Below are 72089 nucleotides of genomic sequence, written 5' to 3'. Positions count from 1 at the left end.
CGGTCCGCCGTCGCTCAAAAGGGCCTGCGATCCCGTTCTGGCGTGAAAGTTCCGTTTGCAAATTCCCTCGTGGTATGTTTTCATAGCTATAACAATAACATTAACGATTTTATGCTTGCTGACGCATCCGCGAAGATACCGGTTGCTTGCTGCCCACGAGTGATTTGTTGATTCGTTACTCCAACATAATACGTGGTGGTCTACTGAGGATACTTTCCACGAAATCCGAATGTCGAAAGGCAAGAGAACTTAATAGAATCGAATAGTTATCGTTAATTGAACGTAACGACGTAACGTTCAGGAGTGGTCGCCTTGTAATATAGGTGTGATTAATAGTGTAATAAAATTAAGCGGTGCTTTTCGCGCGAGTCTAATAAAAGTGATTTTTTTGCGCTTTAATTTTACTATTAGGATTCATAATTTCCTACGGCCGTACTGTTGACGGCCATTGATGTGGGAATCAATTTTAATAGTGTTATAATTGCGGTGAAATCAATTCTATAAGTAATTAAAGAAGCGACACAACCAGCGGTTCTTATTTTTTTAATAATAATGCAATCAAAGGATGTACATCTTTTTTTTTTTGACAATCTTGATATTGGATAAGTACTCTATAATTTTAAGAAAGATAAAATATTCAAATATAAATATTTTTAATCGATAGCGAAATTTTAGAAAACAGTTACGCAGTTGCGTCATTGTATAATTAAACTATCGTATAATATTAATTCTTGAATTTTAAGTAGATTTCTGAAAAGGTAATATCTTATCTCTGATCAATGCACTTAAGCTTTATACTGTTGAAAGGATATTTCATTATGCGCACGGCCAAAATCCGACTATGGCTGATCAGATTTGCGGATAGTCCGTTTATAGATAATCCAAATGCGAGGATTCTCGACGAGGTCTTCGTCCATCCCGATCACAAAGTATACATCGCTAAAGGGCGTACATAATGGTTGCGTTGAATTCGGTAACCGCAAAATCCTTCTGCGGTATTCATGGTACCTCCCAAGGACGGCTTCCATGAGTTCCATGATACTGCTTGGACGGCGAGGAGCTAGGAAAAAATGGAGAATCGTAGGAGCGTGAAATCGATTCACGGACCGATCGGGTTTTGCGATTTGCTCGCTTGACCGGCGACACGGTGACATCTGTGCCGATAGAGAGCCGATTTTCACGTATTACCGTAGCCGCTGGTCATCCGACGGATCTTTATGGACATTAATGGGATTTCGGGGCGAAAGAGGAGCCGTCCAGCTGTTCCTTCGTGGTACCCCGCGAAAGTCATATGTTTTACGATATATGAAGCGTGTATTTCCACCGGAGAAGGGACATATACGTGTGAAAATAAAGTAAATTGAACGTAGTTGTATAGAAGAAACCAACTGCCAATATTTGGATTTCTGGACCATTATTTCATAATAATGCTGTGTGATGTTATGTGTTTCGATGAATAAATCCATAGAAGTTATCGCTGAAGTTGGATTAAGTAAAGGATTAGCTAAAAGAACAAGATTGTATCTTGTTGTAGAGTTTAAGATTGTAAAACAAGATTGTATTTTTCTCTGACGTTGCAGCTTTGAAGCGCAATGTATCTTACAACTTTTTTAAAATCACGACATCGAAATTATTCGTATTTCAATATTTTTTGCAAAAGAGAAATTATTCTAATTTGTTTCAAGACACGTCGCCGTGTATGCCAAATCCCTATTTCGCCGATACTCAAGTTTCTTTTTACGTAACATTAGTTTTCGTTGCTTTTTCAGGTAGGTACGTGCGGGTATATATCGCTGGATCGCTACGCATTCCACATGGATGTTCTTGAATCGCGGATTATGCGTTCGTGCGGGAGACAGCGGGGCACCCGGAGGAACCAAGGGTGCCAGGCTTGTCGCATTGTCCCGTGCGAGATGGCAATTTGTATGCTTTTGTGCGGGAACTAAGAGGACACGCCAGCCACGCTATCTGATGAGTGAGAAACTTTTCCTCACCGACTACCACCGAGTTGCATTTGCGCAATAGCAGGTATTGGTTATGAACCACTTATAAAAAATATCTTGTCTGGATTACAAAGGATAATTTCCGATAATTTAAGCTTTGATAATCCAGGTTTCGCTAAATACATTCCTGCTTGAACTTAAAGGCTTAACTCGAGTTCTTAATTCTAAAGTGACTTTGTCAATGTTTATGATATATATATATTGTAACACTAAAAAGCGATATGCTGACATATTACATTAATGAACAGCGAGTAAGTCATCAACGTCTTTTATTTTGGTTACTTTTTGCTCATGAAAAATTGATCTTGAGGCTCGTTAGAATAATCTGACGTATCTGACTATCCCGTGTATATAATTTAGGATACACTATATCGAATTATTAATATAAAAATAACTTATACGCGTACATACAATACGTTTCAATTGTTAAAAGAATATTCGCAAACGACTTAGCATATTGACAATTGAAGTTGGCAGTTGGCGTGGCGGAGTACTCAATAAACGTATCTATTCGCGGCTTAGCGGAAGTCGCAGGAAGAAAGGGTCGAAAAAGAGTCTCTTTTAGAGAGGCCCTTTTCTCGGGGAGCAACTCGATCCACCCACCCTTCAACCCTTTTTTTCCTTCATTGAATAAAGTAAATACTTTCACCTATGCAGTTCGAGCATCGCTTGGCGGAGACGTTTGAACGGCAAACAGCGATCCGTCGATTGTGGCCTTCACATAGGCATTGAAACTTTCTTTCTGCAGGACTCAGGTATCCGATATCTTTCGATTTTTATCCTTCGTCCTCGCGCATCTACATGAAAATTCACGCCTCCGCAAATCGCACGTCACGCGATTCCCTTCACAGCTCTCACGCTACATTGTCCTGTCAAGTATTCATCGTCGGTTATAATTTAAAAAAATTATAACGAACAGGAAAGTTGGAATTTATGCAACTTGTATTTTAATTGTTCTATTAAATTTAGGGAAGTGTTTCTAATGTAATGTGATCTTGATAAGTTATCTGATAATATCTGATGTACTTGCGTTGAAGGGAAATCAATTTCCCTCAAGATTAATTATTTATACCCTCACTATAACGAGCGCATTTAACTAGACGAGTTATTTGCACGCACAACGTATCAGAGTTTTTGGAGTGCGAGTAAATTGGCAATTCATTTCGGGACAACATCGATATGATATCCGCAGCATGTACATCGCTAATGTATATGGAATAATTAATGCCTGCCGCGTGTCATTTTCGTGATGCGCACATTTATGGCTGCAGCTATAAATACAGAATGTAATGCTCTTGTTGACATATAAAGCCGCATATTCGTGTTGATCGATCGATTCGACGTGTGTTCGGCCGAAAGTAAGAGTATCCGCGCGAGTCGAGAGAGAAAATATAGCTTCTCGAGAAGAGAGGAGAAAGATTCCTTTTCTCGTTGGTCCACTTTTTCGCGTCATCGAGAGTGAGGAGACGTACTCGAAACGGGTTAGCGAACAACTGGAGAAAACTATAAATCTAACGTGTCGTGTTGGATTAATACATCATCAAGAAAATCGCAAAACAAGAAGTTATACGGTCCTGCGGAAACAGGATGCTATATGCGAATTAATTAACGTTTTAATAAATACAACATATTCAAAATTATATATTGTATTTATTGTAATATATCCAAGTTTTTGTTCATAATACATAGACCTCGATGGCGAGATATTAATACGTTATATCTTAAAAGCGTTTCTTTATCTTATCTCATAACAGCGAGCAACCCTCTAAAATCGACCGCGCTAAGATCGTATCGTTTAATCGCCCCTTTTAGATCTCGAGGGAAGCAGTCCGCGGAGAACGAAGGCGGATAGCGAGCAATTAAAAAATTATCGCGTCTGTAATGTACAGCAAATAGCCGTGAAGATGCTTGAAGATATAAAAAATTATTAGGCGGCTGCATTGCGTGCCTATACCATTATGCTGTGACAGTAATTTTCGCAACCGGAATGCAGGCGAATATAGTAGAAGGATAGAAAAAATCTCTTTTTCAGTACTTTTAAGAAAATATTTTAACGTAATGCAATACATTTTCCACACACATATTGTACAGTAATATTAGACGTTTGAATTTTCTTCGAGATAATATGATTCATTCGACCTTTCCTGGTGATTCATAGCGCGCTATAAATAAAAAAGTATAAAAGAAAGAAAACAATTAACAAGAACTCTCGTTCGCCAGTATTTACATGGTACACGTTTTTAGGCTTTATAAAAAAAAAAGGTGAACGATGGTTGATGATGATAGATTGAAGAAACTATTATGTAGAGCGCGGAAAGGCTTCCTAACTACCCCCGTGATGAGGTTTTTCTTTTAGGGTGGATACTATCTCATTAAGGCGAATGTTTTCCATTTGCCTTCTTTCGTGAGAAAATTTGAAAAATAACGTTGCCAAGTTGAAAAAAGTGGAAAGTTTTTTTACACTGTACGATGGAATGCCGAATTATTTGGTTTTACGAATAACAATGCAAAAAGATTTGTTTTAAAGTAAAAGCACAAAGCAAAAGCATGAAACATTATAAATACATTTTAAAAAATCTACTAAAATTTAAATATAATTAAAATTTCTAATATTTTTATTTACATTCATTTTTTGAAGTTTTGCTTTGAAAAATAAAAGCACATTTGTTACATTTTATTTATATATAATTAACTTAAGTGCATGATTGTTCGTATAAGATATGCAAGAAGAACATCGTTTAAGTATTAGTAGTTGTCAATATAGAAATTTGTTTTAAAGAGGGAAAATGTTCTCGACGACGAAATCCGAAATCGAGACGCAATGCGACTCATCTCACATAAAACTCCCAAGGATCCGCGATGCTCTCGGATCAACGCCACTCTGAAAAAAGGATCTACAGGAACGAGAGAGCCGATCGATAACGCCCGTGCCTCTTTTCCTCCTTCTGCTCCCTTTCTCTCTTCCTCTTTCTCTCTACACTGTCCGCCGAAAATTACGAGGGTCCGACTCGCTCCGGTTGCGTCAATGACCAAAGTTGGCCGGCCCGGGCCCGAGCTCCGGGCCCCGACGCGGTTCGAGCAACCCGCGCCGGAGGCTGCCACGTTCGTATTTATATAAGTGATTTTTTATTCATGCAGCTTTTTGTTCGAGAGTCCCGGGAGAGGGTATCCCGTGCTAGCCGATCGGCGTTACCCACCCTCTCGCCCTCTCTGCCCCTCCGACGCTGCCGTCCGCGGTCCGCCGTCCATCGTCTCCGTCGGTGAACTCGCACGTGGAGGTGCATGTGTGTGAGGGGGCACCTGTAGTTTTTCATATACACCTGCTCCATCGGCTTGAGTGTCTTTCTGGTATAGTTTCGGCGTTTCTTCTCGCCGTGGGGATACATTCGGCGAGAAAGAAGTCGGTTATGGGACGCGTGCCCGGTGCAAGCTGATTGGCCGACCCGTTAAGAGAATACCAGCCGCGTACGCCCTGATGAAATATTTTCGCCAGTTCCTCTTTTTTTCTCTTCTTTTATTTCTCTGTTCTCCCGCTTTTTCCTTCCCCTTGCACTGATGGATTGTAATGTCCGTCGATACTTCCGTTCCGTGCGCCGCCCCTACCGCCGGATAATCATATATATGTTACAGAGGGAGAACTTGCGCGCGAGGCTCTTCGCGGTCGGAATCTAACAAAATAAGATGGTCTAGAGAAATTTCTCGGAAATACACAGAAATCGCGGGATTGATTACACACTTTATCGATTACGGTACAATTTTATTCTATTTATTTTAGTGGATTCTATTATTGCGAATGTAGCAGTTATATATTTCAGTTATACGATTTCTGACATTTGTTTCACTCCAAAGCTTTCTCAACTTCCTTTTCTTCCATGTTTCATCGAAGATTATATAATACAGCTTTAAATAGAACAAAATTGTCCTCAAAATATTTTTTTACGAGAAATTATCGAGACCCGTTAAGTATTTTATTATTTGATATCTTTATTATATAAAATATAAACATTCATTTTTATAGTGATTCACACATACACAAAACTAGTTTTATCATCCATTCTGCAATCTGCAGATCTACACTCTTGTTAATAATCCGTTTATTGATGGCGTGGATACATATCCTTCGCGGCGAAAGGGTTAACAGATCGTGGACGGTACGTGATGCTTCTCGTAAAATGTGGCCTCTCTTTTTTAAATTTAAGCCACGTACGGTTAGCGCCGCGCGTTGCGAAACAACCGGCTGTTGCATAAAACGTATCGTAATCGTACGTTATTTTATCATGTGACGGTATCATTTCTGCCGTTCTGCTTCGATTGGCTTTACTTTAATTTAATTGACGCGAAAATATGGACATTCTCTACAAGGCAGCGGAATGAATCGAATAAATGAAAGCGGGAGCGAGTATATGTATTATCGAAAATGTCATAGCGATTCACACATACTGGCGATAAGAGCTGACGAGACGCAGTAAGAAATCATTAATGATCGATTACATGTTTATCAAGCTTAAAATTAACGAGGGCCCGCGGGAAATTTAATGGTAGAAATTTCAGGAAGCTTTTAAGAGAGACCGTGTAAGTGTTAAATATACAAAAATTAAGAGAGCGAGATAATCCGTTAAATTTAAATCGATTCCTGGAAACGCGTTATGTAAATTCCAACAAGTACAACATGCAACAAGTTGTAATATATTTTATCGCATTCGTCTCTTTGATGTCAGGTTTACCTTTTTTATCGTGTAGGTAGTACTTTAGATATTTGGCCACGGACCTGATTTTTTCCAGCATACATCACATTACATGTAATTTAAGAACATGTGTTTGCTTGCTATTTATATTACGTAATTGCGTCAGAATCAATAATGGAGATATGAGTTGAACGGAAAATATCCATTCTTAAATGCATCACATTGTGATTAATGGATATATTGTTTTACACATTGATTTTGATGGAAGTTAAATTTCATTACATTCTTACATCATCACTTTTGTCTTATCGCGTATTACCACGTGCGTGATACCAAACAACGTTTAAGGTTTAAGAAAAATTAATTATTCAGCATAATGTTACTTGAGTCACATTACAGTAATTTTAACTCATTTTGTGATTTATTTTGATCTGATCTTGGCTTTAATGAAGTTTTCTCCTTTTTCCTTTTACTTTTTCTTTCTCTCGCTCGCATCCTTTTATGTTATCTTCCAAGCCTTGTTAAACTCGAGCCGCGGGGAAAGTCGAAATAAGTTAGAGAGTCTCCTTTTCGGAGTAAGAGCCATTCCTTGTAGACGTTTCTTGGATTAATGTCCGACAACAGACGCGTATCTGTAGACAAGATCGATGAGGTACCTTGCAAAAGCAGTCTCTCGCTGATCTAACACTCCGCGACACTTTCGAACTCGTTGCTCTCGTGGCTTTAACAAGGTAGATCCTCGTCGATAACGCAGCCGGTGCAAAGAAGACAAAGTTCTGCACCGCAAATTCCACGGGATATGTTCCAAGATGTTTCGCGTGCCTCACAATGGAGCGAAGTAGCTCCATGCTGCGCAATTCCACAAACTTTAGGTCCAAACTTTACGTCGAACATGGTTTCTGGTAGTTGCTCGCAATTATTGTTTTTTCGGGAGACATCTTCTGCCGTTTTGCTAGGATTCTGTAAAAAAATAATTACCGCCCTTACAAGCCGGATTTTACGAAACTATGTTTGTTATTAATTCAGGTGGACTCTGGAAAAAGAGCTTTATACATACGCAAACCGGTTCTGTTCGTAAAAAGAGATAATTATGATGCATTCAAAATTTAAATTTATATTTTCTTTTGCGGAATATCTGGAAGCAAAAACAAGCCCATTAATTTGTAATTTATTACTATATAATCATATCAAGTACTTTGTAAGATAACGTAAAAGTTCTTTCTGATTTATAATTATCTTAATTATTTTCCTTTTACTACGAATACTCGTAATCCATTTCGTAAATTGTCAGTGGAAATAATAGTTTTATATATACCTATAAGTTTTTTTCTCTCGTCAGCTTTTATTTCTATAATAAAAATTTTTGCAATATAAATCCACCTTATACAATTACTTTTTCAAAAGCATATTTAAAGTAAATGTAAATAATATGTAGTTCAATACAACACTTTCTTTTCCACGTATGTCCGCGATATATTTTGCTGCACCTCGTCTAATCGTGGACAGTGCTCGTGAATGAAGATCAGTAGCGTAGACGGCTTGGCCATCGTTTCCCACGAAGGTGTCTTCCTCTTTCTCCCTCTGTCCCCGGCGGGGAGGAATTGTCGGTGAATACACCGTCGCGGGGGAGAGCCAGGACCATTCGTCCTTCCGTCCTGAATGGGTAGGATAAGCGAAGTGAGTCTCCGCGAAGAGCCGCTCAACTCCGCGGGTGAATTTATCAATGTCCGGATACGAATCAGTGAGGCTTCATTTACAAGACAAAGCTACGCCATGCGCGGCCGCTGCCGGGAAGACTCCAAGAAAGACAACCTCCTTGAGGGAGGAGTAGACGGATGCGTTCGTGAGTTCATAGGCGTCGATTTCCTTTAGACCAGTCAGCGCTACTGTGAATCGTATGCAAACAAACACCCTTCTTTTATTGCGTATAACAACTTTAGAAAATTAATAGTCGGAAATTAGGAAGTAGAAGTCAGGATTAAAAACTCAGTTATTTGAGTTAGTCAAAAGTCCAAAATTTAGAAATTAGAGATTCAGATATCGAGCGTTAAACATGTCTATATAAAACGAAAGAAAGTTAAAAATTTCTTTTTTTAAGTAATTGTAAACGTATTTACAATATTTGCGAGTTGTGAAAAAAAAATGGTGTAATGGCTTAGTGGCCGGCGCTTATGCTACGCGCAGGAGTCGGATGATAATCAGGAGACTCCTTCGATCTTTCTCTCAGGTCGGGTCCACCCACGCCGAGAACTTAATTCGCTCGATTGGATGCACTGATTTAATCGCGGACACTCAAGCAGAACGGGATAAAAAAAGAGAGAGAGAGAGAGAGAGAGAGTGGGAGGGAGAAGATTTGGTATCCAAGACAATCACGAATTTATCGGCGTCTTAATTAGTAACTTGAGATACGGGAGTCCTCGTGATCAAAGCGATTTCTCCTTATTTGTTTGTCTTCGAGAGATAAGTCTTTCTTTCGCAACGCATCAAAGAGATACGCGTAATTTTGAATACATTTCTTTAGCAACAGTTTAGAATTCTGTCATTTGTAACGATACGCTCATTTGTAATTGCAACGTCTAATAATCCAAGATCCAATTTTGCCGAATCAAACATTTAGAGTTTGTGCGATTACGTTAAAATCTTTATTATGTGAAGAGAGTGAGAAGTGTCGCTATTTATAGGTAATTAGCCAGGGGAGGTAGCTACCAATGATACCAGTATAATTTAACTTTGACGCACGGGCGTGAGATAAAGCGACACGACGACGTTAATTGCCTCATTAAGGCACGCGAAGTACCATGAGAGATCTTTGTGCCATGGTAATGCCTGATTTACAATTCACATAGCTGATAAAATCCAATATCATGAATTTATTCCAATATGTAGCCACGCTCAAGTCGTAACATCTATGCAACGCCGTCAGTCCGGTTGCTGAGAACTAGGGGCAGCAGGACGTTGATGTGTATCATAACTACTTATACGATATTTCCTACATGTGTCATAATCTATATATTTGAAGACCATAATGACATATAATTATAATTAACAGAGTATTGAAAAATATTAGGAAAGTGCTATAAATATTACAAATTAAATATTAAATATTAAAAAAGAGCTATAAAATAGCATCAGCAATGCCGTTGGATAGTATTTTAAATGAGATTAGAAGCATGAGTATACAGTCAAGTACTCACAATGAGAAGTTTTTTTTACGGTAGAGAAAGAAAGGGAACAATATAGAAACAAATATTTGTTCAGATAATAGCCCGTAATTTTCAGGACACAATAAATATAGCTTAGCAACCTACGAACTTTCAAAAATTCATTTCAACTTTGAAAAGACAGGTAAGAGTTTGATTGGTTTGGCTCTATTCTATCCCGAAAACATGAGATTGGTGCTGATGAACCGAGAAATCTCGCGAAATGGGAAAGGAGCTCTAATTTCTCGTGGGGGTGTGGCGAGGAATCGTTAAGGGAGCTTATTGGGACTGTCGGGTGGACGATGAAGAAAACAGAACGAAGAAAAGAAGCGGTTGGGAGTTTCGAATACCCCTGAAAATCGAGAGCACCCTGATGCATTCAGGTGCCGGAAGAAGGGTGTGGTACTAATATACCGAGGATGCACTAAAAATCTCTGATTTGAAAAATGGTCAGCCCCTCTTCCTTTAACACTGCAACCGGTCTTAATGACTGTTCTCTCTCTCTCTCTCTCTTTCTATATTTTCTATACTCTCATTTTTCCCAAAGCAACTTTTTATATACAATTAAAATTAACTTAGAAATAAAAATCAGGACATTTAAAATTAACAACAAAAAACTAGGATGTTCACATATTTACATTTTTTAAAATCAAAATTATATTATTATATAATTTAAAGAATTATAATATTTGACAGTCACATGCGATAATTAATATAAAGTTTAAAAAATAAAGATAATATCTCTTTCACACAATTCTTCGAAGCAAGATAATATTTTTACTGGTTGTAAATCATTACGCACGCCATTCCGCAAATTCGGCATATATATTATCTTGTCCAGCCTCGATATTTCCAGTAGCACCTGGCGACTCGTTTGACCGAAAGTCCCAACTTCACAGAGAAGTCGTTCAACAGTCAAGGCACGCGTCGTCGGGTCGAGACCGCCGCAAAAGTACAACTCAATCACTGTATTCTGTGCCAAGCAGAATGACCGGCATGACGTCCGAACCGAGAAATTAATATTTCCCGATTTCTTTCGCACGGCAATACTTCCGGACAATGCGCCGCAAGCACGTACACAGTGACGGGCAAAATTTCGAGGCAGGTTGTATACAGCTCGGCGAACCGCTTCCTGGAAAATCCCCCGGGATTATTAGCTATTAAACCGAGATTACCGCTCGCGCCCGGACGGCTCTAATCTTGATTTAATCCGGCTTTATGGAACGAACGGCATTACAATGTTTGTCGGACGCTAACGAAGTCTAAGCTCGAATTAAGATGCGCCCGGGGCCTTCCCTCGCCACTTCGTAGCTTGTCATTGCTGCGACTCCTTTTTCGCGGTTCCGAATATCACTTTGTGGAGATCTCGAGTTAATTTGGCATCGTCTGTGTGAGGGATTTGTAACGTGCCGACTGTCGCTTTTGCGCGTAGCATGGATTGCCATTGGACATTAAATGATAGATCTAGCACAGTGACTTCGAGCTTTTATGCACAAATGTGCATAGGCGACATTTTCTTCTAATACTTTTTAAACCATTTTTCTCACAAAATATTTATTTATCCAATTTTTATTAAGAAAAAATCAATAATAATGCGACTGAAATTTTAATATAAATAGAAATATGATATATTTTTGTATGTGTTTTAGTCCAGTGAGTGTTACATCTAATTGTAAGTCTTGAATCCATCTTTTTAGAATCTTGCTCATATTTATCCTTATTATTTGACTTTTCTTAATAAAAGATCAAGCTGGGAAAATATGGTGCAGCATTTTACGTAAATAAGGATATGAAATAAATGTTATTATAGATATAATGCAAACTTCAGCGTTGGAGAGAAGTAATAATTTTCGAAAACGTTGTTGTATGTACCTAGAATCAGCGAATTGTGCAGCTGATAAATAATTCATTCTCTTAACGATGAATTAATTACTTGTAATAATTACCCACGGTAATTACTACGGACTGCTGTCGTTAAGGCTGTATTTACACAGCGTAATACCTTTCATTATTTTACGCAACTAGAGGCGGGCGAGCGAGCGAACGGGAACGGAGCGACGCGGCGAGAGAAAAAAAAGGAGTAAGGGACAAAATTCCTCGAGGGTGGAACGAGCACGAATTCCCGAGAGCCATCGTCCGATGCACCTGTACCCTGCACGGTTAGGTTCTGCATTGCCCGCCTCTGTTGCACGTCAGTCCTCTCCCTCCCCCTCTTGTCCCTCTTTCTCTCTTTCCCGTCCTCTTCTGCGCTCCCCGTCTTATATCAGGTTCTTCTTCGTACGTCTCGCCTCTTCCGCTCTCTCCCGCGCCACGAAATCGCTTCACGAACTTTCGGACGCTGAGGAGGAAGGACGAGGAGGAGGAGGAGGAGGTGGAGGAAGAAGCACGTTCTTACCAAAGGAGACGCGTGCCTGTCGTGCGCTTCTTTTCCCCACTCTTCTTTGCTCTCTCGACAGAGCTCCACGCAACCGAAAAAGATCAGGTACACCCGGCAGAAATGCATTCTCGGTTTTCGATACGCATAGGTGATAAGGACGTTACTTTGTTAGAGTGTTGCGGTCGGACGCGAGACCGGTTTGTGACTTTGACTCTCTGCATCGGAGTATCGATTAAGTTTTAACTGGTTATTAGAGTAAAGAACGGCTTGGTGTTTGTGCGTTTCGCGAGAGATAACGGCGGCACGTAAATCAGGGATCCTTATATATTACTTTGTGCGGCCCGTTTGCTCGAAAACAACCTTGCCGCAAATAAAAAAGAGACTATTAAATAATAACGCTACAATGTCAACGCATATGATAACGCCGCACAAACACAGAGAAAGAGATAGAGAGTTGGATATATTTGCCCAGTAGCGAAACAGATTCCATTGGGATTTTACGACGCGGACGTATGGAAACTTACATCTACATTTGTTTTAGAAATGTAATCAACCACGGCTCACGCAACTACCTGTAACTTCAGAGTTAGAGTTCCATCTCGGGGAACTCTATTAGTATTAGACATCGACTGATACACCGCAATTGTACTGTATAGCCCTAGGTTATTCTGTAGATGATGAAATATTACTTATAGTGAGCTCCACGATAAATCAGGCCTACCGTTGTGAACGTTTCATAGTTAATCTACTATTTATATATCTATACGATGATGAACAGTTACGTCTCAAATAATCGTAACGGATACGTCCAGTGCAATTTGCATTTGTCACATTCGAATCGCAATAACATGACAAAGTTACGGTATACCGGTAATGGCCACCTTTCGAGAAATCTCAACTTCGAGTTGCGGAGAGCAGAATGCAGGCCCGCCGAATCGAACTCGAATGAAGAGTGTTTGCAAGCAAAAGGGTAAGAGACGGCAAATAAACGAGGAGCAGGCGGAGGCCGGAGGTGGAAGAAGGAAGAGGAAGAGGAAAGAGGAATTGCGGAGTGCGCGCCGTCAGTTCGGTTCTCCCTGCAGCAGGTTGGCAGCGACTAAATGATTTACCAAACAATAAATCCTCGCGAAGATACGATCGGACGCGGCGCGGACCGAGCCTGGGAACGAGGGAACTGCTCACTTCGCCATTGCGGACGAAAACAACGACTCTTCGGCTCGTTTCTTGATTTCTTTGCCTCGCGATGATTACCTTCGACGCTCTGCCAGCCGCGACCTGCGCCACCAGCTTCGGAGGTGAGATTCGTTGTTTTGAGGAAGAGGAAGTATATTTGGACCAATTTGACTTTAATTCTAAATACTTTATCGAGAGCGACGTTCTCGCAAAACGTATGTCGAAAATCTTTTATTGTAATACAGGATGTTTTAATTGTTTATATTTTTCCTTCCTCTTACTTATTTTTACAAGAAATCGAAACGGAAGAAATACGTGCGACATAAGCGGAGTGAAATAGCGAAATGAATGTGTCTTCAACTGATCGTGAAAGTGCAGCGAATAAGATGTAACGCGGAGAATGATCGATTCTCGTATGGCAAAATCGTATTTGGCGATCATGATTTGTTATAACGAATACATAGCATTTCCGTGACTGCGGCAGGAAATGGAGAGGCAATAGGAGATAGAAGATAGACGAATATAGTGGATATGCTATTCGAAATGGGCGAGAATAGCTATACAGAGAATATATATCGGCGCTGCGCTTACCAAAGATCCCCGGGCTCGAGCTTTTTCTGGTTCGACTAGAACTCCGAGGCACTAAATCAAGTTCTCGTCGTTTCTCGTACATCCTCGGAAGTCCCTTGTACAGGCTATTTAAATGCGCGGCGTTGAAGGTGATTAAAGCGCGGACAGCCAGGAACATTGAATGAAAAATGAAGCACAATGTCGTCGTTTTGTAATTGCATTGAGAGTTACCGATAAATATTTAATTCAAATATAAAACATTGATTATCAGAAATTATCTTTTTTGTTGCTCATAAATTACTATATATCATTACAAACACTTAGCACGTAACGTAAAACGTAGCGAGCAAATTGTTGCATTAAATCGTACAACATTCAATATATACGTATAGGATAGGACATAATAACATTCTTACAAGATCGAATGCTGATTTTTTTTTAAAGGGGATGGAATACTTTATTTTTGGAGCGTGATACACAGGACATGTTTTACTTCCCTCGCGCATAATGCACGCGAGGAGCCTTACTCGACACAGCAACGCAGGTTTATTCGCCGATAGGAATGCACCGGCGTGCTGTAACATCGCATCGCATCGTATCGTATCGCGCGCCAGCTAAAACCCGCGCGGCTACTTTGCACATTGTAGGGCGCAGGTACAATTCTCGCAGGGTTCATTTCTCCTGTCGACCGGAGGCGTCGGCCCTTCCTCGTAGCTTCTCGTGCGTTTCTGCCTTAGCTCCCACCTCCTTTTTGGTCCTTCCTCCACCGTTCCGCGTGCCCATTGTTCCTCTTCTCCATGGCCTCCTGCCAGTCCACCCCCACCTTCCCCATTCATCCGGACACCGTCGGGCATCTCGCTCCCATTTCGTTTTACGTCTTTGTACATAATGCTCTTTGTACCGTCTGCCTGCACCAGCGGCAGCGGCAGCTACGGCGGCGGCAGCGGCGGTGCACCGGGCGCACTCCACCCCGCACCTTCGCCCCCTCGCCGCGCTCTTTCACCTTCTTCTCGGGGAAGGTGGACCCTGCGTTCGTCGACCTCGGACGATCATATGAGTGCACGTGGGTGGCACAGATCCGCGTGGTAATTCGTACAATCGACTGGACGACGCGCTGGACGATGATGCTCGTACGAAAATACCGGTAACAGTAGTAGTAATACTTATTTTGTTCTTACGGAAATATGTTCTTCAGGGAATGCGAGGAAAAGATATCACAAACTAACAGAAAAGATATTCGCAAACGAGAAAAAGAAGAAATAAGAGAAAAGAAAAAACACAAAACAAGCAAATTAATTATTTAATTCAGTAAGTTTATATTGCTCAATATTTAACAAATATAATGCTAAACATTTCTTAAATTTATTTAAAATTCACTGATCTCTCTTGTGAATCCCGCATAAACAAGACAACTCAATTACGGTTAGAAAAATAATTTTTTTTAATTTTTCACTATGATCTCGCATAAATAGACAAATAATTATCGAAATTGAGTTAATAAAAAGAGTTAATAAAAAAACCCATGACGTTGGAAAAGATGTTCATTGAGACTACTTTAAACTCTAAAAAGTTGTAAAAAGATATTTCAATGTTGTTGAGTCATCCTAATATGTGGATAATCGGTGTAGCGATTAAGGGAGACGTTATCAAGCTGATGATAGAATAACTGGTTAGGTTTCTAACGTGCCGCAAATTGCACGTAATAGGACGCATATAAATTGAATGCCTGTGATACCTGTAATAACGGACGCCGTGATTAAGATATAATTATTCGCGTAGCGGACTCTTTGCGAATATATTCTACTCTTTTTAATACGGAGCTTTATCCCGAGCGTAATATAAGATATGTATATGTAATCCGACAGCTGACTATTGACCATTATCAAATTTATTATGCTTTCGTTACATGGTATACAATCGTAGCGATATTCAAGACATTCTTTTCACCTTATGCAAATAATCCATCTCTGATCGAGATTATCTCATTAGGATCTGGTCCGCGACACTCACCCACGGTTCTTTTTATTAAGATCGACTCTTTACACTTGGTATTATGATCGGCTCTCATTAGCTTCATCGCATGCAGCTCGCCAGAGGTAATTCGGTCGGAAGGATATCGGACAGGTATCCTACGCGTCGCGTCGCACGGAATGCGACACGCGAATTGTGTGGTGCGAACGTACGCGAACGAGAACGGGCGGCGGGAAGAAAAACAGATAGGATCATCGAACATGAGCGCAGCGAGAACGAAAGCGGGAACGAGGCGAAGAAATAATTGTCTCGGGTCGTGTTATTCGGCGCACGACCCAGTGGATAAGCGTATCCGGCCGACCGAAATAACGGCATGCGGTCGATCGGATAAGGGCTTATGCAAATTATGCTTCTAGGTGCTGTGGATTAACTCAGCGTGTAAATTTGACTCGCGTGCTGGGTTATCGATACCTCGACGAGCGTGGTATTCTTAATAAAACAAAGCGCCCGGGCCTGTTGTTACTGGGAAGCAATCTAATCATTTCGTAACGCAACGCCATGCACGAAATACCTTCTCTCGATTAGAAAGTCGTTATATTTATTTGGTGTACAGAACGTTAAATAAAATATTTTGTTTTGTTTAAGGACTAAGTTTTATAAAACAAGGAACAAAGTTTATTTTTTAAATGCTTGAAAATATCTAATTTTCAAACGACGATTGATAAAGGAGAGATACTTGGTTGATTTATGGATTTTTCACTTTGTTTTAAAATAAAAAAATTTTTAACTTGCTAAAGTATTTTAATAGGATTCTAAATATGCTTGAAAACAAAAGTATATATTAAATTATATTTTGCAGTATAATGGCAATATGAGTTTTTGTCGAATTGTATAAAGTATCTGCTTACAGATTTCTTCGATTAGAAGTTCGCCAAAGTTTCGTTTTTAGATGATATTCTTCTATCCGGAAATACAGGCTAGCTCTTACCTCATGTTACGAAACACCGAAAATGGGTTTAAGTTATAACTATGTGTTGGTCAAACCTTAGCGCGAGTTCTTGCCGAAATGACATAGTATTTCGCCGTGTTCTTCTCAATCATGGGTTTGGTGGCACTATAATTAGAGAATTAATTTGGCTCCACGGGATTTTGAGCTCTTTTCAAGGGACGTATCGCGGCGCCGAAGAGATTCGGCGTTTCTACGTAAACGTTGTTCTTCTTTCATCACCCGCCGGGTTATTCATTTTCGGAAACGCGTTCTCTACACGTATCATTCGCATAATTATACGCGCGGATTGTCTACCATTTCATTTCTTGCGTCTCATTCATGGACACGTAAACCGTCCTCGATAGATCTCGAGCGTAGCTTTTGTAGATTCACTGGATTCTTCTCGGCTTATACAAGAAAGAACTATAAAGGTGTCGTAAAACAGAAACCGAAGGTACGTATTGGAACCAAGGAAATTGAGGAAAAAGTATCTGCACTTTAAAAAAGTTATGTAATGAGAAAAAAGGTGTGCGTTTATAAAAAAGGATTGCGTGATTGATGCGCAAAATGCACGTTTTATGATCGCTACAAATAAATTATCAAATGCTTTTTATAAAATGCAAAAAGTATAGACGTGAAGAAACAATAACTCTCTCTGTATCACGGTTGTATATCATATAAATAAATAGGCCTGTTCTTTTCAGCTAAACTTCTTGCACGGTTCATCTTTTCTCTTCTTCTTTCCAACATGAAAAGAAAAAGAGGAAAGATGAACTGTGCAGTAGTTCAGCCGAAAAGAACAGGTCTATTGTCGGTACTATAAGTCAGAGTTATTGCGCGTTGTACACAACGTTGCGTGATGTAATTGAATTTTATGTTAGCTCATCCTCGCGCTCGCGGATAACGATTGGTTTCTGCATTTGTCACGTTGATTTATCATTCTTATGCATGTTAATTGTAACATTCAGGATACAGTGGTGGTAGTCAGATAATCAACAGGTATGATTTGCCTATATATCATTTCCAATGCTTCAATTACAGAGTACGTCGTTTTTGATTCTTGGAATCTGGCGTGCTTGCTGCGCTTCGAGCGTAGTTGAGCAAAATATTGGGGAGTTTAGGCTGCCAGGCCGCTTGACGATCGGTCGGATTTGCGAAACAGAGGATAAAGGGGGAGGTAGAAGGGGGATAAATACGAAAATCGAGCGTGGAGTCAGTACGCGCGCCGACCGCAAAGAAGTGAACGAAATTGAAGCTGCCGGAGGAAGAGAAAGGAAGGAGATGGGCGAGATCTCGAGAGAGCTGGATATTCTCATGCTCTCTACGCGGGGATCGGTAATTGCCGGGTCGTTGAAATCGCGTGCGAGCGACGATCAAGTCCGGACAAGGAGACGCGAGAGGGGGTGTAAGAATGTGCGGTGCACGTGCCTTTATTTATTTTGCATAATTAGCGCTGCATTGCCCAGGGTACCGCCGGCAGGTTTTACAGCCGGACTTATTTCTTTCCCCTTTTTCGGGACCTGCTGCGGCGCGATTCCTTATTATTTGGCGAAATCTCTTCCCGTTTTGCGTGAATTAATTACACCGCGCTGTTAACCACGCGTTATCCTCGCGTTAAGCTGCCAGGAAACTTTTTAACGAGGAAGTTTTGAGATTATGCTCTAGCGTTTAAAATGATAATTATTAATTATATATATTATATATATATATAATTCTTAATTGGGTGGTGAGTTCAATGGAATTTTTATACAATTTAAAGAAAGACAATTTTCTGATTGTGAGATGAAATATGATGACTTTGTATAAATCTTAATATCTTTATTTATTTAAAAAGGAAATATTATTGTAATATTTACAAGGATTTTCTAAAAGTAGTAACATTGTCTGTAAGACTGACGAAAAATATTTGTAATTTCTAACTTGTAAATTCTGGTTTCTTTGTGTTTCGAGTATTTATTGTCTCGCGACGTTTCGCAATTTAGCATCATTTTTACATACATTCTTATAATACGACGCCACATTTTTCGTCATTACGATGTTCGTGCGACTGTGCGGGCACATTTAAGATGTAATATATTTACTGAAGGAAGTCAATTCTCTTTCTTCGTTACCTTTGCAATTTCCGTAATTGCCCACACCCATTTCAGGCAGCGCGTTGATGTCCCACCGCGAAGTAGAGCGTTGCCATTTACCAAGGAGTCGAAGGTATGATTTGCAAGTAGTTGGCAAGACACATGTTAATGTAAACCAATCTCACGCCACGCGACTGAGTCTCACACTTTTGAATGCTTTGCTGAATGTTTCGCTTATGTCTCTTTCAATTTTTGTGATGTTAAAAGCATGATGCTCTGAGCCAAGAGTTTAAGTGCCACCTGAAACGTTGAATGATGCTTATACAATACGATAAATTTTATATAATATAAACATATATATTGCATTCGATTTTGCATCATAAAGAATTTTATCTTACCTCGGATATTTATATAACACTTTAAAATTCGAATAAGAACGAGCACAACACAAACGAAATTTGACAAAACGAAAATTGGGCGAGTGCATAACAGACCCTTCGTAAAATGCGAAGGGTGTAAGTGAGATGGCATTTCTTCCTCAAGGCTCTCTTCGCGCAGAGATCCGGAGAATCCACGCAACGCCTTCCAACTCGAGTTTTATCGCCGAGCCTGGTAAAAGGCCTGAAATTTGGCTGGACGAATCCGGTTCGAAATTAGTATTCATTAGAGTTTCACGTGAGATTTTCAACGAGTCACGTGGGAATAATGAAGGTAAATGTGGGGTTCATCGTACCACTTGCTGCTCGGTCGCCTAATAGTCGGTCGGCCCTTTCATTTTTTCTAACACACTAACTATATCGTGCGTATATCGTCATATTTCTTCAGCAATTTCTTATTTTTGTTCGGAAACATGGTTTGATGAGCACGGTAACGTAATATAAATAAGAAAGTTTGGCACAAATATGTAACAATATACTATAATTTTTTAATATGGAAATAATTGACAATTTTTCTTGTAACGAATATATATAGTTCAACGATTCGATAACATAAGTGATATTTGTAACAATATAGTTTCTAACTCCTGTACAGATTATTTGAATAGAGATCGTGATTGTGATAAGAATTTAATCACATCCCTCGAACGTAAATTCGCTTGATTATGTTATAAATCGAGATCTGATTGATCGTGAAAATTATAATGAAATTCGTGAGAGGGGAGAAAACGTTAAAAATTTGAAGTTACGAGGTAACATGTTATCTTCCTGGGCATAATTACATACGGGTGTATTAATTATCAGCATGCTCGTTAAAAACCGTTGGTTCAAGAGACTTCCTTTTTGCGCACGCGGCTTTCCGATATGCACGGAGATCCATCCCCCTTCTTTTCGATATTACCTCCGCGCGCGGCTATACTTTTATTATTCATTGATACACTTCTTTTTACGATCTGTCGCGGCCGTGTCTTCCGGATGCATAAAACAACGGCCTTTTTGGGAACTTGTTGGGTAGAGGCAGTGTACGCAGCGCGCGTCGAATTTCGCCGAGACGGCAACGAATTTCGCTGCCGATGGCCGGCCGTTTGATCTCATTTCAGCGAAATAAAGCAACAGAAGCCGAGAACTCGTCGGTGCCGTCGAGAGACCGGTTGGATATAAACAGCATTGCGGAAGCTTCGCGCGCGAGCGAGCGAGCGCGTGTCCAGTCGCCTGTATCATTACTCCTTTACTGAAACGTCTCTATCCATCCACATCCCCGCAGACGTGTTCTCGTTTCCTATAATAATGTAGGGAAAGAAAAGACAAATTTCTGCGTGCCCGCACGCAACTGCATAATCGCATAGAAATAGCCGCGCTTTAGAATACAAACTTTTACTTCTCTTTTTTTTCTCTTTACTTTCGTCCAAACTATAACTTTATACTCGAAAAATACAAACAATGTATGTGTTTGTAAGTTTTTTTTACATTTTATGTATATCTAAATATTTTAACTTTATATTTTAATCTTACAAAGTCGCTTCATTAAACTACTCTTCACTGAAGAGCGTTTTAGTCTCTTCACTACGGAGGAGAAATTTTTTCAACATTATAGCATCGTTTCACGAACTACATTACCAAATACAGTGATTCTGAATTTGCATTATTGATATTGCATTATTGACAGATGTGCTCGATATTGCTATAAATTTCCTCTTTCACGTCGCGTTTTCTTATTTCGGAAGAAGACAATATCAACTGAGAAATTGGAACTTTGGCCGCGTGCGCGGCACACGCGCAAGAATTCCGCTTTCCTTCATCAAGATTCCTCGGGGTCGAGATGTCGCCGCTAATAAGCTCTAATCATTTCTTTTTGTGTGGAAATGGAGACGCGTTCCCCCCGGGACGTAAAGCCTGGTATATAGCTCCCGAAGTGATGTATAACACGCGGCGGCACCTGTCCCCTTAACCTGCCCCGCACTGGGCATCGGCGCGGCGCCCCTCGGTACCGTTTCACGGCTTACCGATGAATTTTATGGGTAGTCTAATGAAGTCGTTTCAAAACTCGCCACCCAGGACCGCGGCGATCTTATCGTGACTTAATTGGACAAACCGTATTTCATCGGAGCCGAATCTGCGGCCCGGCAGCCCGTTTCATCTACCTCTCGTACCATCAGAACGACTTGGATATATTAAGTATAAACGGCCTTATGACTGCAACAATCATCGACACTAACCCCCTTAGGGATAAATGGCAGTGTTTAGAACGGTTAACGGTTTTAAACGAGCGTTTTCTCGTTAAGCTTGGCTATTAGAGACTTTTCGAGGTATCCAAAATGAGAGATGGTTGACGCGTGTAGACTTTTTATGTCTATATCGAGATTTTCCCTATAAGAAAACCATAATCGTTCCTTATGCCATTATGGGACATTATCGACGTCTTTTCGAGAGACTTACAGTCATTTAATGGGAGAACTCGCGTGAACGCCTTCGATACTCGTGAACGTTTTCGGCACTTGCAGCTTCTCGCAGCTTCTTCTTCTCGACTTAATATACACTCATTTTCGCCGTGCATTATCCACCATTTTTTGCTCGTATCAGCGATATTCGATGTTTGATAATATTCTCCCTTCGGGCTCTTTCACGCGCGTAATTGTTTCCTCTTTTCTGTCTCCGTCTTATCTTTGCCCTCGCTTTTCTGGCTGCTCACGCCTTTGATCTTTGTTTCCCCGCTTTCGTCCTCTTCTTCTTTTCTACATCTCGTTCTTCTCTTCTTTCTTATCCTACCTGGAAGAACAAGCTGTGCTCGTTAGCTCGTGCACCTGTACACTTCGCGACCAGCACCGATTTCTCATATCGAATTCTTTCTTGGTCTTCTTCGGCGATTTGTTCGGAAAGGACATGAAATTTTATTGTTCACCGATATGATCGATTTTTCATAAGAGGATGATTATTACGATTTTATACTGCATTGTTTTTTATTATTATTTATTAATATAAGTATATTGAAATATTAAATATTATAATACAATATTTTTTCATTGTTTTTTTTTTTAAGTAGATACGTTTAAGGATTACTTTGCGTGCAATAAATTCTATCGATTTCTGTGATCAAAGCCCAAATCTTATCTTATTCATACAAAATTGTTTCTGTCATTTTATGAAGATTTTCGTGCAAGGTGCGAGAAATGATCCAGGATTTAACGGCAACTTGAAGCTCGGTGTGGCTTTTGGACGAAACCGAGGCTGTTCGCCGGGACACGAAATGAAACTTGTGCACCTGCCTCGTTCTGCCAAGCTCTTTGCCCTTTTTCTCGCCCGTAGTAACGTAATATTTATAGAAGCCAGAAAACAGTGTTAAATACAATACACGCTATAAACAACTCAGGAACCTTATACACAACAATAGTAAGAGATCAAGCGTAACCGTGCTATTTTGTATGAAGAAGTTGCAATCTATTTTAACTTTGTTAAATTATATTGTCAATTGTTTTATTGGTTGATTATGTTATCGTGGATGAATTAATATCTTAAAATCATGTTATTCAATGCTGACGCTATTGCTAGTAGGTACTACTACTATATATACCACCGCTACCGCTATTAATCACCGGAATGAATACACGTGTCACGTGCAACGGGCACCAGAGTCCAGCCTCTCTCAACTTCCTTGCTTCTTCTCGTCTTATTTCTAAGCGGTCAGTGATAAAATACAATCGAGAGGAACTCGCTGTGTGTATATTAGTATGTACACTCTCGTGCCTTCCGAACGGCAGTGGGTGAGTCCCACTGGCCTTGCAACCCTGTGGGCTCCTTGCGATCAATCTCGTGGGCGTTTCCCCTCCACTGATGCAAAGCCGATGCGCGTGCCAGAAAGTGCGAGCCGCATAAAAACACACGTGCCATGCACGAGTTGTGGATCTTCTTCTTCTTCTTATTTGAATGTCTGTTCCTTTCGAGACACAGAACCACTTTTCCACTTCTCTTCCTATCTCTTTCTTCCATTATATAATTTCTACAGAAGAGATAGGAAAAAAATGTTTTCCTTTAAATTAGTTCAATCGATGATATCTCACATCGTCACGTCTCATAGAAAGTTATTGACAACGACTTAGGTAAAAAGCTGATTAATACTCTCTGAGAATGATTGTATACGCATATTTTCGAATCTATTTTTAGAAGAGGAATGTGTAAATTATTGATCGACATAATTTTAATTTTTTAAAACTAAGATGTACTTTTTCAAAAATTTGATTATATTTTTATTATTTACAAGAAGTTGCATAATTGTGCGAGATATATGTATACATTGACATACACATATATGTATAATATGTATATTGCTTTTGGTACCATGTGACGATATATAAGTTTACGCTGCATCGCGTAACGAAGTCCGCTGCCTATTCCAACTTCACTTTCCAATACTTCATCCAGTTTGCTCCCGTTATAACATGATTTCTGTAAAAGGAGAAACCAATCTACTCAGCCATTAAACCAGCTTGATACGGACTTGTTGGCAACCCGTTTTGTCTGATGTCAAGGTGGTTGCTGAAAGTTCAGGCGTTGCCATTAATTCATCTTCCTGAGAAATACGGCTCATATGTAGTCAAATAACATCTTCAAATTTTAGTAGCGCAGGAATAAAGTTGCATTGTGTTTCCTGGATTCAACATACATTAAAAAATAATTTGTATTTATATATATCATCCATAATATACATTTAAAAAATAATTTATGTATATCATCCATGCCGGCGTTTCACCAACATTTCTTTATAAAGACATTTATTACGAGTCGAAATAACTACTTTGTCTTACTTGCATATCCACAATTGTCCACTTAATGAAAACGAGGTCGATCGTCTGGAGCCGAACCGCTAATTTCTCGTTGCACAATTGGATCCGCAAATGACGAACTTTCCTCGCATCGTTCGTGTTATTATAATTTTATTTGCGGCCCTCACCGTTATTCTCCTTCAATTTGCAGCTGCGACCCATACAAACCTCATAGGAAGACCGTGTGCACCAATTATTTCATTATAATCAGATCTCGGAGACTAATGATCGCAATTTGTCTGGGACCTTCAGAGGTACCGCTCGCCAAATACGTCGATGACTCGTATGTAAAATTCCGAGCTCGGGGGCAGAGATTTATTTTCGAGCGCGTGGCGCAAATAAAATTAACGAGTACTGCATATAAAGTGTCTCGTTCGTGTTTTGTGTGTCGCAATAGGTCAACAAACATTTTTAAACGGGAATGTGAAATAATATTTACGAAGATTATGTTAAACTTTTATTTACTTTATAAAAATAAAATTATTTATTTAATTAATGCTATAAATTTAATATATGAGGCATATATTATCCATATTATCATGTATACTATATATTACCAATATATAGTATCATATATTATATAGTAATCATATATTACCAATTTTATCATGATTTGCCATTGACGTTATCCAAAGAAAAGGAAGAAAAATTTAATTACGCGCCGCGGTAGGTAAAATAATTAAACATAAAATCCTGCTAAGCGTCAGCGACGATCACAATTACATTTTAAAAGAAGGCTACACTACATTGATACGGTGTACGTAATAATTACACGTACAATACGTCAGTGTTGCCGTGCTATGTACTCGTGCATTCCCCAATAATTATGACGTAAACCGTGCAATTAGCCGCGCGGTGAAATTAGCGGATACATTACTGCGATATTGTGCATATAACACCGAGGAATATTCACAACGTTTTTCCGCAATATTACCAGGCACACCACTTTTCAATTTTAGCGTATCATAATGTGCCCTCTTCAAAAGAGCTTTTGTAATAACATTTTTCCGATGTAGCTCGTTTACATTTAAACCCCTCGGTGCAGCGCGAATATTACGTCGACCTTTCACCATCGTTTTTTATGCGCAACTGTTACGCAAAGCGACCGAACGAGAATCCCAAAAGTCTCGAAATTTTAATAACATGCAAAATGCAAAATACGTCTGATGAGAGAATAATGGGCGATGAAACGCGGAGATCCGAGCGCGTGTGGCCGCTTTTAAATTATCATGTCAACTAGAAAGTCCGCGGGCGATCCGGGAAGCAATCTAGGCAGCCTTGATGGGACGATCTACGATCGCAAGAAAGTGACTTGGCGAAGTCGGTCCGTATTAACTTTGCGGCTGTGACGAAAGTTACAAGTAGATTATCTACGAAAGACCAATGGAGTTAACGATGATTGATAAGAACGTGCCATGCACCGACCCACATCGTGAACTTTTATTTATGTACCGTTGCATGACCGCTAATCAATTAAATTATGCAAAATTCATGGATCGAAGTTTATAGAAAGATATTAAATCCAGGCAAATTATTGTCCATATACTCACTCTCTCTTTCTCTCTGTCAATTTCGAATAACCATTCTATTTGAGGGACAGTTTTGATGACAAGGTGAATGCAGATAAGATTAAAATTGACACAAATTGAGCGTGACTATTATCATATATACGTCGTGTCACTCTGTCACGCAATTTTAATATTTTTGACGTTAATGAATGTAAAGCCGCGTATTGGTATTTTTGAGCGCAAAACCGATATGATATAATTTTTATTCACTGCGCAGATTATTTACGTTTCTGATGACGGTAAACCGGAAAAGTCATTTGGGTTTTCAATTACTACGAAAATTGGAAATTAAAGTGCTATTGGCTGTACTAGATTAACTAGATTATATGTCGGCGTATCTCATTCTCGAATTATCGGCAACTTATAATCGCTGTAATAAGTTCGGTATTGCGTAGAAGAAAGCAAATGAATACTTCCTGGCTCAAGTGATTTACGGTATAAATCGAACTGCGGGAGCTGTGGGAGTAAAAACTCAACGTTGAGTTCATGCTAAATTACTCGCAGCGACTCGCATATTCCGCCATAACACAGTGCATTAATTCGGCCGTACATTGCAATTCGGTGTACCGTTAATGTCGCGCGTCATCGATAATTAAGCCGGAATAATATTTTTCACCCGCCGGCAATTATTCATTTTCGCGAATTCTGATTGCGCCCTTCAGGAAGGGCGTGCTGATTAATGAAACGCGGCGAGGTGGGCGAAAGGGATAGGTAAGAGGAGAGGCGAGAGGGGGCGGACAGGGAGGAGAGGGCTGAACGCAATTTCAGCCGTCAGTTCGCGCGGGAAGATAACGGAGTGCCCTCGGGAATTTATTCTCGGGAGCCGATCATCCGTGAGACAGACGGCGGCTTTTTGTCGTCATCTCGTTACGGCTAACGAATGACTTTCCTGCCTCCCGAACGCAACGTTCGCAACGCCCGCCCGCGTTTCCACGTTCGTCGCGCGCCCGCGACGTTCTCGGCGATGGGCGCGCCGGAGATTTATGAATTTAATTAAATCGCTATCAGATTCAATTTAATCGTATCGTTTGTGTGGCTAATGCCGAAATAACGCAATACATATCGCATCGATCATAAACGCGCATCGATAGTCATTATGACTGTCTCTTATATTATTTGTAGAAATCTCGTTTGCACCTCGTTGTCATTACGAAGAACTAATCCGTCCAGACTACATTTAATTATAGTAAATTTAATCATTCGTAGCACTATTCCGTAGCTTGCAATGCGAGTTAGCTTGTTATTGCTACTTATGTATGCTGTGATGTTATGTGCTAATTACAGTTTTACGAAAGCATCTTGAATAGATCTTTTTAAGGAATAAATATATTATTCCTTACTAATAGCATAGGAAATTATTGCTTTCTCTCTACAATGGCGACTATTAGACGCAAAAACTAACAAAGTGATAATTATAGAAATACAAAAAGGAACGAAATTTTATAACTTATATTAAATAATGTAAGACAATCATTTTATTTATGAGTAATATAATCCAATAATCAAATTTGCCGGCAAAGTGACTCAGATATAATTTGATAAAAATGTGACATTTCACATACGACTTTTCTAAAATTCAATAACAAATTTTGTAATTGTTTGAGTACGCTGATGGATCCGATATCGAGGCATTAAGGCATGCGTGAAATCCTTACCCCGCAGTCAACTAAATCGACGCGTCGAAACGCATAAGTGCAGGTGTATACGATATATCTGTACTAGTTGGACGGCTTGGAAAGTAGGTGCATGTGCATGCACGCACCGATGCCAAGATGCATTTCTTTCCGTGCGCGGGGCATAGTTTTCCACGTGGTATGGGGCATGGTTTTACATATATAAGGCTGGGTGCTCGACCATATATATGGCGGACGTTTTATACAGGAACGCGCAGTTTAGGACTGAAAGAGCGACAGCGGCTTTCTATATTGGCTGGAGTACTCTGGACTGGAAACTCTGTCCTCCGTTTCTTTTAGTCCAAAATTTGATTGGCCGACATTGATCTACGCTATTCTTGCGATCAGGAGCGATAGAAGGGTCCGGGCTGATGACGCATGTGATCGTTGGATAAACGTGGTGAATATCAGGTAGCATGATATTGTATTAGAAAGTTAATTTCCATTATATGATAATATAATGGAAATCATTATATGATAATAAGTTAATTTCCATATTATGATAATATATCTTATAAACAAATTAATAAACGGCGATACGAGTCAGGCGCGGTACGTGGTGCGCAAGTAAAGAAGTTAATAGTTATAGAATATACAGAACAACAGTTGGAATATATGTATATGTATATTATTATATACATTGTAATTCGTTACCTCTGCAGTAACTATTAATTGTTTTGCTTGTGCACCACGTACCGCGCCTGACTCGTATCGCTGTTTATTAATTTGTTGACATTTTTATGAGTCTAATGACATATTTAAATATGTTATATTTTAAATTATGAGAGATAAATATGCCACATCTATTTCTACGATACATATCAAAACCGGTTAGAGAAATGATAAGGATGCTAGTAAAAAATATATATGTCGCAATACTCTATCCCCTTCACTGAATGTTTTTTTGATGACACAACCGATAATCCTTCGGATTTTTATTTCAACGGGATGAAGTAATTACCTAATTACTGTATCACATTTCGTTTGCAAAGGCTATTGCACAAGAAGTGTATGCATGTGAGCATACAAACACATACGCGCGTAACTAATTAATATAGTAATATAAAAAGTAAGTGCTAATACAGGTTCATGTCTTTGTAAAAAATGCGATAAGTGCATATGCGCATATGAAAATATTGCATATATTATATGTGCACAGGCAATTAATATTCTTTTTGCTGAAAGAGTTTTCATAAGTTATTTATTATTACTATATACATATAATAGAAAGCTAGGCATAATCTAAAATCTAAATCAATAGATTTATATATATATATATATATATATATATATATATTATATATATTGTATATATTATTTGCCAACAAGAATTACTGCATAATGATATTTTTAAGATAGCAAACAAACAAATATATATTTTTGCATACAGAAAAGGAGAGATTGAATAGCAGAAATGAGAAATTATTGCATCTGGAATTGCATCCTCGTTTCGATCTTTCTGTTACTATGGATCGGAAGTGTCGATGGGATTCAAATATGGGGCATGCAGTATGGACGTGCCCCGCTTTTGGAGAGATTCACTTGGAAGAAAATGGACTTCGCTTATCCCGACGAGCGCAGCCGACAATTAGCGATAGCGAGTGGCGAATACGTGCCGGAGAACTCTCTGCCGGTCGGCATCGAAATCTGGAGGAATAAGCTGTTTGTCACGATACCTCGATGGCGCGATGGTGAATGTCCGAATTATTATAGTCATCAATTGTGGCTTCGCTATTGTCTCGATTAACGATCTTACGACGCGACAGACAAATGGGCTCTCCTTGCCAAAAAAACGAGGCGCGACGCTTCAAAGTCATGAACCGGAAGCAGACGCCGGCATAATACGCGAAAGATCGCCATAGGAGGTACACGCCTCGATTCTCGTCTGAGCGACTTCCGGCCCGCGACAAAAAGCGCCGAAAACCGCGAGTGTGCGCGCTCAATGGAAGCGTTTCTGTCTTTGTCGACCTCCGCCTCCACCTTCACGGTCCCTCTGACACTCTCTCCCCCCTTCTCCCTGGCTCCCCGGGGGGAAGGGAAACACGGCGACGAACGGGTTTATTCAAGTCCTCGCTGCCCTTTATTCACTCCATCTTTTTGCATGCTCTATGTTTATTATATACGTTGGCGCGCGCCACCGTTTTTTGTGTCGCACAAAGGCCGGACAATGACGGCGGCACACTGTGTAAGATCTTTAATGTTCTACCCTTCCGTCCGTCTCCCCTTTACTTCCTTCGGAGACCCTCGCGGACTCTCCGCAATTCCTTCCTTTCGCGCATTCCTTATGTTTCTCTTGCATTTTTTTTACACCATTTAGTTGCGAATCGATGTTCTGTGTCGTAACGTTTGTTTTGCCTTTTTTTAAATACTTTGAATACTAATTATGATTGATTCCAAAAATAATTATAAAAAGTATAGATAAGATTGAGTAACGTTTTGTATTAGGAATACCGGCTACGTTGAATTATATACCGTTGGACGCTAATCAAGGTACTTCACCGAAGCTTATACCTTATCCGAATTGGGCCCAGAATAAAGCTGGTCTTTGTGGTAGCGGCTTGACCACTGTTTACAGGTGACAAATAGAAAGTTTAATCAATCTTAATGAGTTATTGTAGTAAAAATATTTCCTTCTGTTTTCTATTTAATGTTAATAACATTTATAAAGTAAAATATTTTTTTCCAGGATTCACGTGGATGCGTGCGATAGATTGTGGGTGTTGGATACTGGAACAATAGGAATCGACGAAACGACTGTACAAGTCTGCCCTTACACCTTGAATGTGTTCGACTTGACTACGGATAAGCTACTGAGGCAATACAGGCTCAGACCGGAGGACATCAATCAAGTATATAATTCTTTTTGCATTTGACTCGCACATTGCATGATTTTTTTAAATTCTTAGTTGATTTGAACTCTCTACGAACTTCGCAATTTTTGTTTTATTACGTAGAACACTTTTATCGCCAACATCGCGGTTGATCTGGGAAAAGGCGGTTGCGGTGATGCTTTCGCTTATATGTCCGACGAACTCGGTTACGGTTTGATCGTGTACTCGTGGCAGCAAAATACATCCTGGCGAGTAACGCACAGCTACTTCATGCCGGATCCTCTGGCGGGTGATTACAATATAGGAGGCTTGAATTTCCAATGGGGAACTGAAGGTATTTTTGGAATGAGTCTGTCGCCAATATTAGCAGACGGCTATCGGACGCTTTTCTTCCATCCCCTCAGCAGCTATCGAGAATTCGCGGTGTCCACAAGGATTCTAAGAGACCAACAGTTGTCTCAAAATAGTTATCACGAGTTTCAGGTATTTCTTTTTAATATTTTTATTTAACGGGCTATTTGGAAAAGATCATATCTTTTTTTTTAGGTAGAATTCTGTCTAAACTTTGCAGAGTTGTTACAATAAATCTTTTACATCTTGTCTTATTCATATATCGAAAAAAAAAACGAAGAAAATTATTTCAGATGCTTTGGGATTCATAATTGTGAAACATTGTTCGATAGATTCCTTACGTTTACGATTTTTTAAAATTCTTCTATTTTCTTTTTTCCGTTATGTTTTTTAGCACCTTTAGAATAATCTCGTACATTTATTTGTGTCTTCCTTTCCTGAATCTAACTTGTCATTACAAATAAAATACGGTTATTTTAATTTTATGATTTATTTTTATGTGACGTAGGTGTTGTCGTCGAGAGGGCCGCTTTCTCATTGCACGGCATCCGTAATGGACGAGGACGGACTTCAATTCTTTAACTTAATTGATCGGAACGCAATTGGCTGTTGGAATTCCGTGTTACCTTACGCGCCAATCAATCAAGCGATCGTCGCTAGACACGACGAGGCTCTGATATTCCCAGCAGATATTAAGGTGCACAGCGCTCCATAATGGGGGATAATTACCTACTATGAATCTCCTTTATCCTCATTTACTCTCACTTACTTTTTACCGCCCATAGGTGAAGCGTGGCTTACTCTGGATCATGTCGGATCGGATGCCGATCTTCTTGCTGTCGTCCTTGAATTACACGGATGTGAACTTCAGAATACTCACCATGCCGGTTCAGGCAGCGATCGCCGGGACGGTCTGCGATAACACACCCTGGAGATATACCAAGAATCAAATCTGGTAATACTGACGATTCATTCGCTACGCGTAGATTTCCGCGCTCGATTCGCAATATGCAATCATGAGTTACGTTCAATCTTTACGCGCCTGAGAATGTAGTTTTCAGTAAACTGAAAAAAGATGATGACCACAGAAATGTTGAAACGTATTCCCCTCCATGTCTCTTCTACACTTCCCTCAAGGCAAAGAGCTTCTCGGATATCGGATGTGTTTGATAATATGAGAAGCGACTAGCTTCGGCCTGCGGCGCGAAAATAGCGAGCGGATTGGCGTGAATCAGCATTGGCGTGCCCCGCAGGAGCCAAATGGTCTAACGAGGGCCCATTAGTTTTGGCCCTCGTTTCCGATAATTTGAAGCCAAACGGCCGTTCCTGCGGCCTGATATACGATCCGATATTGCTTCCTTCGAAAATTATCCGTTTCACGCCCCCGCCCGTAAAATATGGCCACGCGCCTCGTCTGTTTTCGTGGGGGCCGCAGGATTAGAACTTTCTTTCTCTCCGGGCGACGCTATATGCACGCGGGTTTCTGTTGCGTTTTACGCTCGGCGGGGTTTACGCTGCACCGAAGTAATCGGGGACGATTGAAGCGCGAACTTTGACGTAAAAGCCGTCATTATATCGCGATATTAATATTTCTTGATTTATTATATTTTGGCCATATATACCGGGTGAACGTATTGTGCGTGATCTACTTGTCGGGGGGCAGGGGAGGGCGAGTCGATGATTTACGCATAGATCACGGGTGAGATCTATCCCCGAGTTGCGAGCGCAGCCCTAAAATTTACGTAGCTGTGGCCCCGAGAGATCCGCGGCCGAGATGCACGCCTCGAATGCTAATTCCGAGGATCGATAAATCGGCAGATCGCGGCGGCGTTTGGAGCTCGGGACTAACTGGCGATTAGAGGGCAAGCAGATACTCCTCGCCGATTGTCCGTCGCGATATCGGCGCGTTTTCAATTTGGAAAACGGGTCTTTTCGCGTGCTGCATCCCGATCGTGATAAGCCGGGATCTTAATGGCTCTGGAGCTGTCTCGTTAGCGCCTGGGCCGCGTGCATTGCGGATCGAAGAAGATCGATCGAATCTGTAATGAATTAGATACGCGCTCGGGGCTTGCCTGGAAAGTCGGCTTTCTTATCTCTTTTATTATCGGATATAGCGTTACATGAAAAATTGCCCGTACGCTCCGTTAAGTTCTCTTGCAATGTGATAATAAATAGAGTTGCATCACGGATATTAATGACATGAACGACTGAAATATATCGTGCGTAATACAACTTTATGGCAATGAGAACAATAGTTCACTGCTGTTATACTCCGCATATAGTTTATGTATCTGGATCAGCTCGTTTTAGATTTTCTTAAGGGCGTCGCCCATCGCTTCGTGGACGCGAGTCGTAAAATCATCTTTGAGTGATGAGAAAAAAATGGGAAGGTGTGAAGGGCCACACTGCCTGGAGGTAAACATAAAAAAAAATTGGTTCGAAACTGCTGTGCTGATTACATGTTATATACGAAAATCTGCCGTCGCAGTGGCGCGTTCTGAAATTACCGAGATCGAAATTTTGCAAAGAATTCATATTTAATAAATGCATTGTTATATATAAAATATATCTATATTTAAATTATAATAATTTTTTGTTATTTTTTATAAAATAATTAATAAATCACAATATTTTCATTATAATTTAAATTTCCTTAGGTATAAAATTCACAAAACTACACGAAAATAAATTAATCTCTAAACATAACTCACTATTACACATAATATATCCGCGATAGAAATAAGCCGCATTGCATAACTTAACTAAATGTTTAATATTTATTATGCGAGATTGCGAAAAAGTTGCCAAATCGAGGCAAGAGCGAAAACTTTTTCGATACGCCACTGTAGGGAAGATCGGCCGGTCGAATTTCAGGGCGAATAAAACACACGGCGGCCGGATTTCGAATCGGCGCTATCCTTAGGTTTGTTTTAAATTAACACCTACCCCGCGTGAGCGCACGAGCACAAAGCACACTTTAACACCTTTTTAAAAGGTGGCTGCACGGCGGCCGTCCGTTTTTTTCATCGGCGCCAGTAATTATGGGGTACCAGCGACGACGTGAGTCTCGTTATAAGTTACTCTCGGCCACTTTCATATCTTCCCCAATCTTTTTGATTTATTTCAGTCTGACTGAAGTAGAGAGGCTCTTCTATTTCTTACGGCCGAAATCTCGTTTACTTCCGCGAGAATACAAAATGTAAAAATCATACCGTTGACGGTAAGGATCACTGCCATGGCAGTGATGCTTAAATTTCTTGAATAGGAATTTTACTGTTATTAACTCCAGCAGCGCGTCTTCGTAATTTTAAATATATTATCTGTCTCAAATCTGTTATTAATTACCTACGACTACACACATAAACTTTATATATAATTGCATTTTTTTCCAAAATGAAAGAACTTATAATTATTTAAAATAATTTTAAAATATCTGTATAAATTATAAACTATCTTCAGTAATTCTACCGTACACGTGTCTAAATTTCATTTATTCGTAAAAGATTGCGTTCAATTTTATCATAAATTTGTATAATAAAGGCTAAATATTTAATATTAAACGTCAAAGCTATGCATAAGTACAAAGAATTTTGCAAACATAAACGTGAGAGGAATTCCTGAAGGAATAGGTGCTTCCATCTGTATAGAGGACTTTCAAGATAAATACGCGGCAGCCTCGACCGGGAACTGCATGTAACATTCAGCTAATACTATCTTCTTTCACGTGCTGCCTCTACAGAAATCACGAAGAGATATAATAAATGCAATTAGAATGATTATGACTAAATAATTACATATAACGCGTATACGAAGCGTACTATTATACAATTACTAGAAAGAAGAGTATACAATTTTCGTTAATATCATGAGAAGCACTTGCTTACATGTTTTAAATGAAACAATAATTAAATTTGGTTAATATCTACATTTTATGTTGTTTTTGTACAAGGATCGAATAATTTTATTCAGATAATATTTGAACACACATATATATATTTAGTAGACAGTTATATTAACTTCTTCAGTTATTGCTTATAAAGCATCCAAAAATTTGAATTGCTTGAGAAAATATAAATAAAAATATAAATATGTAAGTAAAGAAAGATAATTATTTATTAATTTTTAGCCACACCTATGAACCAGATACCGAGAAATTTTAGTATTCTTATATCATTTGCTTAACTTTCAACATTAACTCTTGAAATTTAAAATATGCAAGGAAATTAACAAACAGAATCTCATATAATTATAATGTAACTTTAATGTAAATTTAATTATACTCCATTATTTTAAGTAAAGTTTAAAATAGATTTATAATTTCAAGAACTAATATGTCACAATTTTAATGTGAAATGTTATAAAAACTTTCGACGATGAGCCTTGCGCTTTGATATTTTGTCAAAGCGCTTTGACTAATCAAAGATTGGTTTTATATTAATCAGAGAAGCACACATGAAATGTGGCTCGCTAAATCTAAGATTTAATACCTCATTGAGCATACATTTGTCTTGCTAAACTAATTATCTATAATTCTACAAAATTCTCTATACCAAGCTCGAACTGCGAGCAAGTTTAGCTCCCATATACGCATTAAACTTACTGTCATTATGCACACCGCTTCATACATATGCAGCCTCCATAATTTTAACTTTATGCAAGCTCCCAAGGCAATGTCTCTCTTGTACGAAATTGCAAAAATTTAAAAGGTCTAGGAAATTAGCTTCTCAGTCTACACATTTATTTCAAGTCAATAGTACTAAATAGTTAGGGAGGAGCAATTGTAATTAAACACGGTTAAATACATGTGAGTGAGTGTAATTTTAGAATTCGGCAGGAATCCCTTTGAGGCATAAACGCAGGTTTGTAGTTACGGCCACACAGTAGTCACATACGTTGAAATTCATTACACCAGTCTGCCGCGTACAGAAGAAATGGTCTTGCGTGTAGTGGAAAAAAAATACTAAAACGGAAACTTGTAACTGATGTATTCGGTTTTATTTCTAGGCAAACTCATGGCAATAATAAATAGAAATTAAATAATTTATATTTATGTTGCAATAAAATTTATAAAATTTAATTTATATGCACAATAAAATAAAATTATTTCCACGGAAATGTTTCACATCAGAATTAAGGAAGTAATATAGCTCCAATAAATGAAAGATTTAATTTCCAAAATAACAGCGTATTTAAAATACGACGAACGATGAAATATCAAAAAGAAATCTTTCGTATTCGGACAATCGTTCTAAAAGATACAATAAGTTTTAATAGAAACAATTTGTTTATTCATCTTAAATAAAATATGAAAATACCCGGTTATTGAGATAGCGATAGCTGAAATATTTCTTTCTCTTTGTTTAATACTCATAATAGTAGGATTAAGATATCTTCTAGACGGCTGTGAAGGAAGCTAAATCAATAAGTTTTAACTACTGCAGTTTTCAAGTAATCTTTTCTCAGGTTATGCTTTTTTCTGACTGAATGACGCTTTGGAGATGACGTAAAGTGTTAAATAGAGCGTCCTCTTTGTCACATAACATTTAGCTGACGCGTTGAGATTTAGGATCGCACTCGACATTTGGCCCGGAATTGATGCTCGGAAATTCCGTGCGTTTACATGTCGGTATGAATTAACTTAATTGGAGTGCAATATATATTGCGCATATTTTCCGACACAATGCGCATTAGAGGAAGTTCTGTACCATTAGACAATGCATTATTGCATTATGTATCATTCTCGACTTGATTTAAACTATATATTTTCAGGAATTGCTTTTCGCATAATAGAACTATATGCTCGAATAAGCTGTGGTGAATTCCATGAAAAGTCGACTTTAACATTTGTACAACAATATGATACACGGTATACAATACCCGTATAATGCAAATGGTTATAGATAATATTAAATTTCTGTTCTTTGAGGTTGCAATAGTAAATCTAAAGCAGTGTATTCATTTGTGAGAGCGAAACAAATTATAACTTCTATGCCCATCGGAAAAGCTTTCTCGTATCTTTTTGGCTCCTCCTTTACAGTTTTCTCCGTCGCGCTCTCACTCTTCCGGTCACGTCTTCTTCTCTTTCTTTCTCCATTATTTGTACCTGTCTGTGAACGACGATCTGGAACACGAGCAGTAAAAGAACTTCCAAGTACATCCCATAAACGGTAGCAGAAAAAAGAAAGAAAACGATAAATCGTATGTATCCACGTATAACGTGCGCATTTTTATGAAAAATTGAAATGACCTCCAGACTCGTTTCTGAAATCGACTATCCGAATACAAATTAGAATTTATAAACCCCGAATTCTCACGAAAATACGATAAGTGCGCTTAGAAGAGCTCTCTTATAGCTCGTGATGTATTAGCCTTCGGTAAAATTACAGACGTATAATATCTCTTGTAAACGAGTTTTTCAATAGCTTTATAATTCAATCACATTAAACAAATCAAATTTTATTAAAATATTTATGAAACCATTTATTATAACAATCATATTTGTATATTTTCTAATCTCTTAATGCTAGATCTTTTTTGTACTCACAATCGTTTATTATTAAGTAACAAATACGAATCAGCTGAAGCGCTTCATCAAGATATCATCAAAATATTATTTAGATTATTAAGACAATTTATTTAGATATTATTATATTATTGAAATTGAAAGAGTTGTTATGTCAATATAACTTTGTTTGTAAGTGGAGTATTTTATATTATTCTGCTTTTTTTTTTTTTTTTTAATAAAAGTTTTTGTGTAATGTTTTTTTTAGGATTATATATATAAACAAGATAGGTGATTTGTATTTTTAGCAAATATTTTCGATTTTTTTTCGCCCACGGTGTCCAGTTGCCTGATCAATTCATTCTGATAACGAATTTCACGGAAGGATAACAAGAATGTATGACGAAGCAGTTTTCGGCATTTGTTTTTGCATTATTATCAGAGTAATCCGAAACATGCATTTACCGTGATTCTAGCGAAACTGAAAGCTGATGTATATCCACGACGCGTCAGCATGAACGTGACAAACGAGGCACGGTTGAAGTTCAAAATGCTTACAATTCGTCTCCCAATCCTCCCGATTGCCTCTATTTGCTTGCGTAAGATTATATCAAAGGATCGATCGATTTTCATGTCCGGATTGTCGCTGCAAGTGAATAACAATGGTATACAATGCCGCGCAGTCAGCGGAAGGTCGACAAAGAAACCAGTACGAAAGTGGAAAATGAATCCGGCTCAGCCCTTTACTAGGTATCCTCGGCAGAACAAGAGAGACCGTTGCGTAGAAACAAAATCAACTCTTGGCCCGACGGAAATTCGCGATTCCTCTTTGCAACGGAATATTCCGTACGCGAAATTCGTGTTACCCTGAGGCGAAGCTTTAAAAGCAGTATAGCTTCGAGTTTCAAGACGACTATGCCACTGATGGAGTATTGGCTTAGAGATGATATAACAATAAATATTTCAGTGGTACGACTCGTCTCAGATTTCTTCTTCCGAGATATTTTTTATTCAGTATCATCTGTGATCATTTTTTTTTAGGAAAAATTTTTCTTGCTCATTCTAGAATTTATTTATGCGATTCAGTTCGTGATTGTGTCATTATTAAGCTGAAAGTATATGAGACTATTCATCAATGAATCACGGTCCGTCGTAAACAATTGCAATTGATAAATTTAGAACCATTGACTCAATTGCAGAGGTGCTCAAGCATACTTCACTGTAACAATAAATTAATTACATCAAGGATTATCGTGAAGGAGTTGAACCTCGACGGAATCTGAAAAGCGTTACACAATTAACCTACGGAAAGAGAACAAATGGCCCGGTACTCTGCGATAAATTCGCTCCTACTCTCCAGAGTGAATTTTTGCGATATCGCAAATCCCAGACTATTGGAGGATGGAAACGCTTACGACAGAAATATTTTAAATTATTAATGTTACAAGGAAGAGGAAATTTTTTCGATTTTCTTTCTTCCTCGTACCATATCACCTCTCTGCTTTCAGATGTTTAAATTTTAACTGAAATACTGAAAATTTAAAATATTTCTTTTGCTTTTAAATAAATTTTACTAATTAAATTTATTTTAATATCTGTCATAAATGCAAAAGAGATAGATGGGAAAAATTTGTATAAGAAAGAAAAAACTTAGAATAACTTTGAAAATGTCAAGATCTTTTTTCTTGACATATAATAAATTTATAATAAATTTATAATACATTTTTTATATTATAAATTAGAGTATTGTATTAATTTATTCAATACAACAAAACTGCATTATATAATATATCGTTCTATCGCAAGAAAACAGAACCATTATCGAGTTGTACTGTTTATTCGGTCTACTCATTCGTTGCATTTTGTTAAAAGGTTTTATTTGCATAAAAGATAGTTTCTAAATATGGTTTATATTTAGGTTAATCATTAATATTCAATCGTTAGGGCTAAATGTGTCTTTAGGTTATAAGTAGAACTCAAAGATTTTAGATAAGTTTATCGCATGTACCATTATGCATATTTAGTTCAAATAGTTTGTGGGATTATTATATGTTTTTCATGAGGGAGAGTTAGCACTTTTTATTGGTGTACTGGATTGGATTGTTATATACTGATTAAAATTGCCACGCGATAAGTTTATTATCCATTTGCCCCTCATCACGCAGTAGGCGATGTACTATATATGTATACATATATACATATATGTTAACGCGCAGTGACCCTGTTAAGGCAAATCACTCGCTTATTCTTCTAAGAATCGCATAAAGCAGTGCATTTGCACTCACGCGATTATATCCGGACTCTGTGTAATAATCGCGCAATCTTTCTCAAATTTTCTTCACTCCCTTTCATTCGTTTTACACGACTAGTTATTTAAAAAGAGTATTCAAATAAGAAAGATTTATCATAAATGACTATAATAATTACAGCGTACTATTACTACTGTTATTTTAAATGAAGATACTTGTTTCTTTAATTATATCATCTATTTCAAAAGCGTCACCTCCAATAGAGCAAATATTTGCAGACACGAATTAATATTTGCAACACGTTCCGCGGAAATTACATAATATACCGATGTATACTCTACATTAGCGTCGGAAAATATTTCCTTTAGTATTCCGAGCTCTATACGAGGAAAAAAACACGCTCATACGTGATATTGTATCGAACGTTCTGTTACTTTAGTGCTTTATACCATATTTTACAGCGCAGATATCTCATACCGTGCAAGCGATATACACACCTACCTACGCGGACGGGATATCGCACGTAGCGAGAGTATCGCTTTTTTATAACTTCTTGATGCAACCGCTGCCATAATCTATGCTCTATAAACTTTCACGGATGAGACACGTATTTCGCACGCGAATGCAAAGCGTATACAGATTAAATCAGATTATTCTGGGACCAGGGATGCTCACGGCTCTTTTGCCAAGCATATTCCATAGCGACGACGCTGATAAGATCGACTATAGCTGTTACCGGGATTCCGTTGGGACGGAGCGACGGCGACGTTTGGAATTTTTTCGTTTTAACATAGCGAAACTTATTAACATTCCAGCAGCTTCTCTCGTTATTAGTGTTTAGAGCGACTTTTGTGGAATTCAATTGTACTTGAATTCAACGAAACGTTGTGAAATTCGTGAGTATAATGTGTACTAGATTTTTTATTAAATCGCAAAAGATAATTCGGTCATCTTCTAGCTTGTGCTCGAGGAACAATTTGTTCGTGTTACCAAGTGCCCTGTGTGACTGGTAAAAGCATCAATTTGTTCCAAGGACCAAGTTTAATCTCTGCGTATTAAGCTTACGATGGCACACTACGCGGAATTAAATGTAGAATTTCGTTTTCTTAAATTACGCTACATACCTAACTTGACTATCTATGAAGCATCTTTTCTCTCTCGTTGCCGTTTAAGAATACATATAATGTTTTAAAAAAGAAGTTGTGTAATTCAATACAACAATATTATGTTAAAAAATAAATCTTTTTTAATGATACCTTTTTCAAGTAAGACTATTGTATTTTTATTACGTTTGTAACTGATGGAAAGATAAGTTCGTATAAATATAATATATTGATGTTCAGATAAACAAGAAGGAGTCATAAATAGATTAAAGAGCAAAAAAATATAAAAAAAATTCTTAAAATTTATATTTTTTAACGTGTATGTAACTTAAAGTTTCAAATATTTAATTTAGATAGTAAAATGTGCCATAAAAAATGCGCAGGAGAATAAAATAAGGTATAATATCGGAAGAGAAAGAGCAATTAACTCTAATGACATGTCGTAAGTTATTTTTATGCACGCGCCGTTATCATTTATATTATTCCAAGTAGAGCCGAGAGCTCTACTTGGAATTTAATTTTTTTTTTGTCATAAATATCGCATGTTGTAATTAGATTAGATTGCGAAGAATGAGAATTCTGATTAACTATATTCAAAGGACTTGTTATTATTTTACTTTAATTAAATTTCTGTATTATATGTGAAATTAGCTACGTATATTTTTAATTACGCAAATGAACGTATAAGATGTAAGATAATTTAAGGAACAAAGGAAATTTTTAAACGGCAACGTAACGTAAAAGCGAACGGCTATAGCGATAACGATTTTCGATCGCATCGATTTACTATAATCAAGCGATAATAAGTATTAACGTAACCGCAGTATTCCGCTTTTTATTAGTCCACAATTTGCATATCGTAATGAAGGATGGATTGATTATAGCTAGGCATAGAATCAATTTTCTTTAATTCCGATGGAATCGTGGTCGATTTATGAATATCCTGAATATATTTCTCTCTATTTGCGTCCCGTTAATTTGACTTCTTCTGAAGGAAAAAGATAAAGGACTACAGCAAGCGATATTAAACGTACGATTAATATATAATAATATAACGTAACTTTTTTTTTATCATATAGGTATTGTCAGAGTATAAAACTTTCGCTATTGTTTCCGCGCTCCAGCTTTTTGGCAGAACTAATATTCTTCTACAGGATAGTTTTTTATACAAAAAAGAAGGATTTTTTGCAGAAAACTTATGTAAAAATGTCTTGTCAACTTAAAATTGCGATTCTACTTTGTATAAGATTATAATTATAACGGCATCTGTTGCACACACGTTTTACAACAGGATGCTACCATGCAGTGATGGATCTAACAACGCTCTGACACGTACTCCTCGCGGCATAAAATTTTATCACGTCGTTCACGTTAATGGTCCTTCACGGTTTTTATGGGCGCGTAAAAATTGTCTTGAAATCGTGAAAAGTTCCAAAGCATCTGTCCAACTTTAATTCACTGCGCCTGACCGCGAAGAAAAATTAAATTATTTAAACAACAAAAATAAAGACTTAATTATATTACGTTAAATTAATTTTAAATGCAATTGAAACGGATCAGAACATTGTTAAAATAAAATCCAGAGAAATCTGCGGTACTTTATATTCCGATTTGATTTTCTGACCTGCGTTACTCGGTGCCATTACGCTGGCGGTGATCGACGAACCTCTTTGGCAATCCTTGGCACTAATTTATTACGGGGTTAAAATGCCCCATTGTTACTGATTGTAAGAGCGACAATGTAAGAAAGCGATAACCGATGAGTTTGCTTAACGCCTTGATGAAAGAGAAAAGACGTTTATTCCATCCATGTTAGGAAGCTATAGGCAGTTAATAGAAATTAAAAGAAGAAAAAGAGGAAAATAATAAAAAGTAACGCGATTAAATTTAAATAATATAAAATTATTAAATTTCTTTCTTAAATTTTATCTTTTATTTACACATAATATAATAAATTTAAAAGTATCATATACATTTTACAAATTTCGTATTTGTAAATATTTTCAGTTAAACTTATTTATTAAATTAAATTTAGCTATTAAATTCTGCGATGTCTGGTGTAGTTCCCCCCGGTTCCGTACGGTATTACTAATCACATATCGTCGATAATAAGTATAGAACATTGAATTATTGCTGAAAATGTAACATGCATAAAAGTTGTAAAGCTGTAATGTTCAATGTGAGCGACGAATTTATCGCGTTCTTTTGCCGTGACAGCTGCAATCTGCAGAAAAGTTTGTAATTTCGTTGCTAGATAGAACCGCAGGTAGAAAAATATCTGTCGTTACACGGCAATTGTAGCTCGGGGGTTGTTTACGAGGCGTTATTTAACCCGTAAATTAACTCGCATCGGCACTGGCGGGACGATATATCCCTCGTGCCAACAATCTTAATTGGAAAAGTGACTCACTTAAGTATATTACTTTTAAATACTTTTAAATACTAACTTAATAGCAATATCACGCTAATGAAAACAATAATTACTTCTATCGAAGATACTCAAGATATGCATATATATGTAGTCTATACATAATTTTTTTCTAATTAACACATATTATTGATAAAATATGTGTATGTACAATATATATAATTTACGATATAAATAATTTATATAAAAGTAAATCGAAATTGTACATAAAGTACACATAAAATTTATTTAAAAAAAAGGGAAAAAAACAACGTAATTTTCTAATTTTCAAAATTGATTTAAAGGATATCTTTTATTCCCTCGGACAAATTTTACTCCCTTTATTTCGACTTCTTTGCACGAGGAATTAGTCATGTATGTTTGTACTATCGTTATCGCCACGCCTTTGATAAATATTGAGTAATTACCATCACCTTAATTAGCTTAATTATCAGAGCGCATTTTCCCGGTTAGTATATGTACTTTTAATACAATAATGAACGAACGGGCTAATCACTTTGTATTCGACATACGTGTCATAGTGTTTACGTATATTATGTAAATTATATATGTTACTGCGGTACAGTTATACCGCATCTACATATATATATGGATGGTCTACGGTTAATGTACAATGCCCCAGCACTTAGCAATGAGAGGCTCGCGAGATGGAAATCGTAGGAAGGTTAAAGGGTGATAATTAACCGAAGAAAGGCGCCGCGCGCTGGGAAACTTAATGTAATTTTCCACGCTAAATTACAGTACGAAGAAAATGCAATTCATCAGTGAGTGCATACGGTGAATAATGTAAGCGCGAGGCGGAAAACGGTCGGTGGAATCCGACCTTAGGGAACTTTGCTTGATGATAATTCACGTCATGTACGCGTTAAAATGTAAGAAGGCAAAAACGAAATTGTGCAATCGCGCGATTCGCAAGCAGTTTCTTGTTTCCCTTATTGCATTAGTTATATTCGGCCCGTGTTGCACGCCAAGTACATACCGCTTTCGCTCCAAGCGACGTGGGAAATATGACAGTGCAACATATATTGACAAGAAAGTCGCTGCTGCTTGTTTATTGCCTCGCGTTATGAAAATACGTGCAGATGTCAGAATACCTTAAATTTCCGCAAAACACACCCTCCGTAATATCAACAACTCTCGGAGAAACCATTGATGCCACTATTAAGATGAGTATTGTACTTTATTAACTTCTTAAACAGCGCTGAGCAATACGTAAGCTACTTGTAAACTAAATAGTTTTAAGCACATTATGAGATCCGCGTATTTATACAGATTACGCGGCAACGTTATGGTGATGTTAATAAACAAAGTTTCAATCATTTTATATGTATTGTCGAAATCGGTGTCTCGTGTTGCTAATTATTATTTATTTTTACTTTATCAAGTTTAATAGCTAATAAAAAATTTATTTCTTTTTGCTATATAGCCACCTTCTGACATAAAATATATAAAATGTCAAAGATATTGCTTGTTCCTTTTCAATCTACAGCGATAAAAATTTTAACCAGTTTTAACCAAGTTTTGCTTAAGTTTGTTAGGACATAAAGTTTTCCTTAACGAAAACATATCGTCGAAAATGTTAGATCGGTCTAGAAAAATAGTGTCGATAAATGTCTGATGTTCCAATATTGATACTTGGTGTATAAGGAATGGGTTAATATATCACGTCTCCATGCCGCGATCTTGTAAGGCTGATATTTATTTTCTATCTTCTAGGTATCATGTAACAGATTTTTCTCTAAATAAAATATACAAGTCGTGTCTGGAAAGCCAACTCGTGCTAGCATATTTTGAAGAAGATATGCACGATCTTCAGCATACATCTTTTAAAGAGAGTTTATGCTAAAAGAGTTAGATTTCTTTTCTTAGTGAATAGTGAATTGTTTTTCGACGATGAGAAATTCACTAAGTACATTTGAGTAACAAAAATTTAAAGAAATTCCCGTTTCCTTCCCTTTCTCTCTTTAGTTGAAGAATTTGTAGCATTTGTTATATAGAATAGTATAGTGTAGCATTTGTTACTGAATTTTTAGCAGGGAGAGGAGATAGAAGACCGACTTCTAGTAAAGTTAACCGCAATGAGTCGGACTGCTACGCCATTTAATCACGAGAAAATCCTGATTTTCTCTTGCAAAAGGAAGAAATCGAGGGTGAATATTCTCTCCATGCACGCATCTGTGTACAAAACGATACAAAACCCAGTTTCTCTGGATTCTCGTCAAGAGGATTTCTCTTGCCGCTTCCTTTCCATTTCCTTGCAAGCACGAGTTTCGGGCGCCGGGTGATGGAAGTAAAAACATCTAACTTAAAAGAGAAGGATTAACGTGAAGAAATAAAAGAATAACTATCTAACAAAATTATAAACAAGATAAGGACGATATAAACTTGTAACTTGAGTTTTGACTGTGTTAGAAGAAACATGCTTGAATCCCTTTGCAAAATATATGAATTCTCTGGAAAATGTAACAAAAGACCGCCTTTGTCTCGAGTCTGTCTTATTCACGTTAAATTTTGTATTTGCTTAATGTTGTTAAACACACAAGGCGTTTGATGTTAGAGGGTTTGTGTACATATATTATTTTAACGAAAATGTGATGCAAACGGAAAATATATTTTAATAAAATATTATATTTTAGTAAAATTTAATAAAAAGATAAAAATATCGAAAAAAACATATTTAGAAGCAGGTCTATTTTAACAATTTAATGATGATTACGTTTATAATTCTCAAATAATCTCACAAGAGAAAACTAATTTTATGCGATAAAATATGTTAATCGTAGTAATATCTACTTTCTTGTTCATAAAATTACTTTTATGTAAAAATTTTTAATAAAATTATTTAACAAAATAGTTTCCACTATAAATGATACACATGTTCTAAACAGTACAACACAATACTGGACACGTAATCCTTCCATGCGATTCCGCAACACGGCCAGATAAATGATCAACATCCCTCTGGATTGGAATTACTGGTTTCATCTAACTCTAAAGCTTAAAGCGATTTCGAATAGCTATTTATGTGTCGAATTAAATTAATGAACATAATTCGACATAGATAAACAGTTTCGAGAAACACAGGTATTTGTCAAAATTAATTGTGATCAAGATTCATATATTCACGAGAGAGAGAGGTTCTTTCTTTTACAAATAATTGAATAAATTGCACTATTATATTTTCAAATAATATATTTTCAATTACTATATATATATATATAAAAGGTTTCATCTCAATTAATGTGCAATAATGAATAACAGTAATATTAAGAGCTCTTTAGTGACACTAGTGACAGTTAACAAGTGATTGCAATTATTTGTCGCAAATAATGTCGCGATAATTTTGTATAAATTGTTTATTGTTGATTTAACGTAAATGGATTTCGCTAATGCCGTCAAGAGTATTGCTGGATTGTCACTGAAGTTTGGACTCTGCTTCAATACTGTTTATGGGAGACAGCAGTTAACAAGGTTTGCATCGTCCCAGTGATAGGTACTTCAATACATTCGTGTTCTATTTCAACGTTAGGACAAAACACTCGCAGCAATGGATGTAATTTCGCGAACGCGTCGCCATGACAACTCCAACAAAAGTAAACCATTTGAGACGTGTGCCTTGAGATCGCTTGAGCTTTCGTGGCGCGGGCGCTTTGAAATGAGGTATTATGTATTAATCCTTTTGAGATGTTAATAAATTTTCGTCGAGCTATAAGTATCCCAAAAAAATGGAATTAATTATAAATTTTATGTGTATGATAAGCGGAACGACTGTAATTACGTATTAATGAATTCTTTTTGAATTTACACGTATTTAACGTGCGTGTAACGTTACAAGAAACTTTCCTCATTATTCTCCGCCGCAGGCGTTTATTCTAGTGGAATAATTGCTTACAATTCGATTACAATCTGCTAAATGCAAAGTGTAAAGCGATGCACTTATCCACAAGAACGTACCATTCCCTTCGCGTAACATTACTAGTCGATTTTAGACGCGGACGCAACAAGTTTCGCGCAGCAACTTTCGCAATAACAAGCTTGTGGAGGCGGAAAGGAAGGAAAGGAGCGCTTGATAAACGGCGTCGCGACGATAACGACGGCGCGCAAAATTTCTATCCGCGATGAGACCCACGCATAAGATTGAATGGTGTCCCGTCGTCTCTATATTTCGACAGAAATTCCGTATTCTGCTTTAAACCAAGATACATTTTCTGCGATCCTATCTCGCTCAGTCACCGTGAGAAACGCCCAGTATTAAGGGCGGTAATGGCTTTAAGTTTGCAATGTTGAGATCGTAGGATATTTAATTTTTTGGTGGATCACAAAATCTTACACGCGCGCGCTATAGTGGAAAGTTCTTAGGGCGCAATGAAAATTTGTCAAGGCGGAGGAACTTGTGATACCTATAAAAACCGGAGTTTACGAGGAAAGAATTCTAATTTCATTTTTATGTTTGTTTTGTACCAGTTTCACGTTAATTATTCCCAAAATTACTCGTGGTAAAATAGCGACAAATAAATTCTTGAGAAGATAAGTTGGTTGGATAAAGTCTTTTAAGTGCAGCTAATAAGCGAGAAAGAGTTTTGTGGAGAGAACGAAAATCTTTATAAATTTATGATCGCTGACAACTTTTCGATGCACGATAATTTGTACACCCCGAAATAACACAATTAATTATTTTTTTAAATACAATATATGCTAATCTATAGTACAAACAAAATGAAAAAATAAAATCTTTTATATATAGTTAATATTGTGATGCCGAGTTGCTACTATTTTTTTTTAATTAAAAATTTAGTTACTTAGTATTATAGATGTCAGTGTCAGCATATTTTATTCAGATCTATAAACAAACCAACTAATTTATGAACAGTGCCCATTGTTTACGTGCAAACAATGAATTTTCAGCTCGATAAAATCCATACAGAGCCGCAGGAGATTTGGCATAAACTGAATTGTCGCGGGGGCATATAGGATATAAGGGAAACGCAAAGCAGAGACGAGAATATTGCTGTAGGAAAATCGATGTTCGTACAATTGCTAACAAAATTATTAGTTTTATTAGTTTAAATGAATTTCTCAATCACGTTGACGATTTACATATGTTACGAGAGAGGAAACAGTTGAGTTTGATTATTAAGTTTAATTAATATTTGAATATTAGCAATTAAAAGCTAAATAATTATAACTGAATAAGTTTTGCGACGATTGCTTTACTTTATAGTTTATGTTTCGTTTTATGAATTAACGTGTAGAGACAATCCAAATTCTCGTAACTGAGCAAAAAAATCATACATCGTGACGAAATCTCCTTGGGCGAAACCCCCTTTGGACGCAAAAAGCAATTAGCCACGAACGTTTTACACGAAGCGGTATTTTTCAGCTAAGCCATTTGCGCCTAGCAAGACAATTAAAAGTTTAAACGGACGGATCGTTTAAACTCAATTACATAATCATGCTGTTATATTCATCGCATTTGTTGTTAAAATATACATCGATTGTAACATCGTACTCGTCACTGCCAAATGTCAGATGTCTGTTAATATTTTTTTGAATGATGCTGAGCTGATTTTTTAACGGTAGTTGAATATTAATGAATTTAACGCTGTCAATTATTGCTGTTACTGTTTTTATTATTATCGATTGTTATATTAAGTTACTATATTCTCTGTCTTTCTGCAATGGATCATGTCATTGACTTTTCGTTGTGTCAGGTGACAGAGGCACAGACATCGCGTATACAGTTCGTCAAACGTAATTGCTTCAGACAATTGAACGACATAAAAAGAAGTGAAATTCAATCGGAGCTGAAAAATATCTATACTCGAAGCGGAACGCACAACGTCATAAATTGAAGCAACTTTATCTGCCATTAGATGCGCAAAAGGGGCAATCTCGTAAATAACAATGAGAAAAAGGTACCTATTTTTCTATGTCACGCGAAATTTACGTAATGAAACGAGAGCTACGATCAATTTAAATAAAACATCTATAATTTTTCATGTGTTTACTTTGCTATAATTTGAATTTGTGTCTGACGAACATCAAACGTTTCCAGTATAATACTACTAAACATTTTGATACACTTTTTCTTGCAAATAGTGTTATGAATACATACATTAATACATACTCAACGATCCGATCAGAACTTGAATAAATTACGGATATATATCGCGAAACGTTTGGTTAATTAATTTTATAATTAAAATATATTATACGTAGACAACGTATAATCAATCTTTCTATGTCGATACTTGCACAACACGTAAATGGATTATCCTGCATGCAATTAATAAATGCCTTGCGTTAATTTAACGTATGTGAATATTTAACATCAAACAGCGGAAATTAATATATAAAGTTACGCCGCTGTTTATAGCGACGGATTAATACTTCTTGATTCGTACGTAAAAGTGGATGTATTGCAATAAATCATTTCGGATTGTGGTTAATATACAGAATTTGATTCATATGCAGATAAATACTTCAGATTTTGCATAAATGAACGGTTTTAAACAATCACTGAGAAATCATTAGTTTAAACTTTATAGTTTAACCCAGGGTTTTTTTATTATTGAGAATCTTTTATAATGAAAATTGCAATTTCTTATTGAAAAATTATATATATATATATATATATATAAAAGACAATATATACATATATATGCAATGTGGATTATTGAAAAAGGGGATTATTGAAAAATTTTTGCAGATCACAAAAAAATATATATATACATATATACTTTGCATTTTCTTTGCTACTTTTCTACTTTGGGTACTGTAGCTGAATTAAAGCCGATCGATATCAAGGTTGTCCACATCTACCGTACAAGTCGCAAGGTCGGAAAAAGCACTTCGCTTGCAGTAAATCAATTTGATATATATACATCGGATACGCCCGGCTGAAACACCGTAACAGCAGATGAATCTTGATGTTTTAAAACAGATTCGCACATTGTCTGCATAGTAATTTAAATCTAAGTGACGTAGTCTAAAATAACGTATTGCCTTAATCGAAATATCCTTTAAAGACTCTCGATCCTTTAAAGACACTCGAAGGCAATATTGTTATACGTATCTCTAATCAATAATCCATCGTTTTGTTTCACAATCTTTTGCTATCTTTCGCGCAATTTGGAAATCTTATCTTCTCAGAATTTCTTAACCTTTTCAATGAGAAACTATAAACTCAAAGTTTCTACATCAGCACGACATTTTCTGAATAATCCAGTAGACTCTATATCATTTATTATTCATAATTATACTTTATAATTATGCAGAGTTAAAGAAAAATCGTGTTTAAAGAATATAGAACTCTTTTTGTTGACTATATAATAACAGAACGTGTAAAAACCTGTTGAGTCAACGACACATATCGCAATTAATTAAATTTTTTAACATGCAAGAAACATGTAACTTTGCACAAAAATAAAACTTACTATATTTCTTGATCTTTTTCTTCTTTATAAATAAATCAACTTACAATTACTTACTTAATATGTTAGAAATTAATATCTAATAACATTTGTTTTAGAATATTATATATAGACTATTTGATGGTAAAAGGTTCGAAAAATTTCACTGTTTCTTTTAGGTTGTCAATAAAGAAATCACATGCAGCTTTTAAAGGTAATACCATTAACTCATTGGAAAACTTGGGTTGATACTTTGTAAAAGGACTATCTTATTTCCGACAGCAATTTAACCTTTTTTAAAATGCATGTGAATTCTAAAAGCATAGCGTGAAGGGGTAAGCCGAAGTCGATTATAAGGTAATACGAAAAAAGAGGTGGATTGCAATGAAGATGCTTTTCCGTGAGCGCGTGCACGCGCGCGCGCGCGCGCGTGTGTGTGTGTGATTTTTATCTCTCAATATAAACCGTCTTTAGAATTCCAAGGATATATATGCGCGCAGATAGGAAATCTTTTTTAGCACACTTCCTCTTCCTTCCTGCTGTTCGAATGATAAATTTTTTGTCGGTAACGGGAAAGAGGATTAAGCTGCTCGTTTTGCATAGATAATGAGACACTCTGTCCCATTATTTTTAAACTAAAATGTGAACTAATTATAGCATTAGTGTTCTTCATTTACGGAATAATTTTGTATTATGTTACATTAAAATTACGACATTGTATTTTATTTGATTATCTTTGAACTACGCGCAAACAAGTAAATATTGAAGAATATCGTAAACTTTCAATACTTTTAGAGAAATAATTAAATTTTAATTATCATATATAATATCTATACATATCACACATACGAAATATAAACGTATATGTATATGTAATGAGTGAGTTTGCTGCCCGTGATTTATGTTAATTTACAGTATATTTAGTAAACAGTATTTTTTTCCGATAACTAATTGGTTGTAAACTGTGTTAACAATTTGCTATCGACTGTCATATAAATTTAAAGGCGTACCGGGGATGCAGCTGCATAAAGCATATGTTTCCTAAAGACAGATTAAATAATGGCTGTCTGATAGTAGCGATATTAAATCTGGTTTTACACTATTGAATGGTCAAGTTAACTTCAAGCGTTAATTCAAAATGCAAATTAAAGTGGTTTTTCTATTGTTCCGACTCTCATGTAAAATGTATGACAAGTTCTGCAAGAAACAACAGTACTTGTAGCCAATTTTAGATAATCGAATAATTCATCGGCAAGCTTTCTAATTTACATATCGCATAATGTCATAATATAATTATAATTATATACGCATAAATAACCTGAAATAGGTAATGAGAGAAAAGGGATGATGACAGGAATTAATTAAATGTATTAACTAAACGTGCGTATCTCATCACACGTATTCAATTTATAACATCGATTTTAGGAATTATGTATATTTTTATGCAGCGCGCAAAGAAACAAATGTGATATCAAATTATATAAGTTACAAAATATCTGATTTTCTTGATTCATTGCACGGCGAAAAAACCTAATCTTGTCAATCAGAGGCATTTTCAAGAACGGTAAAACAGATAGAAAATATAATGAATAAGAGCAGAGGTTCTTTGTACAATTTTGCGTCTCGAGAGTTTCGATTATGAGATTACTGAACTTAGAGTTTATATCACAAGAGAAGAAATTTCAGCTAATGCAATCGAACTAAACCTGTCATGAAGTAAAGAGAATTTTCATAAACAGTAACGACCTCGGAACGACAACTGTTCGTGAAACACGATCGCAAAACCGTAATGCATTATGCATAATGTCCCGAGAGGTCTTATTACTCGCATCACGCATCAGACACCATGCCGAACTTTTTGAAACTCATAAAAAGCCGCGGAAGTAACACGAGAGCTATCTCTCACATGTCTCGTTAATTAATTTATTCAATAACTTTATTTCCGTTTTGTTCTCGCGGAACTTTTCGTCACAAGAACAAAATTAGATATCATTAAAGCGACAAATGCACGCGATGTCTCGTATATTATGGTACGTGATGTAGTTTTCGGGTTTTTGCTTCGTGAAACCGGCCTCTGATTAATACTCGTGTTGGAGTAAATCCCTTATGGATCGATAAGACACGAGATCAAATAGCCCATATGGGGCAATATCGCGTTCCCTGAGCTTACAAGACCTCATCATGCTCGTTTATGTATAACCCAGTTTACCACAAGCTTTTCAGTAAAAATTATTAATCCAAAAAAGAGAGAGCGAGAGAGAGAGAGAGAAGTAAAAAGAAAGAGAGAGAAAGAGAGAAAGAGAGTTGACGATCGGTATAGGGAAAAATTGAGGGAATCCTTCGATATTAAATTCCACTGAGAAATTTTCAATTAAAGTTTTTATTAATTTTCAGAGTTCAGCATTATTCTTTTCCGTGAGAAAAAAATAATTGAAAAATCCTTTCCACGATTGCTTGACTTATCGAACGTACATATTATACATATCTTGACGAGTGATATGACAAAGGACAGTAAATTTTTTTAAAATTTACTTTATATTCTGTTAAATATTACGTTCCGTGATATATCCCCGGCAAACGCACGATGCAAAAACCCTTTTGCAGTTTGTAACCAATTTTCTAGTGACAACAAATACCCTTTGATAATGTGGCGGTCAGCCGTCCGCCACAAGCGCGCGTCAAGTAACACGGAGGCGCGCGGCTGACCGCCACAGATAACATCGAGCATATAACGGTTGACAAACCAACTTGGACTAAAAATTAGATAAAAGCATGCAAACAAATATATATTGTAGATATCTCTGTATTTGATAGTTGCGCAACAAAAGAAAGCTATATTATATGTATATATTTTATAATTAATTTTGTTTTGATTTGCTTTACGCCTAGCGTTAAATATTTACTTGTCAGACCAAATTTAATGAGGGAATAAAATATGTTCAAATATAATTAAAATAATTAAATTAGGATTAACTTAGCATTAATTAAGGATTAACTTAAATTAGCATTAATGAAACGTTTATAATATTATTCCGCATTCATTATGCGCTTTACATTGTTAGCTTTTTATTAAGTAAAAGTTGTAGCTTGTTCTTTGATTTAAAATCCATTCGGAAGTGCGGAAACTTTTTCCATACCTAGAAATCAACTCGCACAAGCAATAAAATGAAACACTTCTTTAGCGTCGTCGTCGTAAGAAAAGTTGGAGAACTGAAGGACATGTCTAATAATAAAATCAGGAGAGAGCGAAGAAGAATGCTTGATCAAAAAATAATCCAGACTGCAGAATTGTGTTGAAAAAAGTTTATTAAACATCTCTGCACAGTGTCTATCTGTAAAGTCGATCAAATCTTATTTATTTCGTAACACATTTCGCAAGAAGAACTTTCGAATGTTTCTTAAATATTTCAGAGGAATGTAGAACGTCGTGGGGTTTATTTTATTACTTACAATGTAATCTGCATTTTTGGGCGAATAATTATTTTATAATGCTGCTGAGCTGCGACGTTTATCTTATGTAATTATATAATTTACGCAGTATTCTTTATCCTCTTATATGTAATGTAACGAGCGCACGCGGTAGCTTTGTAAAGAAACGTACTTATAAGATACGATAAATCTTTCTAAATCCTTTTGATAAGTAAATAACATATGTTACAGTTAAAACATTATATAAAATTGATTTAAAAATGTATCGAAGCAAACACAGTTATTCGATGAATGCATCGTTTAAAAATTTGTCCCTTATCTCTAATACATTCCTTACCATTTCGTAAATTTAACGAAATCTGATATTTAGATAACGAAATATTTTTTACTATACAATATTTTGTTAATATATTTTAAAACGTACGTTGAAGCATAATAGCGATAAATTTAATAGAAGTGAAGTACATTTTAGAACGCTACGATTCATGGAATCAATACAATATGGATTTGCACGAGAAACGCCTGCATTACAGGAACAATAAACAGTAATGCATTGAAGTATCATCATATAAATATGAGAGAGCAGCGAGTACAGCTTTGATGCGTCATGCGACCAAGTAATGCGGTCGTATACTTCATGCTATCATTTAAGGGTTATTCTCTGACAGATCCATGAATCGTATGCAACAGGTGTATCAAAGATATGCACGATGAAAGATATGGGAACTACATATCATGCGGCATATTTCTATATGAATTACGTTGAGTAATGCACCTTATCAAAAATTCTTGAACGCCACGCGCCAAAGCATTTCTCGGAATGCAAAATTATGCCGTTTTCGCCGGGAAACCCATGGAAATTGAATTAAACGTCGTCTATGCTGGAATTGCAATAAATGTAAAATATCTAGTAATCTGGTTACGCGCGAACATGAAATATAAAATCATCTCTCGAAATTGGCGTAAGTAACATAAATGAGCAAGCGTTAAGCAGAAATGGCATAACTGTGTTTGTGCTTTCGCGCATAAAACTGTGTTTACTGGATAAATATATATTTTACGGCTCCGAGTTTAAGAGCTCGCCTGCGAAAGTGCCCAAAGCGTTTTGTTATTTTTTTTTAATGCAAACGTATAAGACATACATTATCTCGTAAAATTAGCTTAATTATTAATTCTCTGAAAACGGCATTTTTTTACGATATCGCGAATATTTGTAGCGTTATCGTATTATCATCATACTTAAGGGATAAGATAAGAAAAAATTGCGATGCAAAAATACAATTTTAAATATATTTGCGTCTATCACTTTGGAGTAGATTATCGTTGTTACGGATATATATATTGATTCATTATAATTAACGATCTACTGACAAGTAATAATTTGAACAATTTTACAAGTTTGCTAAGGTATATATAACACGTTTGATAAATTAATTTTTTTTTACACGTATAGAATTATTAACATGTTTGTAAGACGAACTTCTCTATTCATTATTCATCGATTAATGTGTACAAAAATGCTAATTTTTTAAATTGTTAGCCGCACGGAACGATTCAATTCGACGCAGAATACAAAAATAACTTTCGACGCGAATTCGAAAAGACGCAACGCGTTTTTTTTTCTTAATACAGATGCATTCTGATTTTTATGAACTAACTGAAACTATTAAAAAATGAGATCTGAAGTTTCTGTTAGGCCAAACATACATACGTCACAGAACATTGGGAATCACGTCAACGTTTCACTTCAGTCAACCGTAAAGGAAGTTGAGATTGTCCACGCAGGAAGATCTCGATGAGCAATGAGACGGGCCAGCATGCGCGGGTTCCTTGCCGTCTGCGCGACAAGCGATTCTGTCGACGGGTGGTCGCCAGGATATTTTCAGAAAAAAGTCCTCCTTCTCGCGGGGTTGGAACAGAGATACATTCGGTCGTGCCGCCACGTCGCATAATCCGCACGACTTATACTAGACGCGATCTTCCTCCTCCAGCAACCGCACCACCTCTGAAATAATATTTCTTTATCGTGAAGAGACGAATGCTGCCCGGATTTTGCGGATATCCAAATAATCCGAGATAATTATTCGTTTACTCGCGCTCAGATATATATATTTGGATAATCCAACTCTTAACGGATTTATTTCGCGCGATAAGCTCGCGGATTTATGCGAGCGATAATTTGGGACATATATCAAACGATAAGAAATATTCTGCATTTTTGTACTCTTTATCGATATACGATGAAGATATATATTTGTAAGATTTGTATTTGCCAGAATTCGTAAATTCGTAAATCTGCATAGATTTGATTTTAGAAATTAAGATTCACACTTGGATCTTTTTTTATAATCCCATAATAATTATTTCAGATAATTCGGATTTTAAATTATCCGGATTTTTACAGCTTTAATGAAAACCACTCGTGAAAGTAAATACTATTTCTCCACACACACATACACATACACTTTTATACGAGTTAATATTTTACACAAATAAAATAAAGATTATGGCGAAATGCATACTAGGTGGATTTTCGAGAATGAGAATGGGACAATGCATTTATTCATCGACAGAGAGAGAAAGAGAGATAGAGAATCATGTGGTATTATCTCCACGAAGTTTCGAATAGAAGTGTCTCGGGATAAGCAGTGCTTATAGTTTCTATGAAATTCAATCATCACTGTCCATTACATCACGTACAATCCGCTTAAGTGACATATCAACTATCACGACAGTTATATATGATAATATTCGAACTTATGTGGCTGCATCTAAATTCGTAGTTATTAAAAATTACTACCAGATTCTTTTATTGTCAGCGAAGACTTTTTCATTTTTTTAGTAACGCCACGTTAATTCACGATTCTAAGTTGCCAAATCTATTCACCATTAGATATAGTCATGCAATATTTCAAAAGCCAAATTTCTCGTCACACTCTTCTATAGAAACATTTGTTAAGTACGAACAATCGATCGTAAAGCATCACAAATGTTAGTTAAATTTTGTATGTCACGCTACTTTTCTCACTTTAATTTATATTTTGCAACATAAAAATCTAAATTCCAAAAATTAATTATTAATTTAGTACGTCAATTTAAAATATCAGCTTTATAGAAATACTATGTATATTTAAATACTGCTTTTACATTTTTGTATTATTCATGAACAATCTGTTAAAGTAGTATTAAGTATTAAGTAGTATTAAATGTTGCATTTTTTATTTTATTGCCACTTTACTATCTGAGAACATTTTCGCACGAGGTAGATACAATAAGTAAGCAGACGAGTAGGAATTAGAGCAAGACTAATTGCTCATTCAGAAGTTTAGGAAAACGTATGGTATATATGTACATGGTTAATGTAAACCGGTATCGTGGAAATTACATCGCTGGAACTCTAACGTATGCCACAGAGGAACCAGCGGATGTCCGCGGCGGACCATTATCGATCACGCGTTTGTACTTTAGTAATAGGGAGCTATTAATCAGGCTAAACGAAAGGAAAACGTCTGCTTTATACATATTTTTGTTCAGGCATGAATAAAATTTAACCGATATTAATTTTGAAATAAGTAAGAAATCTTCTAAAATATCACATAGTAAAATGAGAAAATCTTGAATATTACGACATCGCGTAATACTATGATAATTTGATGTAGGTAATCCTGGCTGTTATATACATGGTATCGTGTAATATCATGTTATCATAATGGAATCATTTGGGTTAGTGTTGCAACCGGGTCTGGGAATATAATATGACGATAATAAAATGATCAATTTTGCAGGGCGACGATACCTGATCTGGCGACGAGAGACGCTTTGCCTAGATACACTGTTGAGTCGTTTACACTTAACTCGCTGTTATTGCCAACTTGCCCGGCATGCCCGGTGGTCGCCATTGCGATGTCGCTGTGTCTGCAACCTACCCTAAAATAAAACGCACGCGAACGTTTGTACTGAATGTTAATTTATGCGACTTTTCCCATAAATTTTACAATTGAGTTAATAAATTCTCCCCTTTCGTCGAAAGGCTTTTAAAATATTTTGCAGCAAAGTTGGTAAAGCGTTAAGACTTTAATGCGCATACTTTTGTATTTCATAATTTTAAGTCCGTTCTCTATATTTAGGAGCATTTTGCAGAACAAACTTCGCCACTTTACGATTTTTGTCTAAGAAAGCGGAGCGAAGCAAGTGCGTTAGCAAGTTTGGGGTTTAAGGCGAAAATTGCTGTTACGTAATTGCAAGTCTTTCTATCCGGTCGCGGGTACTTCTCGACGTATCTTTCATGAAATTAATCCCGCGCGCAGTCAGCCAACTGGGTACAACTCGTAAAGAGGACAGATTTGCACAGCAAAGCTTCGCCTTACGTTGTGATAACTCCTTTAAATTGCTGTAACCGAGTGAACATGTATGCACACGTTTTCATCTAGATATTCCAGATTTTACCTCCAACAGCGGTGGCAGTCGAAGAGGCCGAGGAACGCCTGGCGAAATTTTCTGTTCATGAAACAGTACGTGATGGGATTGCAGCAGCTCGAGACGTAGGCTAGCAGCTGCACCAGACTAATGCCGGTGCTACCGACGACCGAGTACACCAGTTCGGGCGCGAACAGGTACCACGTATTGATCACGTGCAACGGCGCCCAGCACACGAAAAACTCGAGGACTATCACGAAGAGCATTCTGATCACCTGCAACACACCAGCGGTAGCCGCGCTTTAATGGACGCGCGACAAGTACAGTCACTTGTCTCGGGTATAAATGTTGTTTCTGACCGGGATACATGCTGGGAAGATAAGCGTGACACTGTCTCGGGGTGTATTCCGGTATTACCGCGATTGTCGGTTCCCTCAAGCAAGCAAGCATGGCATGACCAACGTCCATGTGTGCGCGCGCGCGGTACGCGGGATTAAATCGTCTTACGTGCAACTGTATGGAAACTATTAGGGTCGTATTTGCAAAGTAGGAATATAGGATTGTTTGGCAGCGAGCCGCGCACCAAGTGGATAATAAAAGGTTAATACAGCCACGAAGCGCTGATAAACATCACGGCGGCCTGGCGTGCACCGCTAGGCAACGCGTTTTTTCCGACGCCTGCTCCAGATCCCACGATTTCCTAGAAACGAGAAACGCCGCCGAACGCTATGAGGGAACTTACAATGCGCGCTTTATATGCATGCGAAGGCGCACACGTGATCCTGCATTAAATTTTCGATACGGAAATGGGTGTTCGCTCCCTGCCCCCTGCCGGGAATGCAATCCAATTCGATAAATCAGCCTCCCGTGCATACCTTCTTCTTCGCCTCGATGCTCTTCCCCATGTAATTACTGCGTATCACGTGTTGCCTGGTGAGCGGACAGGGTGAGTCTTGTTGATCCTCGTTCGCGATATCCTTCGCGTCTCGCCTTAAGCAGCCACTTCCGTTCGCTCGTATCTGAATCCGGGATGCCTGGGACAAATCTGTACTGTGACACTTGCCGGTAAGCACCCTGGAGACGACCGTCCGTGGTAACCGCACCTTCTTTTTTGGAAAGGAAGGAAGAGAAACGCGATGTCTCGGTTAACCGTTACACGTGCTGCCGGCGAATATTCTCGAGACGACAGACAATTTAATTCGCCATTCTAATTGCGCAAATTTATCTTGACGTCTAGCCGCGGGCCGTTTTATTGGCTCGTGAAATCTCAATTAGTCGAGGGAAGTTAATGCACACTGATCACCCCCGTAAATTACAGTCGAACCGCGGTCTTGTTGTGGATTAATAAAGTGGTAATGAAAGTAATAGCATTCAGTATTAATTTCGAGAATAATTACAATATTATTAATACAAATATGTTTTTATACATTTATTGAATGTCACGCATTTTAACTGTATTAAGCTTTGCAATAAAAAAAAATATATGTATGTATAATTAAATAATGTTAATTGTATAATATGTTGAATTTGAAGTATTTATTAAAATATGTATGTGTTATATAAAAAATAGTTAAAAGATAATTTTATCAATGTTTTTCGATTCTACAATTTATCACTTAGACTTCTGGATTCTATACAAGTCCAATGTTACGACTGCAGAGTTAAGATAGAGTAATATTATAGATTAAATAATTTAAACAATTAATGCATTCGACTTTTGGTTTCCTCGGTTTGCATAACATAGATCTCGATAATCTGAATTCCTATTTCAAGGTGATGTTTGCTCAGTATTTCCTCACCCTAGATGGTACACCTTGAGAAGCGCCTTGGAAGTGTCTCGAGGAAGACGAAAAGCCCCGCCGCGATCTCGAAGTCGGGCCGCAAGAATCAAATACCATCGTCGTTCTTGCATCTCGATCATTATTGTTGTTGTAATTTGAACCCCGAAACGTTGCGTTAGATTCCGTTCTTCCGACTGTAATTCATAATGTTTATAACCTTCGTGCTTAATACAGACTGTCTGAAAAAGAATGTATATGCATATTTCGTATCATTTAATTTTAATATCCAAGAGAGTATATATATTTTTTATTTATTCAATATATTGACAGAAAACAAAATGCGCGTAATTCATAAATTTGTTATTCAACCAGCTATTAGCAAATGGATATCAATAAATTAACGTTACTGTAACGTTACGTAATTTTGTTGATGTGTAAACTCTTGTAAACTCCGCCCAATAGATTTTGCAGCAAAATCAGCGTAAATAAAATAAGACTGACGTAGCGGCAGCTTTAGGAAATATTTTTCCAAGGCGTTCGTGATGCTGACGCAGCAGGATTCGACGCGAAAATTGGTACTGTCACATCTACGTCCCCGTATATCGAAGCGACACTTCACTTACGTCTTCTGGTACACGTCGATGACTGTCGTATCTCGAGCTTCAGACCGCGCCAAAGTTTTATCGCTATCAGCGAGTAAGCCAGACTCATGAGCAGCAACGGTATCAGGAGCAGCGTACCGTCCAGGAAGAGATTGTACGCCCTTTCAGTGCCGACGCTTGGCCAATTCTCGCGACACTTATGCCTTCCTAAAATTTCCGCGTAGTGCGAAAAAGTTTGTCAACCGTATATGCTCGCCCGTAAAACGCGTGGAATCCTGTTATAACCAGGAAGGAAGAGATCGTATTGCCGCTTCTACATTTCAATCTTTTACATTTTTCCGGTGGAGAACGACCAGGCGGTAGTTAAATAGGGAAAGATCTAATCCCGCGTATTTCTTCACTAAAAAAAAATGTATTAATCTCAAGAAATATTTAGTCCGATACGTTCAACTAAATATTTTAGTTAGTTAACTAAACATTAGTTGAATTAATTAATTCTTGATTAAAGAAACTAAATAAATTGTTGAAATAATTAATATTTAGTTAACTAACTAAAATGTTTAGTTGAAATGTTTAGTTGAAATGTTTAGTTGAACGTATCGAACTAAATATTTCTTGGGATTAACAATTTTTTTCTCAGTGTTTTCACGCGGAAAGCTCGGATGTAGTCGTTAATTAAAATTAGATGTTCGCTTCTTCTCAATTTGTAAACTTTATTAACAAATAAAAAGTTACGTGATTTTTTTTTACCGTGATAATGTTATACGCGAGATTTATACTCATCGAAACATTAATAATGTAAGTCTTGTTATATTCAATATAACCCTTTTATATATATATATATATATATATATATATATATATATGTATATATACATTTAATCGGTAATAATGTCGATGTTGTTGTGCAACTGACTTTTATTGCTTCAATATCGAGTTGAGTAAATCACATATGGTATCGATTATATTGATATTGTTAGGCAATTGACTTTCAATATCTCAATATCAAGTTCGAGAAACATCAAAGCAAGCGTGATTACAGATTAGTATTCCACGCATTTCACAGTGTATTGTAAATATCGACATTGCTGCCTTCATAACCATGGATATATACGTATTCTATTACGTATTCGGTTAATTAAATTGTGTTAAAAAGTAATAATAATAAGCGGGCTTTATATTGATTGGATTTCTTACTTTCAAAGAGCAATATTCTATAATTCAATATTAGATTTCTGCGTAATAAATAAATTTTGAATAGCGACCAATATTAAATAAATATGATCAATCAATATGTAATATAAAACAAATTGCTAGTATTAATAACTTATTGTTCGTTATTTTATTTTAAATACTGAATTGAAAACGTTTCTTGTTCTAATCGAAAAGAATGTACTATAACAGAATTTTATCCTGTAAACGGCCTAATTTCTTTTAGAATATTTTAGAATAGATGTTTGATATTGTTGAAAATTCAATATGCCAGTAGGTAGATATTATGTATATGCATAAGCTACCTATACTGGTGAATGAAATTCTCAGAGGAAGGGTGGATGTCGGAATATTGAATTGAGATGAAAATGTCAGCACGGCGTAAAAACTCCGGTTTCAATCTGGCAAACCAGGCAAACGATTGTAACAAATAAAAATGCAACAAATTTTGCAAATGCGACATTAAAATACATTTATTCGAATTACTTCAATCAGTTAATTGATAGCTATTCGCGAATAATAATTAATATGAAAAACAGAGCAGGAAAACAATTTAATATAATCTTCAGTTCCCGCTTGTCAATTACAAAACGTGAAATTATTTAGTTGCTCATTATTTATTTGACAGTTGTTTGCTTATCAGTATTTATTTCAAAATACGGGGCAATATTTATAATGTCAACATTCTCTTACCTCCGCTTAAGCTCTTTAATTGGGACACGACGAGGATCGGCGCGTTCCATGTGAGACTGAGAGTCCACACAACAGCAATCATTTTGTAAGCGTGAAACTGTGTCTGCCATCGTCTAGATTTTAATGGCCGGCAAATTGCAAAGTAGCGCTCGAGCGAAATGGCAACCAGCGTCCAGACACCCACCGACACTGATACAGCTGAAAAAAGTGTATCACATTTAAATCGCATCGCGTTCTATCGCGCAAATTTATCGTATGCTTTTGTAGATACAGAACTTTTATATTTTTAGCATTGCTGTTTTTTTGTAAAACTTGATAGTCCGTCTATCTCGGGCAGCAAAAAATTAATACGGCTTTGCGTGATATAAAGTATTGACAGCCCCCGATCGATTTGTAATATACACTTTGATTCATACCGTTCAGCTTGAAATTAAAAATACATCGATTTTAATTGTCTTGGAATATATATAGGAAAGAAAAAGAAATATATTTTCCATTTCCTTTCGATGTAGGACACCGTCGAACTAACTGCAGTGAGAACACATTCAATCGTTAGCAAAAAATATCAATTTTCGATGATGGAAAGGAGTACGACATTCAATAATAGAACCGGTGGATTGGAGCTAACTATCTGGACCAGCGGTGTACGTTGCAAAAAATGAACGCACGTGACATGCACTCCCGCAGAGGAGCGCTTTTACTACAGTCCACTTTCTTTTCGCCTATCGGTCATACAAGAGCCGCGAATGGAGAAGTTTCGACTTAAAAATGTTACCAAACAATTTCCACAACGTACATCGTACACAGATGGAGGAAAAGAGAAACTTTATGAAAAACGTTCTCGGTGACCTCGAATCCAATTACGAAATTCTTTCGCGGCCGCGACCTACTTAATATTTTATGTCAAGGTTATTAACAGGAAATATCCTTATCGGGATGGGAATACGGGAATTTTATCGAATATCCTTCACCTGATTGGAAAATGCATTATTCATTTATCGTAATTTAGTCCGATTGTTACGCAACGTCATCACGAAAGTGGGTAGCACTATTGTGTAAAAGAATAAAATCGAAAATACTAAATATTAAATTGAAATTTAACCGCTTACAATCATACAGAGTGCTCTATTTCTGGCGCATTATTTTTTTTAATAGATTCTTTGGTGAATTTGGAATTAGCTTATTCTTAGCAGAAATATCGAAGAAAGTTATCTTCTATCATAACTTTCCAACTTTTTATAAGTTTGTGTAAATACATTTCAAAGTTAAATCAAAATTTTATATAGAATTAAAGAATTAAGTATACAGTTTTGTTATTTGCTTTATTTCGCTTTTTGAAATGTAGTTCGTGAAAGCCTTTTTTTTTTTTGTGGTATACACATTTGACATTTTCGCTAAATAAATATATTAAATAAATGTTAAATAAATATTTTCTCTAAATCATTATTTCAAATAAATATAATTAATGTAAAATAAATATTTAATAAACATTAAATAAATATTATTTTTACAATAAATTGTACAATGTATAATTAATAAAAAATAAATATTTAAAAAACATTGTCTGCTGCTTGGGATGATCTACCCACGTTGTAATTATTTTTAATTTAAAAAATGCGCAATTTACCACGTTGTAATTACTTTTAATTTCAAGAATCGTATCGACTTTCAAGAAAGTATAAATTATCTCTTTTGACATAAAAATTTTCGATTTGATCGACACAGTCGATTGTACACGGTTTTATTCAATTTGGAATTATTCATTCAATCACTTGAATAATTGTGATTTTCATTCAAGCATTTCCCGTTACTACGTCTTTAATTATGACATTTTTAATTACTTGGAACTTTATGAAAAATTATTTCCTACTTTTTACACTGTCAAATTAGGAAAAAATTTTACTATGTCTTATGAAAAGGTAGATAAACAGAGGCGTGATTATATTGTGAGGTAATTTGCCTTAATTATGCCAAAAAAAAATTAATTATGCACTTTGAAAGAACAGAGGATGTAAGGAATTTGTCCGGAAAATAATTTGCATAGCAGAGTAGCGACAGTCGAAAAGTTAACGAAATTAACTCGTAGTACTCGTTTACCCTTTGGGTTAATTGTTCTTTCAAAAAGGAACTTCCCTTTATGAATTATCTACTTTAAATAGAAGTAGAACTAGTATTTTTGTTACTTTAAAAGATTAAGAACATAAATCTTCGATCGTGGATATTAACTGTTTCTTGAGCATTACTCGATGTATCGTTTATTTTATTACTTAAATTAAAATTTTATTGCATTTAGACGTTGTAATTAATAGTTACACGGTTTTTGCTTTAGAATTTTTTAGACTATCCTTTGTATCTCGCACAAAGTTATCTATAGAACCGCTAATTTTGTTTATATATCACAAGAAGCTAAAAATTCTTCATCATTTTTGTCTTTATTGATATAAATTGCGGGAAAATGTACGCTACGTGAGATCGACGAAGAACATACTGGCTGGCTAAATCGAGAAAGACGTGGTCCTTTTGAGCATCACTCCAGAGTACCGATATGTCCCATAAATTTCCGCTGCTCTTCCTGAATATACTTTACCATAAGCTTTCATACAGCAAGATGAGCGAAAAGTGCATCTATTCATCCTAGCACGCTTGTGACCTTTGCCACTGGTTCCGTTCACGTCATACCTCCGTTTCCAAGCCGGAAAGAAAACGCAGCGCGACAAAGTTATCTTAAATTATAATTTTCTTTTTTTGTTAGAATAACATCGCCGCAGAACACGTGCTGCTACTTTCATCGCCGCAACGGGGCACACAGTGATAGAAATTACGGCACTTGTTATATCTTTTTACAGAACGTCGTAATAAATATTGCAATAACATTGCAGTGCATTGCGAAACATGCGGTAATGCCTATTGTTTCAGCCAAGCCGATCACGTTCTTACAAAAATTTGCATAAAGATGTCTGGATTTCGTGTTACCGACGCATATTAATCGACATTATTAATGTACGAATTAATACGGCCGTGGCACGGAGCTCGTTCATTACGTGAAAATAGTACACGTATATGGAAATCCTTCACGAACGGTTTCGTTATACGTAAACCTTCTGTACTTATATTACTTTATTCGTAAAAGGTCGCCGTTAAAACCTAGCTCTGTTTTATACGAGTGAGAAGCGGGACGTTACGAATTCGGGTCGTTCCGAGACTGGGCCACCGCCGGTATAATCCGCGACAATGGAGGGGAAATAACGATTACATCCTATACGCTTACGCCGTGATAATAAAAATGTCTTGAGAAAAGGAACGTCTACAAACACGACGAAAAACGTTCATGTAATTTCAATTTCAAGCAGGTTTTCGTTGAAAAGAAAATTATCCTACATATGCGTGTGTCTGTGTGGCCTCGAAAATCCACGATTTTCATGCTTTGTGAACAATCCATTGAAAAAAGTAGAAAATCCGCGGGAACAAAATTCCGTGATAAAATAGTGATATATACGAAATTTTTTTTATACTTTTGATTCTTTCTTTTATTCGCCCAATACGCTCGCGTTGTACCTAACACCTAACGCTTAAGTTAGCATTACCTACGTGTACGAAAAGTTACGATTTGCAATATACAGTTTTCCAACTGCGATAGTATCGTATATGATTTCAAAATCCCGTGTACACCAAAAGATCAGAGCGGAGCGATATAAAAAGCAAGCGGCAGTTAAAAAATATTGACAAAATTCAAACAAACAATACTGGACATTTCATCGGACATTTCATTCGTTTATCCCACGTCTGACTCCATTTGCATATATCGGCGGATCAAGAGCGTAAAAGCGTAAGACTTAATAGCGCGTTATATCATGGACTTGAAGAAGTATCCCCGAGATACTCACGAGCGCAATAAAAGTTCGAAGTACGCACGATCGTTTTCCTTTATCGGGGAACGTTCAAGGCGCGATTTTTATGAGAACGATCATCGGTGGTGTGTTTAAATTCCGCGAACGCGAACGCGCGACTGTTATAATATGCGTACGCCGGAATGGTCTCTTTTGGGGCGATATTCTCCCCGCAACGGGAATTCGACTTCGAGTCCACCGGCGCGCATTAGTTATTCTCGTGGAACAGGATAATTCCACAATATCCTGTTGCCAGGCTCTTTAATACGCAGGAGTAATATTCAACGAGATTTACTAATCCGGTATCTGGTAATACAGAATAATATATAGATAAGAAATATAAATCTTTGTCTCTCTCAAAATATATATACGAGATGGGACTGCTAAGATTTAACGAATTTCGAGGATATTTTGTATATGTCAAATTTCTCTCGTTATTATGTAAATAAATTAAATTATATGCATTATGCAGACACTAATTGAGAATAGTGTATTATTATAATCAACCGATATGTGGAAATATTTAAATATTTAAATAATCGATACATATATCGCGCGTTTATTTATTATCATATTAGTTTCAAATATACAATACTCCGAAGAGTGAACTATATGAGAAATAAACCAATATCTTAATGCCTGTCTTTTATAAAAAAAAAAAAAAATTGCTACTGCTGAGATTTGACAAGTACATCAACGGCCATGTTTTTACAAATATAAACATTTCTTGAAAGCAAGAAAACTATTTATAAATTACAATATTTATTATGTGTTTTTTGATAAATTGCTATTAGTAATTAGTTACCTCATAGGTAAATTATATTATCACACAACAGAGAATCTAGAAATTATTATAGATATGTATTTACTATTCTCATATGTGAACTGTGCGTTATATAGTAACCTAGAAAATTAGCATTAGATCACTGCAGTTACTCGTGCATTCATCGCGCAATGGTAATTTGCTGTTCGCTTAGCAAATATATCACGCGTGACAGGAACAAGCTCTTTCAGTATCGCGTTGGTAGCAGATTGATCGTCACATCAGAGATCTATCCAGTGGCTTGAGCGCGCCATTTATGTTCTACAATATTAAATAGATTTAAATCACATATACACACACATTAATCGTGCGCATTTAAGAATAAATTGTATTTACATAAATAACGCGTATAATTTATATATAATAATATTTATTATTCATTATACTTATATAATTTATTTAATAAATAACGAATAACTTATATGGGCGTAAATAATTTAATTGTCTCTGATTTCACTAGACTAGAACTCAATTTTTCAAGAAATTCATTAGTAGGTACCCCATGCGCCATTATTCGGAAATGTCATTAGGCGTCGTCGAGAGTAACAAAGCACGGTGGACGCTTTCAAGAATATTTCTCTAATGGTGTCGCATTTTAGCATTCCCCTAACATTACCCTCTTTTCCTTTTGATATGCGATCTTAAAATTGCATATAGTAGAAGCGATTTCCGTAAGAGCTTTGGCTAACCATTTGGCGAACCACGCGTATACCTTGACAACTGACTTATCAAAGTACCATGTATCTATGTACATTGCCATACTTTCAGGCGGAAATTCAATGTCGATGAAGATTTATGTTTCTGAGAACGTCGAGGAACGACGAATTTAGATCACGATGGATATTGAAGCGAAAGAGACAAATGAATGTAATAATAAATGCTTGCAATCTCTTAATCTATATAAAACACAATTCCTATTTACATAGAAATTAGGTACATAGAAGTCTTTACGTATTATGCGTAGCGTACATGTATGTAATTTAATATCAGAAAAATAAATTTTATTATGCTGGGCAATTTATAAAATCACGACCTTCTTGTGTCCCTGAATTTCTTTTTGTGAAATAAGGGGCTTTTTAAAAATTAAATTTATTTAGTGAAAAATCAAGCTTGGACAAAGAGAAATTAGATTCACTTACCAAACGTATTTAATTTTATAAGTAAATGACAAATCGGTGAGTTCTACCGCGTGATCATCTGAGCAATTGCGCTTCTTAATTAAATACCGAAGAGCTTCGAGAAACTTTCGAAGATATAAAACAGAAATTACGCGCTGTGTAAAATGTACAGTCTTAACCTGCACTTGATATCACTATCAATGTTTCTCTCCCTCCGATAGAAACAGAAAGGAAGAGAAAGGTGCAAACAAATTACAGAAGCGAATCTTCCGATTTTTCTCGCGCGGTCACCTCCGCGAATTAAACCAAACCAATTATCAAAGAAAACGAGCTATCCGCGGAAAACTAAATCGAAAATTAAATTGGGATACACAGGGATACACAAGTTTATCAGTTTTGTGGCAGGTGTATTCAATTTCATCCATGATAACGGCGTGACGCTCGCACAATCGATACAATCATCGCCACAGATTGAGACCATCTCGAACAACGAGTAGTCCATTCCGCGTGTTAATTTACACGAGCGCAGAAATTAACTTAAATTTGCTGGCCATTTACTCTAACGCATTTACTTTATCTTTATTTTTTATTTTATGATTTTTATTTACACATATATACATGGTATATGAAATTCATCTAATATTTCTTTATAAAGTTTTTGTAAGTACAATTAAACGCGATAAATATGACACAAAAACATAATTGTATTTTTAATAAAAAGTTGATTAGTTAGATTATTTATTTACTGACGTATTATATTCTGTAAAATGTACATTTTTCTATATGAGAAAATGCTCGTAATTACACCAGAATCGCTACATTTATGCTAATATTTATGCATAATAAAGTTATGAATTTGACAAAATTAACTAGATTTCACGTACATAAATGCGACTAAAAATTCCGGAAATGCTAACATGAAAGTTAATTTTTATTGATGACCAAGCATTTATGTATATATGCATACATACGTATTTGGTTTATCAATAAAAATGAAATTTATATTTGCGAAATTTATAAATGTATAAATTTGCGAAAAATTAAATATGATAAACCAAAAAATTTATTTGGCAATATTAATTTATTGTGCTGTTTAATTTATTGTGCTGTTTAATTTTTTGTAATATTTATCAAAATACTCTTCTTTTAAAAATTTTTTGAAAAAGAACAAATACTGGAAAATATGTCATAGTAGCTGTTATAGCTGAATTTTCGATAACGATTATGAGCTAAATCTTGGATAAACAATTATCCGCTTGTCAAGTAAATTAACAGATTAGCAATTTAGTGCTTTTCACCATTAAATTAGCAAAATAGCGATTTAATACATTTCTTAGAGCAGAAATCTTTGACTTTTACTTTAACAGGTTGTTGGAACAGCCGTTGACAAGATTTTAAGTTACTAATTAAAAACAATTATCTTCATTTACTTGGTAATCCTTTACTTAATACATTTATTCCAGCTTTTCTTATATAGAATAAGCGATAAATAACATTTTTCTGATTTCCACGACGTTGTATACGCACGGGGATTCACGAAAATTTCTTTTACCCTTATTACAATGATAGGATGATGGGGCAAAATTTTTACGTCCATTTCCAATAATATCCAATTTTTATGTTATCCCAAAAACGCTGAGCCAATGCTTACCTTGAAAATACGGTATCAGCTTGCACATCATGAGACCGAAAACGAAATTCTTGAGAATCTGACCCAGGAGAGTGAAGGGCATGCAGAACACACCGAGCAGAAGATCCGATACAGCCTGAAACAGGTTGGGCAGTAATATTGTTAATTACCATAGTTCGCGAAAGATAAGAATCATTGACGATATAGAAATATCGTTGCACAAACCACATAAAGAGTAAACGGACAGTTGCGCTTGCAGAATGATCAAAACACAGCCAGTAATTTATCGGAAAATTTATTTCTCTGGCTTTTATTTTTACGAAGCACAAGAGCCACTGTACAAGACGTTTAAACATCTTAGACCAAAGTATCGTGGAAATAAATGACCTTATCGTTTCTTCATTCGTCCACTCTCCCGACTAGTAGTGAAGCTACAAATAAAAATGGTTTCGAGTTCAGGTCGATCGATCATCAGTAAACAACAAGAAAGTGGCTTTCAGCGACACGGTGAATTGGACGCTGGAAATTTTTTATTTTGCTTGTAGATCCGAAGAGTTCGAGAGTCGTTTGTATATTTTTAAATAATTGTTATATATTACGTATATATGCACTTTTTTATTTATATTATGTTTATCGTACACGAAAATCGATGTAACACATAACGCGATAAATAATTTTTGTTCTCCAAATTAAATTTTTTCTGTCTCGTAATAAGACGGACTAGTTTTAATTAAACTGAAGTTTTTTCTGATAGCCTTTCCTAATTCTTATTTTTCTTTTATTCGACGTTAACTGGTGTAATTTTAACAATGGAGGTTTTTCTACTGGACTACTTTGTATCTGGACATGTAATAGCTTGTAAAAAAGAATTAAAATAGAAAGATAAATACAAAGATATCTAAAAGTAAATAGATAAAGAGAGGAGACGGAGACAGGGAAGTAAAACAAAACTATTATGTAAACCAATGTGTAAACGAGTACTGTAATAGCTGTATACTCAAGCAACTCTGTTATTACGCAATTGTGACTTTAAATTACATTAGGAAGCTCAGCTTTCACTCCGAGCGGTACTTGTCAAGTTATGTTTTTGACGTGTTTGTGTTTGAGCTGAATACCGTGTGAAATTGTTAATATATAAAAATTAAAAATTGATATTTTTGTAAAAATATAGTATGTACAATTCAATAGAAAACAATAACACGTCTGAAATAATTATTTATTTATCTAAACATTGTTAGCGATTGTAATTATTGTAAATTCATGTACTTTTGCCTAATATTTTTTAATGAACGTAATCATGTTATTCTTTGAATCAGGGAAAATGCGATAAAAATGTTAACAAAGAAACGTACAATATATTAAAGTGCTTTTTACCTCTTTTTGATTCTCGTACTATTACATTATACATTAACGGATTAAAACACAAGAGCTATGGAAGTAATATCAATATACACACGAAACACCATTACTACGACTGCGCTTTATACTAATGGCTTCTCGCCAAACTTTTATTCCTCGCGTTTTGCGGTCCGGCTATTCTACCAGGCAGAAAGTTGAAAAGTCACAAGTTTAATAACTGCTTTCAAGTAGTCAGTTATAACGTTTAAATGGAACAATTACAAATTTCTTGCTAGAAGAATATTTAAGTTTCTTAGTCGTTTGTATAAAGTTTGATCTTTGCAAGGTGTCATATATAATTCGATACGCGTATCGCACATTTTAATTTTAATATGTCATTTTAAAGAGCAAACTTAATAACAAACTTTAACTGAATATTTCTAAAAATACGATTTGACTCTGTAATGTGCACTTTTACTTATTTGCAACTTTGAAAAATATTTTAGAGCAAATCTAACACTTAATCGAAATGAAATATGACGGCTTTTATGCAAACGAAGCGATAACAGCGGTACACTAGAATGTTTATACTCGATACGCGATTTAATGGTTTCGGTTAATCAAAGCTGCCGATAAAAACAGTGAGTATCTCGAAACGTAGATACGAGTTATTTCATCGCGATGACTATTACAGCTTGTATCGATGATGTCACGCGGGCTATCTCCCTTTATACAGGAAACATAAGTGAG

At 36.5% G+C, this 72089-nt stretch overlaps 2 protein-coding genes across 4 annotated transcripts; one reads left to right on the top strand and one right to left on the bottom strand.

Annotated features, from left to right (window-relative positions):
* Positions 1–28948: 28948 nt before the first annotated feature.
* On the top strand, positions 28949–31793 carry LOC112468727 (protein yellow-like). The gene is made up of 6 exons (XM_025038041.1): positions 28949–29225; positions 29980–30109; positions 30221–30383; positions 30489–30848; positions 31225–31413; positions 31502–31793. Exons 1-6 carry the CDS (start codon positions 28949–28951, stop codon positions 31673–31675), a joined length of 1293 nt encoding a protein of 430 aa, XP_024893809.1. The 3' UTR covers positions 31676–31793.
* Positions 31794–53711: 21918 nt separating this feature from the next.
* On the bottom strand, positions 53712–70132 carry LOC112468732 (cholecystokinin receptor-like). 3 transcript variants are annotated; one of them, XM_025038048.1, is made up of 8 exons: positions 70023–70132; positions 62544–62741; positions 60660–60845; positions 60055–60230; positions 59131–59358; positions 58286–58530; positions 57636–57766; positions 53712–55844 (listed from the first exon to the last, which is right to left on the bottom strand). In XM_025038048.1, exons 1-8 carry the CDS (start codon positions 70102–70104, stop codon positions 55807–55809), a joined length of 1284 nt encoding a protein of 427 aa, XP_024893816.1. In that variant the 5' UTR covers positions 70105–70132; the 3' UTR covers positions 53712–55806. The 3 variants fall into 3 exon arrangements, with proteins under 3 accessions (XP_024893816.1, XP_024893818.1, XP_024893817.1); XM_025038050.1 differs by having other exon boundaries at positions 59131–59289; XM_025038049.1 differs by lacking the exon at positions 53712–55844 and having other exon boundaries at positions 57613–57766.
* Positions 70133–72089: the final 1957 nt, after the last annotated feature.

Source organism: Temnothorax curvispinosus, unplaced genomic scaffold (assembly GCF_003070985.1).
Source record: "Temnothorax curvispinosus isolate PA1 unplaced genomic scaffold, ASM307098v1 QBEX01001931.1, whole genome shotgun sequence".
In the NCBI taxonomy this organism is placed as follows: domain Eukaryota; kingdom Metazoa; phylum Arthropoda; class Insecta; order Hymenoptera; family Formicidae; genus Temnothorax; species Temnothorax curvispinosus.
The sequence above is the reverse complement of the archived record's forward strand: the minus strand, read 5'-3'. Positions and strand labels throughout refer to the sequence as shown.

Excerpts from the sequence above, each read along its gene's own strand:
- LOC112468732 (XM_025038048.1), bottom strand. The coding sequence starts at position 70,104 with ATGCCCTTCACTCTCCTGGGTCAGATTCTCAAGAATTTCGTTTTCGGT. Across the intron at positions 62,742-70,022 it reads GCTGATACCGTATTTTCAAG|CTGTATCAGTGTCGGTGGGT; the intron begins GTAAGCATTGGC and ends CACTTTTTTCAG. Across the intron at positions 57,767-58,285 it reads GACTGCCACCGCTGTTGGAG|GGTAGGTTGCAGACACAGCG; the intron begins GTAAAATCTGGA and ends GTTTTATTTTAG.
- LOC112468727 (XM_025038041.1), top strand. The coding sequence starts at position 28,949 with ATGAGAAATTATTGCATCTGGAATTGCATCCTCGTTTCGATCTTTCTG. Across the intron at positions 29,226-29,979 it reads GATACCTCGATGGCGCGATG|GAATACCGGCTACGTTGAAT; the intron begins GTGAATGTCCGA and ends GTTTTGTATTAG. Across the intron at positions 30,849-31,224 it reads ATAGTTATCACGAGTTTCAG|GTGTTGTCGTCGAGAGGGCC; the intron begins GTATTTCTTTTT and ends TATGTGACGTAG.